The sequence below is a fragment of the Hibiscus syriacus genome, unplaced genomic scaffold (assembly GCF_006381635.1).
Source record: "Hibiscus syriacus cultivar Baekdansim isolate YM2019G1 unplaced genomic scaffold, ASM638163v2 tig00110637_pilon, whole genome shotgun sequence".
In the NCBI taxonomy this organism is placed as follows: Eukaryota; Viridiplantae; Streptophyta; class Magnoliopsida; order Malvales; family Malvaceae; genus Hibiscus; species Hibiscus syriacus.
The window spans coordinates 2,207,348-2,279,436 of NW_024062808.1; the positions used below are offsets into that span (position 1 = coordinate 2,207,348).

The 72,089-nt window shown below is 34.0% G+C and overlaps 2 protein-coding genes and 1 non-coding gene across 3 annotated transcripts; 2 read left to right on the forward strand and 1 right to left on the reverse strand.

Moving 5' to 3' along the window:
• The first annotated feature begins 16,530 nt into the window (after positions 1–16,530).
• On the forward strand, positions 16,531–29,229 carry LOC120136863. Its single transcript, XM_039152803.1, has 12 exons — positions 16,531–16,555; positions 16,830–16,957; positions 20,053–20,106; positions 20,335–20,493; positions 26,167–26,320; positions 26,400–26,623; positions 26,702–26,763; positions 26,944–27,165; positions 27,370–27,496; positions 27,602–27,924; positions 28,020–28,164; positions 28,898–29,229. Exons 1-12 carry the CDS (start codon positions 16,531–16,533, stop codon positions 29,138–29,140), a joined length of 1,866 nt encoding a protein of 621 aa, XP_039008734.1. The 3' UTR covers positions 29,141–29,229.
• A 1,218-nt stretch (positions 29,230–30,447) lies between these two features.
• On the reverse strand, positions 30,448–31,505 carry LOC120136677 (histone H1-like). The gene is made up of 2 exons (XM_039152634.1): positions 31,264–31,505; positions 30,448–31,189 (listed from the first exon to the last, which is right to left on the reverse strand). Exons 1-2 carry the CDS (start codon positions 31,444–31,446, stop codon positions 30,536–30,538), a joined length of 837 nt encoding a protein of 278 aa, XP_039008565.1. The 5' UTR covers positions 31,447–31,505; the 3' UTR covers positions 30,448–30,535.
• A 26,873-nt stretch (positions 31,506–58,378) lies between these two features.
• On the forward strand, positions 58,379–58,452 carry TRNAK-CUU. Its single transcript has one exon. It is a non-coding gene; the product is annotated as a tRNA-Lys (tRNA).
• Positions 58,453–72,089: the final 13,637 nt, after the last annotated feature.

Sequence of the window (72,089 nt, forward strand, 5' to 3'; positions counted from 1 at the left end):
ACTCTTAATCCGTATACATGTCAGAATATGAGTCAAAGATGTCACATTAATTATTCAAAACATTTCTTAACCCAAAATAGGTAAAATCTTGTTTCTTTCACAAATTCCATATTTGTACATTTATTATAAAATAAATAATCAGAGGAATTCAAAATATAATATTTCAACTTCTAATTCAAATCCAATCTCAAGGTAGTAACAAGCAGTTCTGCTTTGTTCATATAATAAATAAAATTGCCCGCTTCTAATTTAATTAATAATTAATGTATAATTTAATATAGTAATATTTATTTATACTATAAATTTATTTATTACTAACTATAATAAATATTTGCAGACATTTCATTCCCGTATACATGCCAGTTAGAAACTTTAGAATAACATAGGATGTCATTACTATTACCTGAAAATATTCCTTGATGATTGATGTCAAGCTCAGCTCCTTACACATTTTTCTTTTTTTTACCTACGCGTGAAAATCATCACACGCTAAATATACACTTTCTAAGGCAATTAATAGAAATATATTTAAGGCAATGCAACATATAAATGTAAACAATAATAATATTCAATGCATTATGATCACTTTACCAGCATATCAACCATGTTATCATATATTAACAAGTTATAACATGAGTATAAAATTTCTTACCAATATACTTGACATTTATTCAATAAGCTCATAAGCTTTTTCACATGTTTATCATTTATTAACCAATAAACCATAGCCTAAACGTAAACCTATGAAGACCCTGGGTACACGAGTTAAATGTATGCACCGCAGTGCTAACCCAAATATGAAACATGAGGTCGTGCCCACCATTAGCACTAGTTATACTTTAGTGCTAGCCCAAATATGACACATAAAGTCGTGCCCACCATTTTCACTAGTTATACTTAAGTGCAACCCCAAATATATAGCATATTGCTAAACTCTATGACATGCCAACTATACTATGTCCTTCAATGACTTACTTGGGCATATAGTCTATTTTTATTCCATCCATGGCAATGTATATCAATTTTATTTAGCATTGGGCAGTTCATACCCGAAATAACATTCGTAATAAACATCATATATATTCATGATAAACATCATATATAATAACCATTGATCAATGCTTTTTATATTCAACCTTTGACACATTTATAATATGTCAAATATATGATAAATGACATAAATATCATGCCAATATAAACAAGATAGATGTATAAACATCCATGTATAATGTTATGCATGCATTTCAATCAATTTCAAATTATATACAAGTAAAAATATAAGCCTCACTAGGCTTTAACTTGATCCTTTGCTTTCAATTCACTTCTATTACAAAGTTTATTCCAATTTCTTATTCTGGCAGTTTGCACTACCTTCGAAGAAATATTATTATGTATAAATATACACACTTAAAAATTATTCCATTTATACCACTAGAAACTATACTCGAATAATAATCCAACCATATAAATCAATCATTCTAGTTCAATTTGTACAACTTAAAATGAATTTTCAAAGTTGACTTACAAAAGTTGTTTTAAGCAAAATTTGTTGTCATGTTTTCTGACCTATCATTGATTAAAAAATCCTATCTTTTTGTCTACACCTCGAAATCAGTATCCGTTTGTTTTAAACAAAACTAAAATGATATAAGAATCTAATGGTATAAAAATCATTCTCTAATATTTTTTTAGAATTTATGGTACTTTTATAAACTTAATGTTCTGATCACAAATCCAAGCATATTACACCAATTTACATTTTCAGCTTATTCACTAATTCTATTAGCTAACCAAATGCGCATACATGCATAAATCACAAAGTCACGCAACATTAGGAGTCACTTCTTACCATATTAACTCTGTCACTGGCTCATTGAAATTTAATGTTTTCTCGGTAACATAAATAAAAATTAAATATGCACTCACTTGGATTCTTTCGAACACAATATAAATGAGAATCATTACAAACATATTCAAATTCAAACCACATGTTAGAATCTTACTAACATAGGCACACAATAGAAAATAATTTTATAAAAATTCTTTCGATTCTCATTCGATACTAATTCCATGTCACAACATAATTGTTAACCATAACACTTTAAGATTGAACATTCCCTTTTTATCCAAATTTCACATAACATTTTCACTTAAGTTCCCAACTTTTCCATATTTGTGACTTAAGCCTCAACTTTTACCAACCTCCCAAAATAATCCAATTTCACATTCAAACATCAATATCAACTCTCAAACATTAATTTTCAGCATAGTACCTCAACTATTGAACCATGACACAACAAACCATAACTTTTCTATAATTATCGATTAGGTTCCCAACTTTCATAAAATTATAGAATGATCCCTAAATTTTTCTAAGGCTTGTAGAATACTTTCTACAAAATTTCCCGTCCCTACATAATTTTTCTCATCCTCTATAGTCAAGGTCGAACGCTTTTTATGTTTAAGATTGTGATTTTCATGATTTTACTCGATTTTGATCCGATTCGAGTATGAAATAAACCTCTATTCAACCTTATAAAATATCTAAAATCAAAGCCCTAACTTAATTTCAACAAATCTCTATCTTTCCCCAAATCTAGGGTTAGGCTAAAATCAACATAAGCATGTAAAGACATGTATAGGTGATTTTAATCGACAATCAAGCCTATAAACGATTCTACAACCTCAATAACATCAAAATCCATCATCAATTCAACAAAACCTAATATGAATATAAACCCTAGAATTTGGAATCTTTGAACTCAAGCAAGATTAGCATGCAATACTGGTACCAAATGATAGCTTTTTTCGAATAGAACACTTTTCTATTTCACAGCTTAATCCAAAAATCAAAGGAAATTGCTCAAAAATGAAAAATGAAATTTCTCTTAACTAGGTCACAGGGAGCACGAAATAGAGTTGAAAAATGGCTTGGTCTCATGAAATTTTAGTTAATTTCATGTTAGTTTGTCCTTTATTTAAGCTTAAATGAATTTAAAATTCATTTAATTTATAAATGACTAATTTACCATTAATGAATCCTTATAATTACGTTCATACCAAGCCACATAACCCTTATCATCTTTATAAAGTCAAATATGAACAAAATAATTCAACCTTTATAATTTTGCCCATGCAATCTTTCCAAAATTTCAATCTTATCTTTTTCATCCGATGATCCAAATTGAACATGAAAATAAATTCTTAAATATAATGGTCCATATTATTTCCCATCATTTTAACAAGTGGAAATAATATTTCTAAGCTTAATTTATCATCCTTCAAATTTTTCTAAAATTTCTATTCGATCTGATTTATCGAATTTAATCGAACATCAAAAATTTTAGCTTTTAATCATAAATTCAAGATCAAAATCTAGTTCTCACCAAGACCTCACTCTTGAGGTTGAACTATTCATTTATGGGGCCAAAATACATAACTTTTGAAAATTATACTTTTGGTCCCTAAACTTTTAAAAAATAACCTTTCTGGTCTGAGAACTTTTACAAACTTTATACTTTATCCACTAAACTTTCAAAATTTACATTTTAGTCATAACCAAAATTTTCGGGCATTACAAAGATAGCGACATGGATAATGATCGTCCAATAAAATAAACACCAAGATTTTACGTTGAAAACCCTTTCGAAAAAACCCGAGACAGAAGAGGCGAAAATTCACTAATGTGAAGAAAAGAAGAATATAAAAGGAGTCCATATGGACAACCTAATCTCTTTCCCTAATTTTTAACATCTATATATAGGAATAGATACTTTATTACAAAGGAAACTTATACAGTAGAAATCCAGTAAAAATAGGCTATCTACATAATGGAAAAATAAAGTTTCTACTTCTAATCAAATTAGTTTTCATACTTTTCCAAATTTATATATTAATTAATTTGTGTCATTTTAAATTGGAGTCAAACTCTAACTCCTATAATTAATAAAAAACTTTTGACCGATTAACCTATGCATAGTCATATACAAAGCGATGTCAAAAGTTATTGTTAATCATTTTAAGTTGATTATGCCTCTGTGTATTTCAGAAAATCAGTGTGCTTTTGTGACTAGACATCATATTGTCGAAACAATTTTTAACCGGTGGGGGAGAGAGATTTTGGAAAACCGCGTCATTTTTAATTATTCTCTTTTCAATTGAATTTTTAATTAAAAACAATGCAATTTTAGAAAAAATCTCGTTTCGAAAAAATTGGAAATTCCTTTATGATAAAAATATAAGGTTCGAGGAGTCGCCACCAATCTTTGATTAGGGTGTGATTGGGCACCCAAAAAACGTTGTCATTTTAAATAAAAATTAATTTTTAATTAAAACAACAAATTAAGGTCTGCGTTATCAAAATCTGAGTTCGGGAGTCGGTTACGCGTGGGGAAGGATTAGCACCCCCACAACGCCCTAAATCGGTACCTAGTCAATTAATTAATGTCTTTGCAACGAATTTCACAAGTTCGAGTTTAATTTGATTAATGATCCCTTTAAACAATAAAAGTGTAAATTGGTAACATTGAAAAGCAACAAAATATGTTAATTTAAAATTACCGAGTCATTAGAAAGATAAAGGATATTCGATTATGTAAAAATATCGAGACCAGATCTTTAGGTGAGTTCTAACGATCTTTTCTCAAATAATTTAAATAGCCGAATATTTCTTTTTCTTTCATTCCCAAATTTTAAAATGATTAATCAATTCTTTTGGTGACACTGTTGGGATAAACTTTTAATTTAAAATCGTCAAAACGACCCTCTAGTAAGTTAAGAGAATCCATTTCAATAGTTTTAAATTAAAAGGGTATTACCCTTAATCAGATTATGTAACGACGTAGGGTCACGCACATGAGGGTAACATACAATATTAAAAATTATCTAACTAATAAATAATACATGAAAAACAACATGTGATTAAAGTAAATGAGGTCAACATGCTTTAAAAAGAAATACGCCTAAGTACGTTCGTACGAAGTACATGCTCAAAATAATACCCACTTGCATACACTTTAAAATAATTCTAAATTAACCTAACAAACATACATGAAATATTAAAGGGGCTAAAATATAAAAAACAATAAACAACAGGCTATTTTCATAAACATTTCATTTCTTGGTACTCGAAACACAATACAACCAAAGTGCTACATAGGACCACATTGAAAGTTTTCAAAATTACACATCCAATGCATAAACAACATCAAAATGGCCCTAACATGGTTCTGGACTAAGATGAAACACACCAAAAGTTAGGAGGTAAAATTGAAACCCCAAGAAAGCTCGATTTAGGGACCAAAATGAGACAGATCAAACCTAATAGACCTTACGCGCGGTTTCCCCCAAACATCCCAAAACACGGATTCCCCTCAGCTATCAAGACTCTGCCGTTTTAGAACCGTTCAAAACTACGTCGTTTGAACGTATGAATATATGGGATTTTAGGGTAAACTTTGGAACCCTAACTCATTATTTCACTCAGCCTAAACCAGAAAACCCTCGCCCCAGCCGTTTTCTCTCCAAACTCTCTCCCTTCCTCAATGTTTCACTCTCAAACCCAAACAGGGCAACCACCGTGGTTGCCCTTCCCCAAACGGCCCCGATAAAACGTTCAGGAGAGGAAACCCAAAGCCTAGGATCTAAAAGATTTTCGACCCCCCCACTAAAACCAAACTCACGGCCACCGCGGGTTCTCCCCCGGGCTCCGACGAGGAACCAACTCCTCCAATACCCCTCACTGCTTCCCTTCCTAGGACCCTAGCCTCACGGTTCAACCAAAACCTAAGGAAACCCCCACTTTTAAGACGAACCGAGCCTCATAAACCCCAACTCATGCAACAACAGTAGTCTAGAGGTGAAATCTTACCCTCGACGACCCAACGGTGTTCGGGATTCGGGCAAGGGTGATGGTTCTCCTCTTCAACTCAGGAAGGTAAGGATTGTATTGTTATGCTCTCTGAAATTTTGATTGGCGTTGATTGCTCTAATATGTGTTTCTGGGTTCCACCGATGGTTGTTGGTGATCAGTTCTTTGGTTTTCCTTTTTTTTGGTTCTGCTCATGAATTTCTTTTGGTTGCGTTTTTTGCTAAAAAAAGGTCCACAGTTGCTCTCGGGTTCCCTCGTTATCGTTTTTTCCTCCTTTTCTCTTCCTTTTGATGGCTCCTCGTTCTCTGGTTTTTGTGTGTTGCTTTCTGTACTCCTCCCCGTTGCCCGTGACCCCCTATTTTGTATCTTTTATGACTGATAACTTTATTGATTCCTCCCACTGCCCCAAACCTTGGATTTTGCTAAAAAAATGTTTGTTTACAGGGCCGGTGACTGTTATGGAGTTTCACGTTAAGTGCTTGGTTGTGGGTGACAGGCAGTATGGGCACGGGTTGCTCGACTATGGTGCTAGTGGCATTGGGGAACCGAGCTGCTCAGTTCTGGTGAATGGAGTAAGGCGTGGTGTTCCATATCGAGGTTGGATGATGCCGTAGCGGAGCATGGGCAGCAGTTCGGGAGTCAAACCTTGTCTCCACGCGTGAGCAGCATGGGCTTCTGGGGGTTGTTGTTGGAATGATCCACGTGGGAGCCATGGATGCTGATCAATTGCGGTGCATCACGTGGGAGAGATTTGCACAGCTAGTGACCGGGTGTTATGGAGCAGAACAAGGCCTTCACGTGGGGTGCTCGGGTTTGTCTTGAGCTTGTAATTAATTTGGGTTGTAATTGGTCCATAAATATTTGTAATCTATTTTGGACTTATAAGTGGACTTTAAACACTTAATTTGGGGTTGAATTTCAATTTGTATCTCGATCTCCAAAATGAAACATATACGATATCAATCCAATTAAGCACAAAAGTTTCTTGATTTTCATGTTGTCCCCAAAATGCAAGCTTTCATTCATCATTTGAATTAAATTCTCATTTGAGCACGATTACCTCCAAATTAATTCTCAAGCATCTTTAAATGAATTAAATTGCCCGGACAAAATTAGGGTATTACAGCTGCCCCTCTTTGCTCGTTGTTGTGACCAGAAGAACGTAGCAAAGACAAATAATGACCTAATTTTGTCCAATTGCAACATCATTTTTCCTTTCTTCAGTCTTCTTTTTTACATTTGCTTCCATCTCACTTGCACAAACCCTTTTAATGGATTGTTCTGCTTCTTCGTATCCGAGAATCTTCGATTTCTTCCTACATCTGATGGTCTGATGGTTCGCTCCAACACTATTCTGAAAAAGATCGAAGGTCGTATGGATGGTTTGCTTCACTGCTATTTCAGGGTGAGTCTTGAAAAGAATCTTCTAAAAACAGGTTCGCTCCCTATTGATTCCAAGGAGTATGGAACTCGAATAATCTTTAACAATCGTGTCTGCCCCCTATTTCTTCAGAGAGTATAAGACCCACAATCTTCATCAATCGCGTCTGCCCTCTATTTCTTCAGAGAGTATAAGACTCGAACAATCTTCAACGATCGTGTCTGCCCCCTATATTTTCAGAGAGTATAAGACTCGAACAATCTTTAATGATCGTGTCTGCCCCCTATATATTTAGGGAGTATAAGACCCACAATCTTCATCAATCGCGTCTGCCCCCTATTTCTTCAGAGAGTATAAGACTCACAATCTTCATCAATCGTGTTTGCCCCCTATTTTTTCAGAGAGTATAAGACTCGAACAATCTTCAATGATCGTGTTTGCCCCCTATATCTTTAGAGAGTATAAGACCCACAATCTTCATCAATCGCGTCTGCCTCCTATTTCTTCAGAGAGTATAAGACTCGAACGATCTTCAACGATCGTGTCTGCCCCCTATATCTTCAGAGAGTATAAGACCCACAATCTTCATCAATCGCGTCTGCCCCCTATTTCTTCAGAGAGTATAAGACTCGAACAATCTTCAACGATCGTGTATGCCCCCTATATCTTCAGAGAGTATAATACCCACAATCTTCAACGATTACGTCTGCCCCCTATTTCTTCAGAGAGTATAAGACCCGAACAATCTTCAACGATTGCGTCTGCCCCCTATTTCTTCAGAGAATATAAGACCCGAACAATCTTCAACTATTGCGTCTGCCCCCTATTTCTTCAGAGAGTATAAGACCCACAATCTTCATCAATCGCGTCTGCCGCCTATTTCTTCAGAGAGTATAAGACTCGAACAATCTTCAACGATTGCGTCTGCCCCCTATTTCTTCAAAGAGTATAAGACCCACAATCTTCATCAATCGCGTCTGCCCCCTATTTCTTCAGAGAGTATAAGACCCGAACAATCTTCAACGATTGCGTCTGCCCCCTATTTCTTCAGAGAGTATAAGACCCACAATCTTCATCAATCGCGTTTGCTCCCTATTTCTTCAGAGAGTATAAGACCCGAACAATCTTCTTTTACTTCACTACTTTTTGTGAAGGTTTTAGTTTGATTTGCTTCAAAGGTCGAACCTGAAAATCAAACATTAGCAATCATTAATGTATGTTTGAAAGTATTATACTCGAACATTCTAAGTTCGAGAAAATTTCTAAAAATTCATCTTCATCGTGAAAACTCGTCAGAAAGCCCTTAGATACATGGATCTATTCTGGCCCAATCATCGAGATTTTAACATCACGCATCTTCTCTCTTCTCTGGAAGATCTGTCAAAATCATGTGTTTATGCTTGAAACACTAATGTAATTAAATGTATCAGTGTAATGCATTTTCTTTTATGCAAATGATGCTTTCATGAATGCATAAATGTCGATTTAATCTTCATTTGCCTTCAAAGTGGCGAACTCAGTCTTCTTCTTCTGGATCATTCTTTCTAGGGTCTGCTTTATATACTCGTGGAGCAACTCATAGTTTTCAACTTGCATCTTTGAAGAGCCATCTGATCTTCTTTTATCTTCTTTTCGCCTTTGTCTTCTGTCTTCATTTTGGAGAAAGCGCTTACTCTCTCGAGTTCTTGCTATGGTCAGAAATACGAATGTGTTGCCTCATTTCCATCCTTGGCTCAATTATGCTTTTAGAGTTGTTCTTCCAGGACTCTGCCATTGGTCGATGCTCAATTGACTTGCTTTACAAGGTAAGCTCAGCTCAAATTCACGGTCTGCCCCTGACACTTCGAGTTGCGTGACTCATTCTCAATAACTTCTTGGTCTGAATCTTATTTTCTCATCATGATGTGGGTTCAGTCGTGCCCCAACATTATCTTATACTGGTACAGGCCTTTCAAAATGCCCCTATTACCTCAAATTGTAAGGCTCATTCTTCATGCCTCCTTGGTCTGAATCTTTTCATCTCAACATGATGTGGGTTCAGTCGTGCCCCAACATTATCTTATACTGGTACGGGCCTTCAAAATGCCCCATCACCTTAGTTTGTAAGGCTCATTCTTCATGCCTTCTTCTTCTTCTGAATTTTATCATCTCAACCTAATGTGGGTTCAGTCATGCCCCAACATTATCTTGTACTGGTACGAGCCTTCAAAATGTCCCATCACCTCAGATTGTAAGGCTTATTCTTCATGCCTTCTTCTTCTTCTGAATCTTGTCATCTCAACCTAATGTGGGTTCAGCCGTGCCACAACATATCGCAACTTAAATGTTCTCATTCTGGTGTCACTACACAGTAGAGTTGTCAAATAATTTGAGGGTTTTTCTTCACGCTACTTAAGAAGTGATCAACCCTTCTAACACAATGTCTTCAATTTTCATTCGGGCTGAGATATGTGCCCCTTTCAAATATGGAGAGCATCTACTTCTTGATGGGTTATTGACAACGTCATCTGGAAATGCTAAAAGCTCTTATTCTTCATCCATTCTGATCTCTTTAGACCATATGCTTCAAGATTGCGAAATGCTTCATATTATGGCACCACTTATTCTCTTTCTTCCAATGGAGGCATAATGAGCCTCCAGCTGCAAGGACTTTTCACATTTGAAACTTGTCTTGTTTGAAAATGTTTTTATCCCTTCTCTTATTTTTAGGGAATGTGAAAACTTTATGAATAAATTTCAAAAATGATGTCATTTTCTTCAGACTCACAATCAAAATAAGAGTTAAATGAACGTCAAATAAGTCAAATTCTCTTTTAATCCTTCAAAAATTATATGCATTTGAAAAAAGTAAAGATTAATGCCGACACAAGGCTTAGGCTGACTTGGGAAGGTAATGTGTTTCAGGTTAGCTTCCTGCATCCTTGATTCTGGTGTTTTGATAAGGCAAACATTTTGCTTCTCCTTTGGGAATGTTCACTGGTTTTCAATCTTCTTGAGCGCCTTTGGACTGTGGGGTACTTTATCAAGAGATGTATATGATCACCCTTCTGTATAGTGGTTGACGATCTTTGAGTTCGAGCAGCCTTTTCAGGTTTTCAACTCGAACTCTCATTTGGTTTCAAGACGTCATCTAAAATTTTACGTCTTGAACCCTCCTTTTATTATTTTTTTATCATGCATTAAAGATTTTATTTTTAAAAAAAAACCATTTACAAAATAAAATTAACCCTAAGGGGCGGAATGAAATCTGAAGATAGCCTCTCCACTTAGAAATCCATGTATGATTAGAAGGAACTTTTCAGGCACGTAACATAGGCCAGGGCTCATGGTTATGAAAGAAAAGGATAAATAGGTCCAAACAAGTGTTTAAGGGTCATCGAACCAAGGATCAATTTGTTCTGCTGTCTTCAACCTTGCTCTGCCTGATTTGAATATGCCCGTGCATATTCTCTTCTTCTTCTTTTTTCTCAATGTTTCACGATCTTCGGGTGAATAAAATTGAAATGTTTGAACCACTCTTCTTGAGATGTTTAATCGATTTTCTTTCATTCTTTTTTTCATTTTTCTCATTTTCAATTTTTCTCTTTCTTTTCCTTTTTTATTTTCTTTTTCATTTCATTTTTTTTTCTTTTCTTTTTCTCTTTCTATATTTCTCTTCTTTCTCTTTATGATGTCAACTCAATTTGATCTTAGAGCGCTTTTTATTTGGTTTGCCTCCTGGTGTCATGACTTGCTTCTGTAGCAAAATCCGGACTGATAATCTTCACCCGTGCGAGCAGATGTTATTCACTTTTGCCCTCCAGTGTGGAGGGTGATCCTTGGTTTGGGTTGAATCTGAAGAAAATTACTATAGGCTCAAAAAGGGGACAATAAGGGGTATATATACATATATTTGAAGGGATAAATGAAACAAAGCCGTTCATCATCTCATACATGAAAGTCTTCGTAAAAGAAGTATCCTCAGAGGGACGTATATTCAGGGTTAATCTTATTTACGTGAAAACAATATAGTTAATGCATGATAGAATTATTTCAATGATTTTCTTTATTTCTTCCTCTTCTTTGTGGTCCTAGCATGCCTTTGATATGTTGCGCTCCACCTTGTCTTTCTTGCAGTAAAGGTCCTCGTCATGCCCCTGGGATTTATTGAGGTTGGGGAATTGATGTCAATGATTAGTCTCTGTGTTATTTCGGGTAAGGAGTCCACCAATGGTTCTTTCGGCTTTGGATAGGACATGAAAGGTCTAATCTTACCTCTTTTCAAAAGCATATAACTAATGAAGCAGTAAAACAACCTTTAACTCAAAAAAAATTACAAGATCAAAACTTGATTCATTGCTCATGACCTTTGGAAAATAACGTAAGTTCATTTAAAAATCCTTTTCAAAAAGTTGAGAAAAATGATAAAAACATGTTCAAACAAGATGTTGCAAATGACAAAATGTTTCATGATGAACAAAAGGATTTATGCGCTGTCAGGATGCTCCCATTATTCTTCTGATGCAGTGATGTTTGATTCGATCGGGTGCTACGCATTGTGCTCTGGTGCCCCACTCGAGCTCGTCATCCATTGTTCCACCAATTCTTGTGTCAACTTCCCATTTTCCACGAGCCTCTCTATCTCCTTGAAGAACATCCTACAATTCTCCGTAGCATGCCCCAATGCCTCTAAGTGGAAATTACAGACACTATCTGGATCGTAATTGTGGCCATAAGGGTTTGGTTGTAATTTCATTGGTTTCGGTTTGAGATGTTGAAATTTAATCAAATGTGGGTACAACTCTGAGATAGGAATTGGAAACACCTTCAAAGTACTTTTCGATCGTGGGACCTTCTTTGGACGACTCGAGTAACCAGCTGCCCCTTTTCTCTTACGATTGTGGGAGCTATGGACGTGACATTCATTCACCTCATCAGCTCTTCGCTCTTCATTTCTTGAGCTTTTGGAAGTGACTTTCAAGTTTCCTTTACTGATTGAATCTTCAATTGCTTCTCCAGCCACCATAAGATCCTTGAAGCCATTCATCGAATTTCCCAACATTAACTCAAAGTAGGGAGCTGGGAGAGAATCATGAAATATATATGATATTTCTTCTTCTAGCAAAGGAGGTTGAACTTGTGCCGCCACTCTTCTCCTTCTCAGGGCATATTCTTTAAAGCTCTCAGTAGCTTTCATTCTTATCTTTTGAAGGTGATGACGCTTTGGGGCTAAGCTTTTAACATATAGATATTGCCCCAGAAAAGCATCAGCTAGATTGACCCACGTCTTGATCTGCTCTTTGTTCAACCGGTTATACCACACCACAGCTGGCCCAGCAAGACTATCATGAAAGTAATAGATCAACAGATTATCATCATCTAAGTACCCTTCTATTTTTCTGCAAAACATTTTCAGATAAAGTAGGGGGCAACTGGTGCCATCATATTTCTCAAAATTAGGTACTCTAAATTCATGGGGATGACCAAATCAGGGACCAAACTGAGTTCCCGGGCTTCTAACTCCTTGTGAGTGGCATTAGCAACCCTCATACTGTTAACGGCTTCATTCAACCACTTGAATTCGTTCTCATACTGCCCATAATTGACGAGGCTCTTCCCTTGGTTTAAGTTAGATGCTCCGGGGCAAATTATCACTCTTGATGCATTAGTATGATGCCATTGATTTCCTTTATCATCCATCGTTTCTTTGCCAACGGTTCGTGGTGCCAACACCTGGACCATTTGATTCGATGCGCCTTGCAGAGAAACCGATGCTTGATTCCTAGTACATTGTTGTAACTCGAACGACTGTTCTTGCAACTGATCTTGCGATTCCCGATTAGATTGCTCCATTGCTTCCATGATGATGTTGAATTAGTATGAATGAATGATCTTGTTATTACTGTCACATAACCTCCCACAAGTTATTTCCAGGTTTTCATAATTAATGCATGTAAAATACTTAAACAAATACATGCAATGCAAAATGCAAATGCAAATGCAAATGCACGAGGTGTTAATTCCAAAATTGACCACTTAAGAACAACCGTTCACTTAGACAACAAGAATTCAGTAAGTACACCATATAGTCAAAATTCAACTGCGGTTCTTCATCTCTTCATTTCCTTGAGTCGTACTCTTCATTGGATCTCCAATGTGAAGTGGTCTTCATGTTGTTATGAAGGGTCTTCTCGTCATTGGTATGATTGTATCTATCCCTTGAGTCAACATCTTGGCCTTTGCAGCTTTAAAGGAATTCTTCAATCAGCTTCAGATCTCTTCGTTCATCGGATGTCCTCCTTCATGGATCGTTTGAACGTCTCTGGATCTCCCGGTTTTGACTACATAGTGGAGAATTTCTTGCCACAATATGTTCAGCCTTCTTCTTTGTCAATCACTTGCGAATTAATACCCCTTGATGACATGAGGATGCAAATGCAATAAAATCAAAATAAAATAGACATAGAACAAACACAGGTTAGTACACATAAGATAAACAACAAAATAGTAGGTAAAGTAAACATCAAATAAAACCTACCCTCAAATGCTGGCTACCCAATCATGCTTTAACAGATCCTACCCAACATGATATCTACCCACATGTTTTGTTATTCACAGAAAATCCTAATCGCATGATATCTAGTTCGCAGGCTTCATATAAAACCTAACCGCATGTTTTTCTAGTTCTCATACTTCTTGCAAAAATAAATAAATTTGAGGAAAAAGGATAGAATGAGTTTCCCCTCTGTGACTTTTGAAGAACCACGGAAGAGATTCAGTATAAAACGGGCAGAGTTTCGGTATCACTAAAAAGGGTCCTCGAATTGTCCTTTGCTGGTGCCCCCTTGGGCTTACCAGACCCTCGATCCTCACCCATTATAGGCTTAAAACGGATCAAGTTCAATTCAAGAGGATACATTTCCCTATGTCCATGCGAGGAAACTCAATGTTTCACTCGTAAACATAAGGAATGTACCCCAGAGGTTACTTGCTAAAGCCCATGCGGAGAAAAGTAATTTTTCTCACGTAAGCGTAGCGTTCACCCCTACCTAACGGGACAGAGCACAGTTAGAAGGCTCTAAATATCAAAATGGTTGTTGCGACAGTAAAGGAGAAACCTATAATCCTTTCCCTCGATCCAAGAAACACAACAAACTAAAGTGAAGGTCAAAAAACTGAAACATGTAAATCACACGTTAGTACAACTATTTATTTGTTAATTAAAACGCAAATTAAAATGCAAACAACAATTTAAAACAAATCAGGGATCAAAAATCAAATTAAAGTGAACTTACAACTTTCGTTTGCAAAGATAATTAATTAATCGACTATAGGCCTGACTCTCTAAAAAGTCCCCAGCAGAGTCGCCAAGCTGTCGAAACGATTTTTAACCGGTGGGGGAGAGAGATTTTGGAAAACCGCGTCATTTTTAATTATTCTCTTTTCAATTGAATTTTTAATTAAAAACAATGCAATTTTAGAAAATCTCTCGTTTCGAAAAAATTGGAAATTCCTTTATGATAAAAATATAAGGTTCAAGGAGTCGCCACCAATCTTTGATTAGGGTGTGATTAGGCACCCAAAAACGTTGTCATTTTAAATAAAAATTAATTTTAATTAAAACAACAAATTAAGGTCTGCGTTATCAAAATCTGAGTTCGGGAGTCGGTTACGCGTGGGGAAGGATTAGCACCCCCACAATGCCCTAAATCGGTACCTAGTCAATTAATTAATGTCTTTGCAACGAATTTCACAAGTTCGAGTTTAATTTGATTAATGATCCCTTTAAACAATAAAAGTGCAAATTGGTAACATTGAAAAGCAACAAAATATGTTAATTTAAAATTACCGAGTCATTAGAAAGATAAAGGATATTCGATTATGTAAAAATATCGAGACCAGATCTTTAGGTGAGTTCTAACGATCTTTTCTCAAATAATTTAAATAGCCGAATATTTCTTTTTCTTTCATTCCCAAATTTTAAAATGATTAATCAATTCTTTTGGTGACACTGTTGGGATAAACTTTTAATTTAAAATCGTCAAAACGACCCTCTAGTAAGTTAAGAGAATCTATTTCAATAGTTTTAAATTAAAAGGGTATTACCCTTAATCAGATTATGTAACGACGTAGGGTCACGCACATGAGGGTAACATACAATATTAAAAATTATCTAACTAATAAATAATACATGAAAAACAACATGCGATTAAAGTAAATGAGGTCAACATGCTTTAAAAAGAAATACGCCTAAGTACGTTCGTACGAAGTACATGCTCAAAATAATACCCACTTGCATACACTTAAAAATAATTCTAAATTAACCTAACAAACATACATGAAATATTAAAGGGACTAAAATATAAAAAACAATAAACAACAGGCTGTTTTAATAAACATTTCATTTCTTGGTACTCGAAACACAATACAACCAAAGTGCTACATAGGACCACATTAAAAGTTTTCAAAATTACACATCCAATGCATAAACAACATCAAAATGGCCCTAACATGGTTCTGGACTAAGATGAAACACGCCAAAAGTTAGGAGGTAAAATTGAAACCCCAAGAAAGCTCGATTTAGGGACCAAAATGAGACAGATCAAACCTAATAGACCTTACGCGCAGTTTCCCCCAAACATCCCAAAACACGGATTCCCCTCAGCTATCAAGACGCTGCCGTTTTAGAACCGTTCAAAACTGCGTCGTTTGGACGTATGAATATATGGGATTTTAGGGTAAACTTTGGAACCCTAACTCATTATTTCACTCAGCCTAAACCAGAAAACCCTCGCCCCAGCCGTTTTCTCTCCAAACTCTCTCCCTTCCTCAATGTTTCACTCTCAAACCCAAACAGGGCAACCACCATGGTTGCCCTTCCCCAAACGGCCCCGATAAAACGTTCAGGCGAGGAAACCCAAAGCCTAGGATCTAAAAGATTTTCGACCCCCCACTAAAACCAAACTCACGGCCACCGCGGGTTCTCCCCCTGGGCTCCGACGAGGAACCAACTCCTCCAATACCCCTCACTGCTTCCCTTCCTAGGACCCTAGCCTCACGGTTCAACCAAAACCTAAGGAAACCCTCACTTTTAAGACGAACTGAGCCTCATAAACCCCAACTCATGCAACAACAGTAGTCTAGAGGTGAAATCTTACCCTCGACGACCCAACGGTGTTCGGGATTCGGGCAAGGGTGATGGTTCTCCTCTTCAACTCAGGAAGGTAAGGACTGTATTGTTATGCTCTCTGAAATTTTGATTGGCGTTGATTGCTCTAATCTGTGTTTCTGGGTTCCACCGATGGTTGTTGGTGATCAGTTCTTTGGTTTTCCTTTTTGTTGGTTCTGCTCATGGATTTCTTTGGTTGCGTTTTTTGCTAAAAAAAAGGTCCACAGTTGCTCTCGGGTTCCCTCGTTATCTTTTTTTTTCCTCCTTTTCTCTTTTGATGGCTCCTCGTTCTCTGGTTTTTGTGTGTTGCTTTCTGTACTCCTCCCCGTTGCCCGTGACCCCCTGTTTTGTATCTTTTATGACTGATAACTTTATTGATTCCTCCCACTGCCCCAAACCTTGGATTTTGCTAAAATAATGTTTGTTTGCAGGGCCGGTGACTGTTATGGAGTTTCACGTTAAGTGCTTGGTTGTGGGTGACAGGCAGTATGGGCACAGGTTGCTCGACTATGGTGCTAGTGGCATTGGGGAACCGGGCTGCTCAGTTCTGGTGAATGGAGTAAGGCGTGGTGTTCCATATCGAGGTTGGATGATGTCGTAGCGGAGCATGGGCAGCAGTTCGGGAGTCGAACCTTGTCTCCACGCGTGAGCAGCATGGGCTTCTGGGGGTTGTTGTTGGAATGATCCACGTGGGAGCCATGGATGCTGATCAATTGTGGTGCATCACGTGGGAGAGATTTGCACAACTAGTGACCGGGTGTTATGGAGCAGAACAAGGCCTTCACGTGGGGTGCTCGGGTTTGTCTTGAGCTTGTAATTAATTTGGGTTGTAATTGGTCCATAAATATTTGTAATCTATTTTGGACTTATAAGTGGACTTTAAACACTTAATTTGGGGTTGAATTTCAATTTGTATCTCGATCTCCAAAATGAAACATATACGATATCAATCCAATTAAGCACAAAAGTTTCTTGATTTTCATGTTGTCCCCAAAATACAAGCTTCCATTCATCATTTGAATTAAATTCTCATTTGAGCACGATTACCTCCAAATTAATTCTCAAGCATCTTTAAATGAATTAAATTGCCCAGACAAAATTAGGGTATTACACATATTTCTAACAATTTCCTTGTTACTCACGAATTAATCAATTATCTCAAAGGTTTTAAAAACAACCTTTGTTCAAATTGGATATAAAAAAAACTTATGATAGAAATGAGTAGAATTTTATCAAGGGTGTTACGAGGGAAATGGGTTTTGAAGAAAATTTTCAAGTTTCTTCAGAATGAAACATAAATTAAGGCATGGAGACCATCTGTCTCCTTATATTTTTCTCTTTTATGTGCAAGGATTATCAGCTACCCTTCTTATTGAACAAAGGATCAACAACATCAAGGGGGTTTGAGCAAGCTTACATGGACTAAGAGTCAATCACCTACTCTATGTGGAAGACAACATGCTCTTCATCAAGAATCTGAATCATGAGACGATAAGGTTAAAAGATATGCTTAACATTTCTTAAGCTACCTCCGGTTAAAAAAATTTAACTAAGACAAGTCAATAATTTGTTTTGGCTCGCATACACAATAAGAAAATCGAAGAAAGATTATGACAACCTTGGGAGTGTGTGAAAAGGTCAATCCACAGACATTAACTAGGTCTAACCCCCATTGTGGGTAAGTACAAGATGGGCATGTTTAGCTTTCTAAGGGATGGGGTCCTTGAAAAATAGCAAAAACAACAGAGTCTAATGGTGATCACAAACGGTTCAATTCGTAAGCCTCCACGAAACCACGTCTCGACCTCTACTCAATTCACCCGATTGAGAGCAAAATTTATTTTTCCCAAAAATAGTTTTGAGAAAAATGGTTGAAGAAGTAAGTCGATTGCTAGACCTTTCATCACTTTAAATATATCAGTTACCCTAACATATTAGGGATTTTAAGTTATTTCGAATTAATTAAAAATCTTATTTAATTAATTCAAATTATATATCCATTAAAGACTTATAATGTGAATTACAATCTTTAACATTTATTTAAACTCTTATTTAATTATCTGAATTAAATATCGATTAAAATAGTTATAATCGGAATTACCTTCTTTTAATGTTTACTTACTATATTCGGGATAATTAAAATCATATATATATCAAATATACATATATTAACCCTAGATATATGTTAGTAACATACAATAAATTGTACATCTTTACTCGTTTCAATCCTAGGGTATGACCTTGTAGGTTATTGTAACGTTAGTAGTAATTATTAGAATAATTCTAATATTACATACAATGAGTGACATCTAGCAATATATCATTGTCACCTAAGTTACAAGAAATTATGATTCAAAATATCATCTTCATGATTAACTCTTTTATGTATTACATCCTTTTGTCCTTTATATTTAGAATAGGCACAAGTCTTGAAATATTCACACTTGTATAGCCCATCTATTGTTTCTTGATATTTAGAGTAGACTATAATTGATGAATAATTTGTGATATCTCATATCAACTTATTCAAGAATGGCTATGCATTTCTAGTTTCACTCAATCAAGTGGCCTATGATATATTTCCTATTATGTAGGAAGGACAAATCTTATCTTAATCATACACACCCCACTACATATATCGAGATATATTCAATAACGGTCTTTATAGTGCAACCAGTTGCGGAGCATGTTTAACTGTATCAAAACATACAACAATATATGTTGGGATAACATTGATCTCAAGTCTGAGGATCATACATATAGTCATCACCATGAGCAATGTTAGTCTTAAGCGTATTATTATTGTCCATGCCCATAATAATACTTAACTACGGATCTTTTAATAATAATAATAATAATAATGTTATTATATGAACTTTATTATCTTTCACTTTATTTTAAACACATACATATAACTGAAAATAATAGTGTAATGCCTTTATTCAATAAAATTGGTAAATAAATGTATTATTACAATCATCATATGATTTGTCTTTGGGCATACTCTAACAATTGGTGGCAGGGGAAACACAATGCTTGAGGATGGCCACATATTGCATGGAACAAAGTATATATGTAGAGAAAAACGATAGAGATTTAAATTTTTTCAACTTGGCCTTGTTAGGAAAATAAGTTTAGATATTTATTCACTATCGAGACTCACTTCTTTTCAAGGTTTTCTCTACTAAGTATTTTGCTAACTTTGATTTCTTAAATACCCAACACGATACAAGAGGCTCTTTTGCTTGGAATTTCATCTTTAAAGCTAAAAAAGCCCTAAAAATTCTGATAATCTCTACATTCACCCTTTTAATTCAGTCTGGTTGTATAATCAGCGTATTCACATGTTGATCATAACAAAATTGCTTTTGTTTTGGCCAACATATATGGCCCTTTTCATTACTTTTTGCTTTTGCATATTCCATAACATCCTGCTTTATAGTTTCAGTGTGCTGGATTTCATGGAACATGCAGTAACCAAATTTATGAGATGGGGCTAAATCTAGACGGGTGTCTCAACAGTCTATTATTCCTGCAGTGGATGACCCTGCTCCTGGATGTTCATACAATCCCTAATTTGAAAGTCATCAGGTGAATTTCAAACCCCTTTATTTTGTATATTGTCTGCTTTACTCTTTGCCCTACTCTTTATAGGTTGAGATATTGTATATTTCTCTCATGTCAATCCAGGATTTGTTGGCTCAAACTGTTGTCGAAGAAATGCAAAAGCCTACGAGATTGAGTTGGGACCCTAGCCAGTTCCATTAACTGTTATGGGAGGTGGTTATTGAAGATGATGTGAGTGTCTATTGTTCTATTCATATATTAATTATTCTTTATACTTGCAATGCATTTCTATACGCTAATATATTGTTTTCATGGAATCCGTTTTTACCATTGTTTTAAACTCATTGCTACTGTCATTGATTTTTTTAGAAATACTTTATCGAGGCGATAGAAGAATTTGGTGATGGTTCTAGTGTTCTTCCAAATACAGAAAGAAAGCTCATTAATGCTGTTAGGCGGATGAAGGGATTGCCTGTTGAAGAAAAAGTTTTTCAGCATGCAACAAAGAAGAGGACGCTAGCTCCTAAAGTTTAAAAGTTTAACGAGAGCTATGTTCTATCTTAGAATATGGTATGGGGATAATATGTTCTTATATACAGGTTGTTTTTCCTTATCAATTTTTCCTTTTCCTCCCACTGGGATTAATGTGGAACACTCCTTTTGAAATGGAAGTTTGAACATTGATCAATAAAAAAGTTGTTACAAATCGGGCAATGATCCAGTCCAGGCATAAAAGAATAGTCTGTACATTTTCAATTTGATTTTTTTGGCATATTGTTGTTGTTAGATCGAGTAGTCACACATGCTAAAACTGAGAAAAAGTCTAACATATAATGATTGGTAGGTTCGTGGAGGCAGCTTCCCTAGAGCCTGGTGGCAAATAATAATTTTGTTACATTTTTATGAAGTGGTATAGATCTGACCTTTTGCGGCGTTTGTATCCAAAAACGCCGCTATAGGTCTGATCTTTTGCGGCGTTTGTTCCAAAAACGATGCTATAGGTCTGACATTTTGCGGCGTTTGTTCCAAAAACGGTGCTATAGGTATGACCTTTTGCGGCGTTTGTTTCATAAACGCCGCTATATATCATGACTTTTTGCGGCGTTTGTTCCAGAAACGCCGCTATAGATATTGACCTTTTGCGGCGTTTATTCTAAAAACGTCGCGATAGATCTTGGCCTATTGCTGCGTTTTTTGTTCTCAAACGCCGTTAACTTTAGCGGCACTGGTATGGCCGGCGCTTCTTGCGGCGTTTTTCCTATCGCCGCAAGTGCTTCTAGCGACGCTTAAAAAGGTCGTTATAGGACAAAAAAACGCCGCTAAAATTATGTTTGCGGTCTACAATGAGGTGTTGCTAGCTAGAAACAAAATAGCTGCAGCGAGTTTAGGATTGAGGATATGCTTTCGTTGTTCGCAGGATGCTGAGACTATCATTCATGCCATTAAAGAGTGTCCTAAGGCGCGAAAAATTCTATTGTTGTCAGGGTTGGACCAAAGATGTGTTGATCAATCAATAAACTACAAATTGTGGCTCGGAGCTGCTCCTGGGAAATTGGATCGGGAAGGTTTCTCAAAGCTTGTCAAGCTCATCTGGAACATTTAGAATCAACGTAACAAATGAGTGTACAACGGGGAACAATAAAGTTTGAGAGATGTCAGTAATGCGATATGACTCTTCGGAACAGATTTAAAGAAGCAAATGAGGTCTTGACAACCACCTTAACACAACTCGCGGAAGGCAAAGGAAACAATGGAAACCTCCACCAACTTAGAGCTTTAAAATTAATGTTGATGGGACTTTCCAACCCAACTCGGGTGTAACCGTTAATGGCATTATTGCTCGAGACTAGCGCTGAATGGTTGTGGCATGAATGGCAAGGCGACTTGATGGCCTGCACTCGGCTAAATTGGTTGAGGTGTTATCATCCACCGACTTTCATTGTTATTTTCATTGTTAAACGTTTCAACTTGAGAGATGACATTTTGGTGATTTAATTGATGATCGACGAAATGCGAATAATTATGACCGGTAATTCAAATTTCAAGGTGAACTACGTTATTTGAGAGGTTAACTAAGTTGCCTACATTTTGACTCAATGAGCTTTGTCGAGGATTAATCTTTCTTTAGTTTATTTTTGATGTACTGGAATGTGTTATGAACGATCTTAATTCTTGACGCCATAAGTATACGAATATACATCTTCCATTTCAAAAAAGTGAAAACTGGTCATATACGTGGCCCAAGTATATAAAATATAATCTGTTGAAAAGATTAAACAATATAAGGACCCCCCACTATTATGAAAAACGCGCCGACCACTGAACATAAACCTAGCGTTTAAGCCTATGCCTTAACTTCAGATGGTACAGGCAACGAACTTTTGACAGCAGTCATGGCCATGGGTTGTCCTCTCCAGTAGTGGGTCCTTACCGGTATGGCATCTGAAGACTGATAAAATTTCCATTACTTGCAGGACAGAATTGGTGAACGATACAAAAAGAAAAGGTTTTGGATCCAAACTTCAATGGATTTTTAGGGTGTTAGGTGATTAGGGTAGGTGTTAGACTTGTCTTCTTTTGAATATTGTTGTCGTCTCTGCCTATTGTTGTATAATTATGATGCCATCCAAATCTGAGAGAATAGTTCTCCCCACTTTCCATATTCAACAAGATTTGTACCAACGACGATGACATTTTTTTGGGCATGGAATTTGTTTCATGACAAGCCTAGCTCTAATCTGCACCATTTACTATGCAGGTTATAGTATAAGTGTTGAATAAGAAACGAATGAGCTGGAAAATAATGAATTTTTTAGCACTTTGAGACATTATTTATTTGTCAAGTTGGAAGTTTGAGTAATAAAATTACTGTTTTATGTTAGATTTAAACTTAATATAAAAATAAGTGTCTAAACTATATTCAAAATTAATTTTTTGGTGTCTAAAGAATTTTTCTTAAAAATATGTGTCTAATGTTTTCTCCATTACACTTTTAAGTGACTACGGTTAAAAACCCGTTAGACAACACGTGTCACGTTTAGATTTTTTTAAATTATATATTTTTAAATAATATTTTATTTTTAAAAAATATAACTATAAATGTGACACGTGTCATTTAACGGTTTTTTAATGGTATGCACTTAAAAATGTAAGGAGAAAGTATTAAGCACCTATTTTTAACAAAAAAAAAAATCTTTAGACACCAAAAGTCAATTTTGAGTATAGTTTAAACGCTTATTTTTGTATTAAGCATTCTATTTAATGAGAACATTAAAACAATGCATATACTCAAAATGATTAAGTGATGAATGAAAAGAGTACAGGATTTTGAAAGTGTTTATAAGGTATAACCGATATATTGATTAATGAATGGGCAAGTCAAAATGAGGTGCAAATCAATCATATTCGATATTGGGGCACACTCGCACGATATGGGTGACATGTAATGTTTGTACCGTAGAGCTTACTAAAAATTTAGGCCATTTTATATATTTTTCTCAACAAAATTTTGTTTGCTGATGTTCTAAAGACAGATTAAACGGATTAAATGTTTGCTTGTAGCTTTATTTTTTCAAGTAATTCTTATGACCATCCACTTAGCTTGCATGTTCGTTAATTTTATTTAATCTCTTCAATTATTGTCTTTCATTTAATCTCATATCTTTGAAAATAAGTTGACAAAAAAGTATTTTTAAGTGAGCTTGAAATTCTTTCCTTCCAAAAGAAATGATTTTTTTTTCTAGTTATATAAATTTTAGAAAGAATTTCATGCTTTGAGGAGAAAGATATGGTAAGACCTAATGGGTTTGGTTATGGGAGATAAAACAAAGGATGAGAGTTAAAGATTAAACTATATGTTGTTAGGGTCAACTTTTATGAATCCTTTTTGATTTAATCTTTTCATGAGATGAAGAAATTTGGGGAATAAATGAAAAACGGAAGGATAAAACTTGAAGAAAATGGAGTTGTACAATCAACTATTTTGCTAAGTTCAAACATTTATTCTTTGTGATTGCATATAGTGGTGATTGGGTCATGGTAAGCTAGAATCGGTGCTTTCTAGAAGGTTAAAATCGTTGGATTTATTTTTGAGTATTGGTATAAAAAATATGAATCATAGTAGTACCGATATTGTTAGAAGAGTATTGGTACCATAATGGTTTCTTGAGAATCCGTGTAAAAATTTCAAAACAGCATCGATACTATTTTTCCCAGTATCGATACCAATGAGTGGGTATCGATACCAAAAGGGATGATATCGATACTCAACATTAACTAAAGTAGTTTTGAAATTTCAAAATGCTATTTTGATATCGGTGCCCAACTCAGTACCAGTACATGGGTAAGTGTGGTACCGATACTCCTATCTCAGCATCAATACTAAGGAGCAAGAATGTTGTGAAAATTTTGAGGTCAATAATTGGAAATTAAGAAGGGGGCTCGTACGAATGAACTAATGGGATGGACAATGAACCAATGGGAAACGAAAGTTAATTTATTTAATGACCTAATTATGTTATTTCAGGTACTTGCACGGGAGTCTCAAAGAATTAGAGTGACTCGCGCGGGAGTAACTAATCATGTTATTTCAGGTGACTCGTATGAGAGTCTCAAAAGATTAGAGTAACTCGCACGAGAACACCTAATCATGTTTTTTGGGTGGCTCGCACTGAAACATCTAATCATATTATTTCGAATGGCTCGCATAGAAACCCCGATTGAGATTTAGAAAATCTTGGGTGGATTAAGTGATATGAATAGTTCTGTCATATGGATGAGTATAAATTTATATTGTAAATGCCATAGAGAAATTCCAATGCATGCAAATGTTAATTATGCTCAGCTTATACTATGTGAATTCCCTCGGAATATTTGTTCATTACAGGGCTTTAGTAGCTCATTCTTTAAATATTTTTTTCACGGGTAAATAGCATTAGATAATCAGCCAAAGAGCGCCATCGCAGTGGAATCCCAACACCTGCTCTACAGAATACAGTTCTAGGTTCCTTTACCGGGCTTAACGTATCCAGGAATTCTTTATAGTGTGGGATTAAGTAATCTGTTTTGTCGAACAATGTGTATCGAGTGTGTTGCCCTTAATATGCGCATGCTAATTATTTACGGTCTATTTACTATAAAATTGTTCAATTTTTGTACAAGCATGTGAAAATAGGTACACGGGTTATTAAGGGTCCTTTGCATAAGTTCTCTCAAAGTCTCTGGAAGATCCTCCGTTCAATTTCTTTTAAAGCCTTTGAAAGCTCGACAACATCTGGACTACTTTGTTGTTTCAGACTTTATGTACAATAATACTGTTTACTCTTAATAATTATTGGATTATTAGTGCATTATTTCTAGCATGAATCACAAATTTTGCAACGACTATGTACTATGACCTGACTTAACTAGTCGGACAGTATCACATAATATGGAAATACATTTGTTGAGTTTCTCTATAATGGATAAATGTTAATCTAGTAGATTAATTGACATTAATTTTATAAAGACTAAAGCGTACTTGTTGGTGGGAAAATAATGATTGTAGTGATCTTTGGTGATTCACCCCTCCAGTCATGGATGTGAATTTATACACAGACTCGTAGTGTCGGAGACCTAAGGTTATGATGGTTATTCATAGATTGGTGGGACGACAAATACTAATTCTAATCTATTGACCTTTACATGAAGGTGGCAATCAAAGATCAAGGGCCGTTAGGGATCCTGGGTCGGGTCATCACAAGTACTAATTTTAGTCCTATTAATTACCATAAATATAAATTACAAAAAGTAAAAACTAAATATTTTTTTTTAATAATTTTTACTGAGCTTTTCCCAAAAAAGGCAATATGAAAAATTGATGCACGTACTATGTTTAGGCTTGGCAAGAAATAAGGTTATTACATGTGTCAGTGCTGGGTCTTGGTTTCAACGAAGATCCATGAAACCATCTATCCTCCAAACAGATTTACAGATTTAACGATGAACGTGCTTCAAGGCCAAGAGTTATGGAAATTTTGTTTCTCGTTTTAGAAAAATCATCAGATTCAGACTTCGAACACAGTTCTTGTTTCTTGAATTCCAAGGCATGCAGAGGGATAAAGTAATAAACGAACAATTATTTCATTCAGAAACACATTTCATATACGTGTATGTATGTATGCATGTAAACCATTCATTCGATGGCTTTTTCAATGTTTACAGATCCTGGTTGCTTCATCGGTCAGCATCATCGTTGCAGCAGCGGTGCGGTATCATGTAAAGAAACGAAAGGATCAAAAGCTCATTCCGCACCTGAGATCGAGAAAGACGAGCTGGGGTCGCCTCGAAATGATCGAAAGCTTCCCTCACTACGTAGGTAATATATTTGATCCCATGCCTTGTCCTGGTCTCATTTACCTGCTGCACCTTTGACATTCTTTTCATCTCTGTTTCAGCAAGACAGATGGGATTGAAAGATAAAAGAAGTTGTCCATTGCTCTGCAAGTTAGCAGTCGAATACATCAGGAAATGCGAAAGCTGCGAAGACGATATATATTCGTATTTTGCTAATGAGCCTGATGTGGATTCGCAGTATGTTAAGCTTGTGGAAGAATTTGAGAGATTCATACTAAGTTATTTTGCATTTCATTGGAGCCATGCAGATATCATGATCACTCAGGTAATCAGTATATATGTATGTATGTTATGTATGTATTATGCCACATAGAGCGACTTGTTTTATGCCACATTGTTTCAGGTATTAAGTGCTGATGCTGCACCCAAGAAAAAGCTCAAGCAGATTTTCATGGCAGCAACTAGGTTGGGCAAATTCTGTTTATTAATCAATTTTATTGTCACTTTAGCTATATCCTTCCACAGAAAGAAACTTGGGGTTCTAAAAACTTGAAAAAGTAGCCTACATATAGTCTCTAACCATTGTTGTTGTCGCTGACTAGTAATACTAATTTCGACAAAAGAGACTTTGGTTTTCTAATATAGGGAACAGAGATTCGAGAGGGTGACGAAAAACCTGAAGGTGGCTAGAGTTTTCAATACATTGGTTGAAGAAATGAAAGCAATGGGGCATACCTCATCCGATGATTCTCAATGTACGGAGGTGATGGCTCCGGTGGCTCACAGTGATAGAAGTCCAGTGCTGCTATTCATGGGAGGCGGGATGGGAGCCGGAAAGAGTACGGTCCTTAAGGACATTCTCAAAGAGTAAGCCTGCGTCCCACACCTGTATTTAAGATCAAAGGATATTTTAAGTACTGAAAAAGATGTATAACACATAGGGTAACATGGAAGACAATTAGTCTCCTTTTGTTCCTGCACAAGTAAAGTTGGTCTAGAAAGTTTAATTATTACTAGCTATGAGCAATTACAAGGAACTTACATCAAGTGCTGTGCATGAAATATTGGCAGACCATTCTGGGCAGGCGCAGCAGCAAATGCAGTTGTGATCGAGGCAGATGCATTCAAAGAATCAGATGTCATATACAGAGCCCTCAGCTCCAAAGGCCATGCAGACATGGTTCGTACAGCCGAACTGGTAAGAATCACTTTCTCAGCCTTATCAACTTCAGTAGCAGCCCTTCCCGAAATATGTATCTGTTTTGGTAACATCAACCTGGAACTTGGTTTCCATTCCAAACAGGTGCACCAATCATCCACAGATGCAGCATCATCCCTACTCGTGACAGCACTCAACGAAGGGCGGGATGTGATCATGGATGGAACACTCTCCTGGATACCATTTGTACTGCAAACAATAACTATGGCCAGATGTGTCCACCGCCGGCGATATCGTATGGGGGTTGGTTACAGGCAAGGATCTGATGGGACTGTAATTGAAAATTACTGGGAACAAATTGAAGGAGGAGATCAATCTCCAAAAGGTGGTAAAAAGAGGAAGCCATACAGAATAGAGCTGGTCGGGGTTGTTTGCGATGCCTATTTAGCGGTTGTTAGAGGCATAAGGTACGGCGACGCCTATTTCCTCTTCAACCAACTAGAATATGTCCTTTACCCTTTACCTGAGATACTGATTTTATCAAAGGATTCAATATCTACAGGAGAGCTATAATGTGTAGACGAGCTGTAAGGGTGAAATCACAGTTGAAATCCCACAAGAGATTTGCAAATGCATTTCCAACATACTGCCAACTGGTTGACAATGCTAGGCTATATTCCACCAATGTTCTTGAAGGTCCACCTAAGGTGAATAAACTAACCAACATTTTCAATCTTCATTTCTCTAGTGGCATAAAACTAGAAGTTCACTACAGAATTTTAGCTCTGGGAACCTAAGGTCAGAACAGCTAGAACAGAGCCCCATTATATCAGGATGGCCCATCTTGAATCACTAAGATGGAAGAAGTTTGTTGTACCTTCTCTGGAGAAAGGATCTCAAACACCTGATATACTTTGGGAATTCACGACCTTTCGACATTACCTCTTACAGGCTCACGTGACCCACCAGAACTAAATCTACCGACAACTAACCATATCCACTTAGACTGCCAACCTATGGATAGCTATAATTACCCTACGACTGACACCAACACTAAGAGTTAATATAAAGCCTCTCGATCAAGATCGAGAGAAGGGATGGAACTCAATATCCTCCATCATTCAATCCTTCTCTACGGACTTAGATACCAACAAATGGCCTCTCCTCCACTGACACCGGTTTTTCACCTAAACTAAAAGAGGTGAACCACTTATAACTTTCGTATCCCATTTATTCCATCATCAAATTTCATGGAGGAAAACTCAGAAACCTACATTTACTACGTTATAGCCCTAGAACTAAAATCTAGGAGGAAGAGAAAATAGTCCATAGCTACAGCATGCATGAATAAACAAATAAAATTGAGCAGGAACTTTCATTGCTAGCAAAATTACTCCATGCAACCAAACATGTAACATTAACATAACAATTTTCGTGAAGTTGATAGGATGGAAAGACAGAGAAAGAACCTTGCTAGTTGATCCAGATGAGATCGACTGTTTGAAGCAGGTGGCGAGGCTGAACGAAGACGCCGAGTCCATATACGAACTCTACAAGCATCCTAACCCGTCTTGTGAAGCTGGTTCAATTTGGAAAGACATTGTACTATCACCTTCTAGATTAGACATTCAGAAGGAGCTGAAGTTTACCATCCAGAAAGTGGAAACAATGGCACAGCTCTAATATGAGTTTCAAGCTTACGAATATTCACCAACAAAAATTGTAAGCTGAAGAAGGTGTCTCAAACATTTTTATTTAGTTATGACCAAGAATGTCTATCGAGGTTGTATCGAAATCATGAAGCATGTGTATGATTTTTTGCCACTTGCAAAGCTCAGTTCAGACACTGGAACTGAAAAACAATATTCCTATTCATAGTTGCAAATAATCTGGTGCTAGTATCAGTAGGTGTGGAGCTGAATATTGGAACTCCAAAAGGGTAATTTAAAGAAAAGAAAAAAAGAGCAACCACAGCAGCAACTTAAGCAAAATAAATTCCTAATCCACAATTCAATTAATGCAAACTGAGCATGATTTCTATGGAAACAAAAGATCTGAACACCGGCCAACCATCGTCAAAATACTGGTCGTAATCGGAAAATCAAAAGGGATAAATAACCTAAAACTACCCAACCCAAATATTATCAACAACCATCAAATCTAAAGACATGCATCAACACAAACATGCACAACTACAACTAAAGAAAGAGCATGGATGCTAGCTTTCAACCCTTGTTAATGGTAATCAAGACTGAATGCAATATCTAGTTAAGATCTCTCCCTAAATCAAGCCTGATAATTTTACTCACTTCGAAGTTTACAAGTACAAGCATATCAAACCTTCAAGAATCCCCATTTTTGGCGAAGTGATTATGCAAATACCATATCTACTCCCCACCTCTCTTCAATCATTTTGCCCCATCTCTTCTCAACCAATTGAAACCTAAAGGTACCCAAAGTTTTTCATGGAAGAACTCTCGAAATGGAAATCAATTCAAATCTAGAACCAACCAATGTTTAAATCGTCCACCGAATTAGGTGAACTCGTCCCAAATAAATGAAGAGCATTTAAATTTGCTTGGAAAGTAAGTAAACTCGATGCCCCGTCAAATTTAAACCAGGCATGATTAATTCGATCAACAATGGCCAGCTCATATCATTATCATTTTCGACATAATTATACGAATTTCAATATTTGAAAAGAACCTCAAACCTTAGTTTCCATGTCTCGAATCAGTGCAGTTGCAAATAAGAGCTTACATCCCGTGTTCCACGCAACTTGTTCCACAAGGTATCGGTTTTTTTAATCTATTCCAAGCAACCTAAATGATAAAACCCTAATAACGAGCAAAGATGAAAGAAAGAAGACGAGACAAAGATTAGGGTTCTAATTTCATCTATTCAACGGGAAATTTCAAAGGTAAATTGGAAATTTAACATATAAAAAGGTGTAAAAGAACAGATTTAAGATCCGATGTCATATTTCTCTCTCGGTAATACATTGACCCAAATACATTCACTAAGCTGCAACACTCGAATTTACAAAACCACCCCCATAATGACTAGCCTCTCTTTCTTTCATTTCCTTCCTCTTCTCGTCGTGGTTCTCTTTGCCGGTGAGTTGACACTCTTCGTTTTAACGCCCTTCGCCGGAGCTTTCTTTGCAGCTGGCTTAGGAGGAGGAGGAGGAGGAGGAGCCGCCTTCTTCCCAGAAGTACTCCTTGTCGAAGTCCTCGCAGCTTTGACCGGCTTATCCTTAGGCTTGGCTGCAGCCTTCGACCTGGCTGCCGGAGTAATATTCGGCTTCACAGAAGCCACCGCCTTAGTCTTCGTCTGAGCAGGCTTAGCCTTAGGAGCAGCCTTTGGTTTGGCCGCCGGCTTGCTCTTGGGCTTAGGAGTGTTCTTCTTAGCCGGAGCTTTAGAGCCAGATTTTACACTCTTCCCTTCCTTAGCCTTCGAAGCAGGCTTAGACTTCGCCTTAGTAGCAACTGGTTTCTTTTTGGCCGGAGCAGAAACAGTAGTCGCCGGCTTCGAAGAGCTCTCCGGAGGTAGTTTATACGAATTTTTAACCTTAGTCAACTTCCCAGCGGCGGCAAGCTTCTTTAAATGGAAGAGCAAAAGCTTCTTGAAATTCCAAGGAAGCTGCTTCTGTTTCCCTTCTATGAATTTAGAAATGGCGTACTGACTTGAACCCGTCCTCTCTTTCAAGCTAACAATCGCATCCTTTATCATCTGCAACACGGCCAACCATGTATCAAAAACATAATAAAAAGTCGGAAACAAAAATAACATGAATTATTAAATACCTCTTCATAAGTAGGATGAGTAGAAGATGCTCGTGGCTTCTTCGGAGCTGCAGCTTTCTTTGGCTTAGATTCTTTAGCTTTCCGTGCTCTGCCGGATTTCGTAGCGGCTTTGGTCTCTCCGGGATTTCCTTCCGCCGTCTCCGACGCTGCGCCTACCTCGACTGTCGGTTCCTCGGCGGCCATTTGGGAGAAATCAAGAAATCGCCGATTTTTGTATCTAATCTTACGCTGTAGATTTACTGGTAATCTCTTCATGTGAGAAGGTTGATTGAAATGGATCGATTTAAATACACAAATGTGAGAGAGACGGTACCCATTAGATAAACTTTGATTGGTGAAGATTACCATCACGCGGATCTCCGTCTGTCTTTAAGTTTAAATATGGGTCGTTGGATAAGACGTCATCTACGGTTCACCATTTCTGGGGTGGAAACAATGGAGTAGGGAGGAATGAGCTAGAATTTGATGTTTTAAACATTTGAGGTGTGCTTTTGGTCTCGGTTGATTTGAGCATAACATGAGTTATATTTAATGAAAAATTCTGAAATTTTTTCCATTGAGTAGTTTATTTTATAGGCTTTATAACGAATATTTTTACATATTTTTTGGTTGTTTCAATTGTGATAAATTCAATTTTGAAGCAACATTGGTCAAAACCATGGTTCACCATGATGTTATTGTGGTTTGAGTGGAATTTAGGAGAATGCTTAGTTTTAATCTCAGTTTTTTTCATCTCATTCGATAATACATTAACAAAGGAAAGCAATGCCTCAAGAATCATGAAAATTGGTTAAGAATTGAATGAGAAAATTCAATTGCAATGATGTTGAAGTTGAACATGTCCTATTGATGTTTGATATGTCTCATAACACATTATATCATTCAATTCATGAAAAATTAAAGATGAAACCAAAATTAACTCAAAATAAAACTTGATTTGTTATGTTGTTTATGATTATTAGTCATTGTATATGTTAATCATGGAAATCAAATGTTCATCAAATAACAATTGTGCATTCATAAATTTAAAATACATGTTCTAGTGATTTATTGTTGACTTGTTATATTATTTACTATTAGATTTTTTTCTCTACATGTGATTAAAAAATTATTGTCATGTCATGTGTTCTATTTACTTTGTTTAATTATTAGTTAAGATAATATGATAATAACTAAAATAACTTGTGAAAAAAATACTTTCATTGCTAGTATATCAAATAATACACTTTTGCAATTCAGACACCTTTTGGATAATAATAGTCCTTAAATAATTGTTTTTAATGGATATATTGTTGTACTTTTTTCTTGATAGTTAATATTTTGAGTTTAAATTTATTAAATATTTTTTATTTTATATTAAGTTAATAATTAAATGTTTTTACAAATATTTAAATAGTGCTTTATTATTTAATGTGTTTTTTATTAATATTATTTATGATGAGGTTACATATTATTTGAGAGTTAATGAGTGCATAGTTAATGCTATTAATTTTATTCTTTTAAGTTCTTTGTAAAAAATATATATATATTTCTCATGAATTAACTATGCTCAGTGGTTAAAGGAATCGTTATTGTTCATAGAGGTCACGAGTCCAAACACCAACAATTACATCAGGGTGATTGAACGTTCATTGTCAAATGGTTGAGAGTATTTAGAATATTTACTACTTTGTAATCACCTTAGCTTAATAAAAAAAATTATATCTCAACATATTAAATTTACAATCTACAATTTTTTTATCTCTATCTTATTATTTTTATATTTTTTTATTAAGCTAAGATGATTACAAAGTAGTATCTATTCTAAATACTCTCAACCATTTGACAATGAGTGCTCAATCACCCTACTATAGTCGTTGGTGCTCGAACCCGTAACCTCTAGGAACAACAACGATTCCTTTAACCACCAAGGTAAGTTGGTTCGTACATAATTATTGTCCAATCAAATAAACACCAAGATTTTATGTCAAAAATCCTTTTTCGCAAAAAACCACGGGCGTAATAATAGAAATTCACTATTGTCAAGATTAGAAGAATACAAGAGGAGCCCTCATGGATAACATAATCTCTAACCCTAACCCTTAGTATCTAATTTATAAGGATAAATACTTTATTACAAAGGAAACTAAATAAAGTAACAAATCTACTTTAATAAAATTCTGTACTTTTCTATTTAAATTGTGTCACTTTGAATTTGAGCCAAACTTTAACAAATATCCACCTTGACACGAATTCTATAAGTGCGAAAGATTCGAGACAAAACACTCAAATTCGATGAGGCAATCAAACTCAACAAAAGCAATTCTTCCTTCAACGAACAAGTTCTCCACTTTGAGAACATATTCTTTACTTCTTCAACAAAACCCTATAGAGGGATATTCTTCGACAATGATTGCTAATTGAATCCAAAGCTTGCCGAAACTTGGATTTAGTCTTCACATCGGTAAGGATATCATAAATGCTAACTTCGCTCACAACTTGTTCACTACAAGAAATATCATGCACAACACTATCTCAATTAGCAATAGTAATTCTATCTTTTTCGTTATACTCACAGAACTAAATTTTCTTCTTCTCGAATCTGCTATACCCATAGAATTGAACTCTTTTTTTCTTCTCAAATTCGTTATGCCCATGGAATAGAACATTTTTCTACTCCCAAAATCTTTATGTCCATAATTGTTTTGTTTAACACAAAATCCTCCTTTACCACGAAGGGGAACATAGTATTTCATCTTTTATAATTGTTGAACCCTGTAGAATATAAAACATGGCAGTCTTCCTCTGCCATTTCAACAGAATAAGAGAGCTCTTGCAAATTTACATACCTCTACCTTTCATAATTATAATATGGTGTTGCGATCCAACGACTTCTCATACTTTGAAGATGTCATCATTGTGATCGAGTCAAACAACCCAAACACTCTGATACCAATTTGTTATAATATAACGACCCAATTAAATGAACACCAAGATTTTATGTTGAAAACCCTTTTGGGAAAAAAAACTACAAACAAAAGAGGAGAAATTCACTAATTTCAAAAGAAGAAGAATACAAGAGGTGTCCTCATGGACAATCTAACCTCTAACCCTAACTCATAGTATCTATTTATAGGGATATATAATTGATTACAAAGAAAACTAAATAAAGTAAACATCTACTTTAGATAAAGTAACTTTCATAAAGTTCTCTATTTTTAATCAAATCAGATTTATTACTTTCTCAATTAAATTATGTCACTTTGAATTCAAGCTAAATTTTAATAGTCTTTATAAGTTAATTATTCTAAGGATGGTGTTAGGGGTTTTATTATGGCTTGAGGAGGCTAAAATACATGTTCTAACAATTTATTGTTGACTTGTTATATTATTTACTATTAAATTGTTTCTCTACATGTGATTAAAATTTATTGTCATGTCATGTGTTCTATTTACTTGTTTAATTATTAACTAAGACAAATATGATAATAACTAAAACAACTTGTGAAGAAAAAAATTTCATTGCTAGTGTATCAAATATACACTTATATATATATATATATTGGATAAAAAAAATATAAAACAGGAGCATCAAATTAAATAGCAACTACTTTTTTTATAATAATTAGCATCTTCAATATAACCTTTAACTTTTGAGAGTTGAAAAAACTTTATTTAAGAACAAAAGCATTAAAAATAACCATATTTAATGCTTTATTTGATGTTTTATATAAAAATTTTAATATATTTAAGGTTTATTTAATTTAAGGAAAAATATTATTATGTTATGATGGAATGGAGATTAAGGTTTGATCAGAAGGAATTGGGGATTACTCGAGGAAGGAAATTTGGGAAAAATGGCTGAAATTGGGAAATGAAAAGGAATTAGGGATTGAGGTATTACTTGAGAGATTTAGGGTTGAGGCAAAGAAAGGAATTGGGTTGGGTGGACTGCAGGAGCAGACTGATATCATTAAACCCTTAGCCAAATGGGCCCACTCAAGTAATGACCCATAACAGAATGAAGTTGATGAGAAACGGGCCAACACGTGTAGCCCACCTGGAGGTAACCTATGAATAAGCAAATAAGTAGTTAGTTTGTTAGATTTGCTGGCAGAATTACAGCTGTAGGTACTTGTGAATATATAAGTTGTACCTGAAATCTAAGGAAATCATCATGAATGAGATTACACGTTTTATGTATTCCCATTACTTTCTTTTTGAAATCTTTCATTTTCTCTACAATCAACCCTAAGTCATAACAATTGGTATCAGAGCTAAGTTTAGTGATCTAAAACCAAATTTTTCACGCAAGCAGTGGAGGTTAAGGAGTAGACCTTACCATCTTGGTGGGCTGGGGAGAAAGCAGAGCTGGAAGAAATGATACAAACCTTGGAAGAAGGAATAACTGAAAATAGAGGTTATTTGCAGAGAATCTTACAGCTGATCAATCAGGCAGCTGAGGAAAAAGATTCACCTCAGTCAGTAAAGAGTCAACCAGCAGATTCAAAACAAAACAAAAATGAAAGTAAGCAACCATGTTTAATTACAGTTCTTAGTGAGTATGAGAAGTATACCTTTCAACCTAATGAACCGGGGATATTAGCTTCTAAACTTGTGGGGTTTACTAGTCATCAAACTTTTAATCAGAAGTTGCAAGAAGAAAATCCTATGGGTAGTTCTAGTGAGATTAAGGTGGGAGGAGAAGAACATGTTGACACTATAAACTATTCCAGAAACCCTTTTGGGAATACATGTTCTATGTTACCTAGAACAAAATTGGAGTTACCAATGTTTGATGGTAACAATTCCAAGGGTTGGATTAGGAAATGTCAGAAGTTTTTAAATTTGTTTGGAATACCATATGAGCAGAAACTGGAAATAGTTACTATGTATTTAACTGGGAAAGCTGAGACTTGGTTTGATGGTTACATGATGCAGAAGCATAGGGTTACTTGGCATGAATTTAAGGCTGATTTGTGTCAGATTTTATGACAGAAACTATTACGATATTATTGAAGAATTCAATAAGTTGATATAGAAGAGGAGTATGGAGGAGTGTCAAGAAAAGTTTGAGGAATTAAGACCTTACTTGTTGCAATAGAACATGCATTTGGGGGAGAATTATTTTGTTTCCAGTTTTGTTAGTGGCCTCAAGGAGGAATTAAAACATAAAGTGAAAGTGCTAGAGCCTAAGAACTTATCTGAAGCTTACAGGCAAGCTAAATTGTATGAGTTGGCTAATGAGATTGAAGGGAAGAAGTACAAATCTCCTAATAAAATTTTTTCTTACACTTCTTCAAATAGTCAACAGAGCAGTGAAAATAAGAATTTCTTGCCTAAGTCAGTTCCTCCTAATACAAACACAAAACAAAGTCTGCTGGAATATAGAATAGCCCACAATTTGTGTTTTAAATGTGGGGAAAAATTTGCTCCTGGACATCAATGCAAAATTAGACAACTGAATTGCATGGAGGAAGAAGAGGAATCTGCTGAAAAAGAAGTAACAGAAGAGGAATATGGTGAACTGGAAGATCCAGAAAAGGAAGCTTTGGAGATTTCTATTAATGCTATTATTGGTAATGTGGGGCATACAACCTTAAGAATACAAGGTTATATCAGAGGCAAACCCATTAATGTTTTGATTGACAGTGACAACACTAATAGTTTTGTGACTCCTAAGTAGGCTAAGGAAGGGGTGGAATTGGTACACACTTAACCATTAGTCATCACAGTAGCTAATGGTGAGAAACTGTTCAGTACTGCTAGGAGTAATAAGGTGAGTTGGAAGATGCAAGGATATGAATTCCAACATGATTTCAGAGTATTTTCTTTGGGAGGTAGTGATATGGTTTTGGGAGTAGATTGGATGAAAGAGTTTATCCCCATAATAATGGACTTTAAAGCCAAGACTATTAGTTTTAAGAAGGATGGGAAAACTGTTGTTATTAGAGGCACTCAAAAATTACCTCTAATCAGACCAATTACAGGAGAAAAGCTTCAGAAGTTATCTGCAAAAGATGCTGAGTTGAGTGGGGAAGTTTATTTGTTAAATGCAGAAGTGGTAGAAAGCACAACTCCTCCAATACTTCAGGATCTTTTGCAAGAATTCCAAGAAGTATTTGAGGAACCAAAAGGAATGCCTCCTAGAAGGAAACATGATCATGCCATTGTTCTTAAACAAGGGACACAACCAGTCAACCTTAGACCCTACAGATTTGCTCATCATCACAAGGCTGAAGTAGAGAAACAGATTGCTGAAATGTTGTCCTCTTCTATTATTCAAGTAAGTAAAATTCCATTTTCTTCCCCATGTTTGCTTACTAAAAATAATGATGGAACATGGAGATTTTGTGTGGACTATAGGCAACTTAATTCTACTACAATTAAGAATAAATTTCCTATTCCTATAGTGGAGGATTTATTAGATGAACTGAATGGGGCTGCTTTCTTTTCAAAAATTAGTTTGAGGTCTGGTTACTGGCAAATTAGAATTAAAGATGAGGATGTTCACAAAACTACCTTTAGGACTCACCAAGGGCATTATGAGTTTAAAGTAATGCCATTTGGCCTTACTAATGCTCCAGCTACTTCTCAAGCTTTGATGAATGATTTGTTTGGAGTATATTTAAGAAAATTTGTTCTGGTGTTTTTTGATGATATTCTGGTTTATAGTATTAGCTTGGCAGATCATAAACAACATCTTAGGATAATTTTAGAAATTTTGTTGAAGAACAAGTTATATGCCAAAATGAGTAAATGATATTTTGGACAGCAACAAGTAGAATACTTGGGGCACTTAATTTCAGCTCATGGGGTAGCAATTGATCCTGCTAAAATTAAGGCTATGCAACAGTGGCCTTTAACTAGGAATTTGAAGGCTTTGAGAGGATTCTTAGGTTTAACAGGATATTATAGGAAGTTTATCAAAGGGTATGGAGAGTTGAATAAGCCCTTAACAAACATGTTGAAAAATGAAGGATTTCATTGGTCTCCAGAAGCCAGAACAACTTTTGAAGAATTAAAAAGGGTAATGTGTTCAACTCTAGTTTTGGCTTTACCTAATTTTGAGCAAAAATTTTTTTTTGGAAATGATGCTAGTTCCAGAGGAATTGGGGATGTTTTATCTCAAACAGGAAGGCCTATAGCTTATTTAAGTAAGGCTTTGGGGCCAAAGCATGCAGACCTTTCTATATATGAAAAGGAATACTTGTCCATCCTAATGGCAAAATCACATTGGAGGCATTATTTGGAGAGTGGCTCATTTGTGATTAAAACATATCATGAGCCTCTAAAATACCTATTATAGCAAAAGCTAACTACCATTATCCAAAAGAAAGGTCTTACTAAGTTACTTGGGTTGGATTATACAATTCAGTAAAGGAAAGGCAAAACAAATAAGGTGGGAGATGCACTTTCTAGACAGCAAATGGATTCTGGTGAGTTCTGCAAATGGGGGTTACTGTTATAATTCCTACTTGGATGCATGATATTGAGAAGAGTTATGAAGGAGATCTACTAGTTTAAGAGAAAATTCATATTTTAATTATTCAACCAGACAAGATTGAGGATTAGAAGAGAATTAAAGGAGTTTTATACTTTAAAGACGAAATTTATGTGGGCAGCAAGGGAGATCTCAGACAGAAAATTATTGTGGCTTCACATGATTCACCACAAGGGGGCCATTCAAGTATTCAAGCTACTTATCAGAGGATTAAAGCTTATTTTTTTGCCAAAGATGAAGCTTATGATTCAAGAACATATACAGCAGTGTGAGGTCTGCCAGAGAACTAAAATTGAGCACAAGACAAGGTTACTACAATCTATTCCAGTTCCAAACAATGCTTGGGAAGTTATAATAATGGACTTTATTGAAGGGTTGCCACCTTCAGCAAAGTACAACTGTATTTTGGTAGTGATTGACAAATTTACTAAGTATGCTCATTTTATGCCACTGTCACATCCCTACACAGTGGTGCAAGTTGCTAAGGTATATTTGGATCAGGTTTATAAGCTTCATTGTCCTCTTAAGGTAGCTATTTTTGATCGAGACAAGTTTTTTACTAGTCTATTCTGGTAAGAGCTACTTAAGCAATTGGGGACAACTACACTTTTCAGTACTGTCTATCATCCAGAGACAGATGGGCAAACTAAGAGACTCAACCAATGTTTAGAACAATATCTCATATGTATGTGTTTTTTAAAACCAACATCTTGGTCAAAGTGGTTAGTCCAAGCAGAGTGGTGGTATAACACTAATTACCACTCTGTTATAAATATGACCCCATTCGAAGCCTAATATGGTTATAAGGCTCCTATTCTGAGTTGGTCAGGGGACTCTAGAGTGGATGCAGTACAAAATATGATGCAAGACAGAGAGCAATTCAATGCTTTAGTACGTGAACAACTTATTAAAGCCACTAATAGAATGAAGCAGATTGTGGATAAGCATCGTACAGAAAGGGATTTTCAGGTAGGAGATGAAGTTTACCTGAAACTTCAGCCTTACAAACATACATCTCTCGCTTTAAGCTGGTTGCTCGATATTTTGAGCCTTACAAAATTCAACAAAAAATAGGTCAGGTTGCATATAAACTGGAATTACCACCAGAATCTAGGTTACATCCAATGTTTCACATAAGCCTACTTTAAAAAAAAGTTGGGAAACATGGGCTAACCTCGATTGATCCTCCAGAGGTTGCATCTAATGGGTAACTGAAGATTTACCCAGCCGTCGTCTTGAATTCACGTGAGATTCACAGACAAAATCAACGGGTCATACAGTTCCTTATATAGTGGACTAATATAGGGCCAAGCAACGCCACTTTTGAAGACTACACGGTGCTGAAGAATCAGTTTCCTGATTTCGATCCTTCGGGACAAGGATCATCTAGTGGAGGGAATATTGTTATGATGAAAGGGAGATTAGGGTTTGATTAGAAGGAATTGGGATTTACTCGAGAAAGGCAATTTGGGAAAAATGGCTGAAATTGGGAAATAAAAGGGAATTAGGGATTGAGGTGTTACCTGAGGGATTTAGGGTCGATGCAAAGAAAGGAATTGGGTTGGGTGGACTGCAGGAGTAGGCTGATATCATTAAACCCTTAGCCAAATGGGCCCAGTTAAGTAATGACCCAGAACAGAATGAAGTTGAGGAGAAACAAGCCAACACATGTAACCCACCTGGAGGTAACCTGTGAATCATCAAATGAGTTGTTAGTTTGTTAGATTTGCTGGCAGAATTACAGCTGTAGGTACTTGTGAATATATAAGTTGTACCTAAAATCTAAGGAAATCATCATGAATGAGATTACACGTTTTTTGTATTCCCATTTCTTTCTTTCTGAAATCTTTTATTTTCTCTACAATCAACCCTAAGTCATAACATATTAAGTCATATTTTTTTCAGAATTATATTTTCATGTTTGGTTTAACATTATTCTCTCTAGATAATAACCTCTTATTAGTAAAAATGTTTTTCTTCAAATATTAAGAGTATTATCTTCATCAATTTCTTAGTTATTATACAATTCAAACACCTTTTGGATCATAATCCTTGAATAATAGTTTTTTAGGCTTAATATAGAAAAAGTTCCCAAACTATACTTAGAATTAGCTTTTGGTGCCTAAACTATTTTTCTGTTAAAAATAGGTGTCTAATGTTTTCTCCATTACACTTGTAGATGTCTACCTTTAAAAAAAAATAGTTAAGTGACACATGTAACATTTAGATCTTTTAAAAAAATATTTTTTAAAAAAAATTATTCAAAAAATATAAACGTGACACGTATCATTTAACTGTTTTTTAACGGTATGCACATAAAAGTGTAAAGGAGAAAACGTTAGACACATATTTTTAACGAAAAATATTTTAGACACCAAAAGTCAATTTCTGAGTATAGTTTGGGAACTTCTTCTTGCATTAAGCATTTTTCAATGGATGTGTTGTATTTTTTTTACTTATAGCTAACTTTTTGAATTTAAATTTATTAAAATATTTTTATATTATATTAATTTAATATTTAATTGATTTTACACATATTTAAATAGTGTTTTATTATTTAATATGTTTTTATTGATATTGATATTATTTTTATTTTGAGGTTACATGTTATTTGAGAGTAAACGAGTACATAGTTAATATTATTAATTTTATTCTTTTAATTTATTAGTAGAAAGTATGTTTTAACATATTATATTTATGATCTATAATTTTTATCTCTATTTTACTATTTGTATATATTGTTATGAATGTATAAGTCTTGTGATGAGCTGTTATGAATGGTTAGGCTAATAGTCATCATCTATCCTAGCTGTCATAAGTTGTTAAAGCTGTTAGAGTTTTCTGTTAGACAGCTCTGACCTCATGACTAACCTCTATACTTTGTATAAAATCCCCCATGTCTCTCTTGAGATATTACTGGGTTATTCAATAATATATAGTGAGAGTGCTGCCTCTCTTTCCCTAATATGGATTCATAACATTATATCATTCGCTTTGATCCAAATGGGTTTTATTTTTATCATTTCCGTTGTGGTGCTCGTTGCCATGGCTGGTGATCCTTCCACCGGTTCTACTGGTCACTCTTCTCCGGCAGTTTCTGGTGCAAATGGTGTCCTTTGTGTTTTGGAGTCATGCTTTTATTACATCTGTCTATCTCATTAATAGGTTTCCAACTGCTGGTTTGAGGAATAAATCGCCTCATGAAATGTTGTTGGTGTAAAGCCAGATTACGCATTGCTTCGGTTTTTGGGTGTGCCTGCTATCCATTGTTGCGTCCTTTGAATCAGCATAAGCTCGCTACAATGCGAGGACGACGAAGAGATGGCATATTCACGATCCCGTCCTATGCTACATTCACCGATTTTTTGCATACAACTATTATGGATGTAATGATACTACGTAGTGTTTGAATAAAGTTGAATTATTCTTTTTATGGTGTATGCAAACCGGAATAAAGATAAGCTTAGGCTTTTAGTTTGCACCTGCTTTCGAGTGAGTTGTGCGATCTGATCGCCCATTGATTCTCAGCCCTTATATTACCAATCTTACATCTATATTATTTCCATTGACTTTTGATTCTTCTCACTTCACTTATGTTTTTGCAAGGGATTCATTAGATGCTCGATGCTTGGACTCGATGGGAATTCTAGCCAGTACTCCTGATGCTCCACATATCGTTCCTCCCAGCACTATTATCCTATGCAATGCGTGCATATTCCTTCGGAGGGACACGCCTAATGATGCACCGGAGGAGCATTCACAATCGGATGTGCGTAATGAAACTAATGAAGTACATGGCCGATTAGATTCCATTGAGACCAGCCTTGCTGAGATCCTCTCATACCTTCGCTCGAGCACATCTCGACACGGCCGAGGCCACGATCGACATTGATTAGGGTGTATTTTCGTTCCCTCTCTTGTGCTTTAATTTACATTTTGAGACAAAATGATTTAAGTGAGGGGTGGAAAATTGCATCAAATTTTACCTTGCTTATTCAATTGGTTAAACTTGAATTTTTTTGAATTGATGTGTTGGAAATCTTTGGTTGCCTTTCTTATTTTTGCATGATTTCTTTGATTTATCTTGTGGATTTTGATCTTGTTTTTGATGGAATTTAAGAAGCATGATATAAATCGACATGATTAATTGGTTTTTTCTTGAAAATTTTGACGTTCCATGCATTTTTTTGGTTGAATTGATAGCATGACTTAGTGCAATTAAACCTTTAATGTAAGTTTTGAGCCTAATGAGCATACATTTTCTTTCTTTCTTTTTATTTGATTTGAGTGTGCCGACTAATTATTTGCATTCTAGAACTTCTAGCATAATGCTTGTCGGGACTATACGATTGAATGTGATGGATTAGCATGATAGAGGCATTAGGATTCAACCCTTTTGACTTCCCAAAAAATAGCCTACCCTTTGTTTAATTACCCATTAGATATGATTAATTGGGTTTTCTTGAAAATTTTGACATTCCATGCATTTTTTTGGTTGAATTGATAACATGACTTAGTGCAATTAAACTTTTAATGTGAGTTTTAGGCCTAATGAGCATATATTTACTTTCTTTCTATTTGTTTGATTTGAGTGTGCCGACTAATTATTTGCATTCTAGAACTTGTAGCATAATGCTTGTCGGGGCTACACGATTGAATGTGATGCATTAGCATGATAGAGGCATTAGGATTTAACCCTTTTGACTTCCCAAAAAATAGCCTACCCTTTGTTTAGTTACCCCTTAGATAGCCAATTTTGAGCCTTATCCTTTTCTTTGTTCACCATATTTTAAAACCCGAACCTATTTTATTTTGTTTTCCCCTTTTTGTTACCTTTTTTCAGGAAAAAGTCAAGAATGTTTTGAAAGAAAAAACTATTTGAAACAGTGTAGAATCGAACAAAATAGTCCCAAAATTTTGACTATTCAAACGACAAAAAAAGTTCAATTTGGTTCGAATAGTGCAAAAATTCAGTGTAGAATAAATTGAGCCGTACAATTTTGATTCGAATGAGCAGAAAAATACAGTGCAAAAAAAGATTCGAACAAAATAACCAGATAGTTTCGAAAAAAGAAAAAAAAGGAGAAAAAAGAGTGAATAAAGCTTGATTGTTCGATTTCTTATTTCCCCATCTTTGATTCTTACCTTCTTTTGTATAAGTCTTTGGAATGATCTTCTCTTTTTCTTGAACTTTTCACCCAATATTTGGCCTTTATCCTACCCGAACCTTAGCCCAATTACAACCCTTTTTAAAGACCTCTTGATTATTGCATCACATTCATACTTAGTTGTGGAGATTGGATTTAGTTACAAGCATATGGTAATGCTTTGATTAGTTTGGCTTGAGCAATTCTTTTACCCGAAACACTTGAGCAGAATGAGTGAACCACGGTGAGGTACTAAGTCTTGTTTCTTTAAGACTAATGAATAATTGGAATGTCATGCTTTGCTATTACTTGCTTTTAATTGTGCCTTTGCTCGATTGCTTTTGGATTTTACCATTTACTTTGTTTTGCTTTGCTTGGAAGTCTTGGGAATTTTGTGAAATTGAGATGGCAACTTGAGATTTTGATTCATTGATTGATAAATGTTTGAGGACAAGCATTTGAATAAGTGAGGGAGAATTTGATGAGTGCTTAATTTAGTTATCGTTTCATTGTTAATTACTCATTTATTTGTTAGTTTATGTGGGTAAGTTGGGTGTTTTCTGTTATTTTCTGTGTAGGACATTAAATTCCATAAATTATGCTAAAAAGGAAGATTTTTGCAAGTTTTTATTTTTTTAGGATCATGGCTGGACTAGTGGACATGACTTGGCATGACTTCGCTGACGTGATGACGAGTCAACATCTTCTAGAAGGTTCAGTAATCATTTTTGTGAAAAGAGAATACTCATTCGCAAATCCATACGTGAATTTAGAAAGTATCTTTATTTTTGGGATTTATTTCAAGCAATTAGGGGAATTGTCTTTTTCAATTTATTAGGGATTATCTTTTGTAATTTTTAGGAATTATCTTTGCATTAATTATAATTTATCTCTTAGGATTTTTAGGGTTTTTGAGGACTATAAATACCCCATTGGGGTAAGCCTCAAATCATTATTCACATCTTGAATTCTCTTGTTTTACTTTGCTCTTGTTTTATAAAGTTTTTACTTTTCTTTTCAAGTTTTTATTTTACTTTTCTTTTAATGGTAAGTATTATTTTTATCATAATTAACTAAGTTTTTCAAATCCAAAGGCTGAAGCAATTCAATTCCAGTCATGAGAATTGAAAAACACGTGATACCTTTCAAGTTACATTATCAGTTTTCTGGAATCAAGGATTGGTAATCCACCATCCTTTTAAAATCAAAAACATTTTCTTTTCAAAAAAGTACATGTTTGATTGATAGTGTTTTCGATTGACAGTTGGGAGGAAGGATCGTCTTGTAGAACATTTGACTTCCTGTGAATATACTTAGTGGCAGTTCGCTATTGGGAACTGAGATCGGATTCGATTCTCAGTGAGATACTATACGAGTCAAGGTTTTCCAAAGCTTTTATTGAGTTGGCCCTAATAATGATTGTCGCGATTAGTCCATATAAGGACTTGCAGTCAAAGATTATCTTGGATTGTCAGTTCAATTGAGAGAAAAGCAAGTTATAGGGGTTGGGTCCTATAGACTGTAACCGACATGAATCCGAAGTTAAGATCTATTTCAATGATCGATGAAATTTGAGGCAAAGTGAAAGTCGAAGGCTGATTTTTACAATTAGAATTTTTACTTTTACTTCCTTTTAATTTAGCTTCTTTATTTTTAATCGAACAAAACCCCCTATTTTTATTTTTCTTTCGCATATCACGCCTAGCATTGAAGCAAAAATCAACTTATCAGCAATACCATATTCCCTGCAGATCGACCCTTACTCTCTCAATTCTACTTATTTCTATTTATTTTTATTTTGAAATTAAGGCATATTTTATTTGGCAATTGAAACGACACGTTGCCAATGTCTAAGAGTTCAATGGCTTTTGACATCAGTATGCTAGTGCTTGAATTTGGAACTTCTATGGACAATATTCATCTATTTAATCACAAAGATCACTTGATTTGTGCTAGTTTTTTTTAATTGATTTTAAACCTTTTTTATGATTGTAAACACTTTATAAACCTTACATTTGATATGTTTGATATGTTAGTGACTAAAGTAATTTCTAATGACTATTTGTTAGTTTTATTGCATGATGTAGTTTTTGTTTCGACTATGTCTAAGATCAAATTAACCAAAATGACATTTTTAGCTTGGTATACGACTAGACCAGGTGGAAATGTTACATTTATTGGTATCATAGTTTTGGTTTAGTCGATTCTTAAGACTAAACGAAAGTTCTTAATGTGTTATAAGTCAATATATGCCACCTAAGATTTTAAATTTCTTATTTGTGGCTAATGCGATCAAATTCTTTTTCGCTTTAAGATGTATGAAAATTCAATCAATTTCAGTAACCTTTGAACCCTCTGAATGTTCCAAATGCTTTGAATCAAATGTATCTCCCACCTCTGTCCATGCTGTTAATCTACATCCAACACAACCTTTTGAGAGGTTTATGAAATCAATGGCTCAACCCCAGTGTTTGACTCCTCATGCTCTAATTGATAAGCTATCATAATAAATTCTTATACCTTTATTGACTTAGATGATGGTAATACTGAATCAATTAAAGAAGTATTTGAATCCAAGGTTTTTATGACATCTCTGTCTCGAAATGGTCGAGTCTCTTGTCAAACTTAATCTAGAAATGTTTGTTTAATAAGCAAAACTCGACTCCACTTAAAAATTGATTTTTTTTTCAATTTAGAATTATTTGAGTTATTTGAGTCAACTGAAATAATCATTTTAGTTCGAGTTCGAGTCGAGTTGAAATTTGGAAATTTCGAGTTACTCAAAAAACCAAAAATTTAACTAAGTATTTTGACAATTTTACGATTTAGTCCCTAATTTTTCTAATTATTATTTCAATTCCTTCTTCATTTTAAGTATGAATTTTGGCCACATCCTTCTAAACCATTGTAGAATATGTATGTACTTTCAATTACTCTTTTTGACAATAGTTAATCATTTTTCAATGTAGTCCCTTAGTTTTTCACAATTTCCTTATTTCTTCAACTCATCCTTTATTTTTAGTCTGTTTTTACCAATGCTCATATACCACTATAAAATACCTATGTAATTCCAATTCATATGTTTTTTTACTTAAAAAGTACTCTATCTTTTTTAGTCCCTTAACTTTACATTTTACTCAATTTGGTCTTTTCACATTATAATGTTATTTAACATATCAAATACAATATATATATATATATATATATAATATATATATATATATATATATATATATATATATATTATGGCTAGAGAAAGCCGAAATTTTGGAACCAATACTATAAATAATTATAATCAAATTAGTATAGAAACTCGAATAACTCGACTCGAAATAATTTCAAGTTAAGTTCAAGTTGTAAAATACGTCTCATCAACTCGAATAACTCAAAAAAAATTTAATCGACTTGACTCGATCAAATGCTCACCCCTACCTAATCTATAGGTCAATTAACAAACAATAATTCATCAAAAGTTCAATATTCCTACTCATATGTAGCGTGTTCATACGCAAGTGTAATTACGTAATTTTTTCTGGTCAGTTTATTTTGAATGGAAAGAAAATCATAGGTTAAACGCTAATCAGAGTATTTTATTTTGATTTCTTTCCATATCTCATGTAATCTCTTATTTAGGGAATGTATTGATAGGATTGATTTAATTTGTTTAATTAGGGGATTGTGTAAATATGCTTTAACCTTAGTTATAATGTAAATGATCTAGACTATTGGATGTGCGGAGGCTCACCTATAAATATAGGCCATGAAAACTCACCTTAGAGGAAAAAAGAGAGGAAAAAGAGGGAGAGTCACTCTAAGAATTGTAATTTGGAAAATACAAGCAACAAAAGAAGATTTTTGCTTTAAAGTAATTCTTTTTTTTATCTTTTTTTTTTGTTTTGGTCTATTTCACATTTTAAAAAAACATTGTTGGAAGAGCGAACCAATGAGTTAGGAAAATGTATTCGAATAGATTTCTTAAATCTAGCGTCTAAAATTCCTTGAGGTTTCTCAATGAAAACCGATGATCTTCTTTTTATTTTTATTTTATTTTATTTTCTATTCTTATTCTTATTTAATTATTTTCTTGCTGTTTCATTAGCCATTGATCTTGCTTTTATTCGAAAATCTCATCGGAAGAGAGAGAGAGAGAGAGAGATGATGAATGAGGATAAAGTTTCCAAATAGATCTTTTTAGATCTAATCTTTCTCGAAATTTCTCCATGAAAATCAATGATGAATCTTTAAATTTATATTATCATTTTTAGTTTAATGCATTTTAAATTGTTTTTGGTGAACATTTTAAAATTTTCCTCCCTCTACCGACCCATTTATTTTTTTATTTTTTTTAAATTATTGTAGATTATTTTTTCCTTAATTTAATTTTTTTTCTTAGTTTGGTTTCTTTTAAAGTGGCTTAATTTATATCAATCTCCTTATTTTATTTCTTTTAGTAAAACTTTATTCCAATTTGATTTTGTCTCCCATTTTAATTTCATTTCTTCATTCATAATCTACGTATTTATTTATTTTACTTGACCTTTAATTTTTTTTAATTCTTATTTATCTAATTTCTAATACTCGGATGAGAACCCTTTAATTATTACAATTTATTTCATTTGACATTTGTAACCTCTTCCATTGTAGTCACCATGATTAAGGTTGGCATATTCTGATTTTAATTTAGTCGTTGTTAGTATACGTGTATTGCTTATGTTGTGTATTTTATAATATATAGTATTTAATTACTATTTTGTTTATGTTAGGTATATAAATTTTTAATTAATATTTATTGAATCATATTGATGGTCTTTCATGACATTTTACTTAATTATGCATGATAACTTCATTCGCATCACTCAACCTTTTCATAATAAATATTAAAAGATAATGCTTGTTTATTTTAAATTATCGAAGAGAGTTATCCTAACCCACTTGAGTAGTTTAATTTGGTAATTTAAAATAAACAAGTACCCTACAGTAGAACAATTTAAAAATAATGACATCTTAAAATTAATCAGGAGGGTAGAAAGGGAAATGGTATTGTATTTAAATCTAACGATGATGAGCCACTCAGCCCTATTCGATGGTTTAGACTTGATATTTATAAATATTTGAACATTCCCTATTTATCTTAAAGGCCAGTTAATTTTTAAAAGTGAAATATTTGTTTGTTACATAACCTTAGGTAAATAAATACAACGGATGATTATAATATTTCTTATTTCTTTCCAAAGAAGGGAAAATTTGTCATTCTACCTTATATTAGGTGGTATTTCGTTTTGGTTTGAAATACTGAAGTGTTATAAATTTAACCTTAAATTATCTAGTAGAAATATGGATCATTCATTGCTTTAGTTGGAAATGATAGGGATGCAACTCTCTACATTATATTAGGTGGTTAACTTTCTCCAGTTAAATATAACAAACGGATAATTTTTCTCTCTAAAATTTTGACCAGTTAAATAACATTGTATTATTTAACTAAAAATGATCATTAATTAAATTAAAATTTGAATTCATAAATTCAATTGCAAAAATAATAATCAATTGACTTGGTATCAATTTTCGGGTGTTGTGGGGGTGTTATCCCTTCCCCACACGTAATTGACTCCTGCACTTGTTTTTTGGAAAGCATACCTAAAAGTTGTTTTAATATTTTTTAAAATTTAATGAAAAAAAATTGGTGATCCAATCACATCCGAAACAAAGATTGGGGGAGAATCCCTCGAACATATTTTTTTTATTTTAAAAGGAAAATCCAATTTTTGTTAAAATGAACCCTAAAATTAATTTTTTTCCCGATTTTTTGAGATGTTATGACAAGCTTGGTGATTGCACTGGACTTTTAGAGAGTCTAACCATTAGTGGATTAAATATTATCTTTGCAATAGAAATTATGAATTTGACTTAATTTAATTCGTGATCCCTTGGTTGTTTGCATTCATTTTAAACTCTTATTTGCACTCGCATGTGCATACTTGTGATTGTTCATAATGATGTGTGTATTCATGAATTTTCAGATCTTTAGATCTTGTGGAATAGTTTTAAGTATTAAGATTTAGTTCATGTATGTAAAAGTTTGATAGATTTCTCATCACCCACTACACTGCATTTGCATGACATGGGTGAAAGGCCTTTGTGAGAAGTGTTCTTCCGTGTTAGGCTTAGCAAGTAACCTCCGTGGTCCACACCTTATATCTTTATGAGATATATATTTTTCTCTATGTCAGGCATAGGGAGGTGCATCCCCTCGAATTTAACTTGGTTTATATTACACGTGATAGGTAAGTACCGAGGGTCTGGCAAGCCCAAGGGGCACCAGTGAGGATAATTCGAGTACCTTTATCCTTAGAGCCAAAACTATGCATGTAATAAACCATAAGAAATCCACCCTAGGTAGAGCCATGGCAAAACCCTATATGATACCCAAATAGATGTACACAAAGAAGAAATCGACTTTAACCCTTATTCACTTTACTTTTACAAGCAAAAGTATGTGAACTAAAAATCATGTGTAGGGTTTATTTCTGACAACAAAGCATTGGGTAGAAATTATATAGGCGTAGGATTCATCTTAATCATGTTTGGGTAGAAACCATGTTCATGGTAGGAACTTTTAAATTATCAACTTTGATTTTATACTAACAATTTTCTTTTGTTGTTGTTTTTGTTTTCTATCCCTGCATTCCATCATCGTAACATAGAGGTGTAGATCTATGAGTGGGTTTTCAAATTGGAAGGTTTTCATTAATGGAAAAGAGGTTTCTCAATCATGAAATTAAAATATTGAGATATGAAAACGGTCGAAAAAGACCCGAGCTTATCTATAAAATATTTTAGTTTCTTTATAATGAAACTTTTGTTCTATAAAGTTATTCTATGACAATCACCTTTTGGGATCAATACCCATATTTTTTCATTCATTTTACATTTATTTTTGCACTTACATTATTATTTTTAACATGCATTCATTTTTAAAATCAATATTAACTAATAAAGAATGCTTTGGTATTAAAGAGAAAGCACTGGAAACATGACATCCATATAACACTCGCAAAAAGACCATGAATGAGAAATTAGCTAGGTTTGAGAAAGACATGTTTAAGAAGAGAGAGCACTGCAAAAACTCAATAAGATTTGCAAGAGAAAATGTTGAAGTTCAAGAGTACATGTTCAACAAGTTTGCTGACTTACTGGGATGAAGGAAAAATGAACATAGAAATGGGTCTATCATAAGTATGGAAGATCACCTATATCGATCGGGCTTTACCCTGACTCACACTAAGGTCCATGACGAAACATCTCTCAGAAAAAAAAAGTTGTAGATTAATTTTCCTGGCATTAGTGTGAATGTGCATGTTGCTACGAGCTCAAACTGTAAGGGACATCGATCTAAATATGTCCCAGATTTTGACGAAGAAGTTAAGTTTAAGCAGTTGGAGGACAAAATGAAACAACTAAAGGATTAAATTAAGGACGTCAAAGGTGAATACAATATCTATGGAGTTGATCTAATACCCCAAATTTAGATAGTGACTAAAATGTAAGTTTTAAAAGTTTGATGGCTAAAGTATAATTTTGTAAAAGTTTAGGGATTAAAATTGTAATTTTAAAAAAGATATTAATTTTACCCTGTAAGTGAATAGTTTTGCCTAAAACAAGTATTTTTGTGGGAATAATAATTTCGGTATGAGATTAGTGTTAAAAGCTATAAAGCGATGAAGTTCGGTATAAAAATCAGATAATCGGATCGAACCGGAATTCCACGAAAAAATTGAAGAATGTTAGATAAGATTTGGAAATATTATTTTCATGTTTTATATCAATGCAATTTAGCATGAATTAGTGGAATTGAAGTCAATTTTGTCAGATTTGGTCCAATAGTGGAAATTTAGTGACTAAAATGTGTTTTTTGAAAATTTCATGGTCAAATTAGAAAGTTAAAGCCAAATTGATTCATCTTTGACTAAAGAATATTTTAATGGAAGATATTGCAATGGCATATTGTAATTATCAAGGTTCAGTAATGGTATAAATGGAATTTCTTATTAATTAAATTTAATATTCAATTATATTAATTTTTAAGCAAGTGTAAGATTAAATCATACTAGATTATTCAAGAAAAATAAATTTTCAGCTTCAAACTCTCTATTGGATGAACCCACCATAGCTTCCTAATACCACGATAAATCTAACGATCCAAATGACCCGGAAGGAAAGGATAAAGCACGTGATTAGAAGTATCGCATAAAAGGTTCTGTAGTGAGGCAAAGGTGAGTGCAATTTACTTATTTAATTATTCTAATCGAGGAAGAATTGTGATAAGTCAATCTCATATTATTTTAAAAGTATGATTTATAATTTTCATTATGGATTATTTCCATAATATTTTCATCAAGTATATGAATGATTTAGGGTATGAACTGCCCAAGTACGATTTTCATGATGATGAATTTTAAAGCTTTATGATTTTTAAGACGTTGATTAATAAATGATTATATTATGATTTAAAAACCCATTGTATGTTTCATTGAAGGTCATAGGTACATTTTGCATGCCATTAAGTTGAGTATATTCAAGTTAAGTTATGGTACATTCATTTACATTATGATTAGCACCGTTGGTGCATATGTGATGATTTGCACTTGGAGTGCATCTTATGATGATTTATTATTGGCACCATGTAATGCCTACTGTGCACCTTATGTTCTATTTACGTACCTTGTATTCTCTTAAATATGCATTGGGCTGAGAAAATGAAATATGAAAGTTATGAAATATATCGAATTGGTTGGAATTATGATATGAATATTTTATTTGATAATGTTTATCATGATTCAAATAAAATCATGAGATGATATAAATTTCCAGGTTTAAGATGAAGAAATTGTCTTGAATAAATCAGTTTGAAAGTTTAATGTTTCATTTAAATTATTTTTAATGGTTTATCGTATTTATGATATTTTTATGTTTTATCTCACCTTAACCTATTACTGCCTCACTAAGTTATACTTAGCGCATGATGATTTCATTCGTAGGTTCATATAAAGAATATGTAGTGCATTAAGGAGCCTTTCAAGCAACTTTTGGACAATCATACCTATCATCAGTATCAATAAGACATATATGATGTTACTTTTGCTTTTAGTGGCATGAATTATTATGTCATTAGTTTTATTTAACATATTTCTTTTTAAGTGGTCTGTAATAGTAAACTAGGACCATTTTATTTTTCTAGTCTATTTCTATCAGTATTTATGAATAAATAGAATATATCTATATTATTATGTCTTAAATGGTTTGAAAATTTATCAAAGTTTAGGCAGTTCTAAATAGTTTGTGAAACAACACTAAACTGTCTAGTTGTTGTCTTAAAAACATATTTGTTTTCAATGTATAAATATTAATTTATGATTTTATGCTATTAATAAATAGTTTTAAAGTTGACCTAGAAATGTTTTAAAATGAAATAAAATTTTAAGCATTTATGTTCAACAAATATCTGTCAGGTTGATGTAACATCTTTAACTCGTATTTCGAGACGTATACGGGTTATGAGTTTTACAGTTGACGCTAAAGAGCTAAGCTTGGTCCTATATATGATGTTGCCCTCAAAATTTTAAGTCTTGAACTTTGAAAAGTTTGATGGGAGTAGTTGTCCTTTGGCACATATCACTATGATTTTTCTGAAAATGACATGGTATATAGGGAATGATCATTTATTGATCCATTGCTTTCAAGAAAGCTTTGAATGGTTTGACCATTCGTTGGTAAAATCAATTGAGCATGGTCCATGTCAGGTCATGGAAGGATTTGGCTAAGTCTTTGCTTGAACAGTATAAATATGTGAAAAACATAAGACCTAATCAGATCATGCTCCATAGCATGGAGAAAAAGTCAAATGAAAGCTTTAGACAATATGCCTAGAGGTGGAGAGACATAGCTCTGCAGGTTCATCATTCCATGGATGAAGAAGAGGAAACAATGCTATTTGTGAGCATCCTTAAGGCCCCATTTATAGGGCATATGGTCAAAAATCATGTCAGGAACTTTTGTCGACATAATCATGTTTGGAGAGATGATAGAGATGGCTATCAAGTATGGCAAAATAGAAGGAAATTAATCCTCTAGACAACCTACTCCAAAGAAGAAAGATGGTGATGTCAACAATGTAAGCACCTATAGTTTTGGACAAGGTGTTTCTATCTTTCAGCCAAAGGTAATAACATCATCAAACCCATTAAGAGAAGATTCAAAAGGGCTAGAGGTAGAAAGAGAGAGGGATCTAATTGATATAATCCCTATGACATTTAAAGTATAGTTTCAGGAGCTCTATAACATACATGTTGTATTTGCATTTCATGTAGATGCTCCACAACCACCTTACCTTAAATGATACGACGAAAATGCTCAATGTGATTACCATGTCGGTATTAATAGACACACTATTTAAAATTGCCTTGGATTCATGAGGGTAGTTCAAAGGCTTCAAGACAAAAACATCATCAACTTTAATAACCCAAAGCCAACTAATGTTACCCAGAACTCCTTACCTGATCATGGATCAGTGCCAAAATGGGGAAAGGTGCTAAAATGAATAATAGAACTAGAAATCGTCCACTTCTTCCTAATTTCGAGTTTGACAATTGGATTGTTGAAAAGTTACTTGTTATTTTCAATACCTTTTTAGAAGAATACTCAATTTCCCTATTTTATCATACCCGGGCCAATAACTTATCTCTTATAAGGGTGACTAAACAATTTGTATTTGGTTTCAATAAAAGATGCATCCTATGTTTTCATTTGGCAAACATCTCTCTCATTCACACTTTTTAATTCTTTGTGTATATATATTATTGATCATTTCTATTTTTATGTGGGATAGTCTCTCTCTTCCCTACACCCACACCCATCCCCACCCACCCACCGATCCACCCACACACATCTTCTTGTCCGCTTCCCTTTCATGTTCATAGATATCAATGGTATTAATAATGATGATTCTGATTTGTAGATTGATTTTGAGCTGTCCATATGCCTCATGAAGAGAAGATTGAGATTTTGAATTTAAGGTTTGATGAAGAGAAGAAAGAGGTTAAGATCAATGATACATTTTCTATTGAAAAATAACATGGTTTGGTTGTGTTGTTCCAAGAATATGAGGATATATTTAGTCATACTAAGATAACAAGATTAGGCACAAACATGGTAGCCATAAGTTATCTTTAAAGTTATAATATGAGCGATAAGATTCGAACTGCTTTTCTAGAAGTTAAGAAGTAGTTTAATGGATGGCTAAGATAATGTAATTCCAGTATCCAAGGAAGACGAAAAAATGACTTCTCCGGAAATGATTAAAAAACACACCCGAAGACATTGAAAGAACCATGTTCCTAATGATGTAGGGCATATTTTGTTACAATGTGGTGCTATTGGGATTGAAGAATGTCAGGTAAAAATAACAAGGAGCCATTGTGACTTTATTCTAAAGAGATTGAGGAGCATGATTGTAACACCCATAATGTAACATCCTAAACTATGGGTTTGTGACTAAATCATAAAGTTTCAGAATTTGGTGACGAAAGTAGAAGAATGGAATAGTTCAATGATTATTTGGAAATATTACTTGAAAGATGTTAGTAATTATTAGATGAATTGAAGGGAAAATGGGTCATTTACAGGGAAAATAATTAAAGATGGATATATATATTAAACACGTGGAAGAGAAGAGGAAACAAAGTGGTTTCTAGAGTTCTCTTCATATTTCTTCTTCCTTCACGCGTGAAAACCAAGAGCTAAAGGTGAGTTTTCTGATTTTTGAGTTTCTGGTTAAATTTAAGGTTGAGTTTTGATTATTAGGTGATAATTAAGCTTAAGGAGAGCTTAAATTGTTTTGAAACAATAAGATAAAGAGAATAGAGGGAATTAAAGAAAAGAGAGGAATAAGTGAAATCTTGAAAAAGGGTTCTTTAATGAGGTTTAAGAGTGAATTTGACTTGTCATCAATCTAATTAACATGTATGAAGTGTTAGAATTGGATTTGTAACATGTTAAAATTTGGGTTTGATTCTTGAAATTCATAAGGATGAGAGGATATGGAGGTTAAATAAGCGATTATTGAGTAGAAATGAGTGCAAGTAAAAATTAGGAATATTAAAGGAGGTGAAAGATGAAGATTTGAGCTGAAAAGATAGTGAATTTCGTGCTTAAGATGTAATTTCTGGGTAGTGTGCATCGATGCATCTTCAATGTGTATTGATGCACTCTCAAATGAATGAACATCGAATGCAATTAGTGCATTTATGCATAAGGAGTGCATCGATACACCCCATTAAAATACAAACATCGAATGTAAATTGTGTACCGATGCAAGGGTAGTGCATCGATGCACATGTAAAGGGTGCATCAATACACTTCAATGGAAATGGAATAAATCTTTATTTAAGTCTAAGAAATGATAGATTATAGTATATCAATTGGATACTGATAGTATCAATACATGATTGTGTAGACATCGATCGAAAGCAAAGTTCAGATAGGTCGGCAGAGTAAGATACGCAAGGAAGAACAAGAGCTCATGAGTGTTCATTGAGACCGGGTGAGTACATGATATTAAGTGTACGTTATGTATAGGGAATTAAGACTTGCGATGAGTCTAATTCCAATATTATTTGATCAAAGGTACTGAAGCGTAAACATATAGTGATACCTGAAGCATAAACATGTAGTGATATGGTGCTAAATGTATTGTATATGAGTAAATGCATATGTTTAATTGATTGAATTTATCTTTATATGTGACCTATGTAAATGATCATGAGAAATATATATGTGAAGTGATATGACTTATATGTTTTCTACTAGAATGCTACATGATGCTATGTATGCTAATGAGTGATGTGAATACATGATAGTTTAATAAGCTAGGTTAAATATTATAACTGAATGAAGGGATTGTATGAGAGCATGTATATGTAACATGTTATGTATAAGAATCATGACTATGAAATATGAAAAAGAATACAAGTAAAAGTGAGAAGCTATGATAAGTGAATGTGAATTACATGGAACTATGCTACGTGAAAGTAAACTATGTATCTACGTGAATATGTGAAAGATATAAAGGTAACGCCCAGTAATGTGTTATGAGAGCTATAGGTATAGTTGGCATGCCAAGAGTCGAGGGTTCTATGTGGTCTTAGGAGACATAGTGGTCCTACAGGACATATGTGTTCTACGTGGTCCTACGGGACATAGTGGTCCTACGGGACATATGTGTTCTATGTGGTCCTATGGGATATAGTGGTCCTATGGGAAAAATTCTACGCACCCCTAGTGGGAATTATACGAGCTGTGGTGATAGCATAGTACACAACCTCTATGTACTCACATACCTTAAGTTCTCAGTAATGTGCATGGGCTAACCAAAATACTAAAATGTGAGTTGTAATGAGAATTACATTTTTATATGATGATATGTGAATGTGTGTATATGTTACAGGAAAGAATGTGTTATGGGTTATGGCATTTGTTATGGATGTACATGAATATATGTTAATATATATGAATGAATATAATGACTCTATGATGATGTAAGAACATGTTATAAATATAGAATATGAAATAAGAGATCATATGAACAAGAGATAGAAGATAGAAAGGATAATCATATAAGAGTATGAGAAAATATAAATGGTGACATGCATGTGTGAATGTAATTGTTACATGAAAAAGTATGTATACCAGTATGACGTTGTATTACATGATATGCACATGCATTTGATAATTTACATATGTATTTATATGTCTCACTAAGTCTATGACTTAGCGTGTGAGTGTTTCACACGTAGGTTCAGGAAAGCAAGAAGAGAAGCTAAGAGGAGTAAGTCAGGTTAATTTCTCCTTACCGAAGGTCAGATCAGAACCTAAATGAATAACATGTATTTTGTTATATATAGAATCTAGTTAGCATGTAGTTAAAAGATTTGTATTAGATACGCTTTGATCAGTTTTGTAAAAGCATATGTTTTATATCATAGAAAATAAATGATTTTATTAGAAATATCAAACTGAATCATGGGTATTTTGTAAAAGTAAATGTTTTGAGAAGTCAATGTGACACCTCATACTCGTATCCGGGTCGGGTACGGGTTGGGGGTGTTACATATAACCCGTATATGTCTTGAAATACGAGTTATAGATGTCACATTAACACTTCAAACATTCTTTGTACATAAACCTTTAAAATTTTGTTCCATTTAAAAACCTTCATTTTATAATTTAAAATCATTTAATTAATCATGTATAATTATAAAATAATAATTTACCTTAAAAATCGATTTTTAGGCAACAAATAGGAGTTCAATGTTGTTTCCTAATATATGTAAATCCGCATAAACAATGCTTAACTTAAAAACTATTTAAAACTTAATATCATATATATATTATTCATTCATATGTTCAAATATAATTAAAGCTAAGAATTGTCCGTCCAGCTCAGTTGGTAAGAGCGCAAGGCTCTTAACCTTGTGGTCGTGGGATCAAGTCCCACGGTGGGCAATTCATAATTTTAATTGTCGGAGGTCTCCCACGGAAGCTGCTCTCAACCTGGCGTTGGAGGCAGCCTACTATCCTACCTCCCCCTTACCCCATTACATATGAGAATAGGGCCAGCTAAATATAATTAAAGCTTTTTCTTCATTAAAAAACTGAAAATCAGTATCTCATGATTTTATCAAAATCGTGATAAACATTATCAAATATAATAAACATTAAATATTCCTTTCCATTTAGACATATTTCAGAACTTTCATATTTCATATTTCATTTTCATAGCCTAAAGTATATTTAAGAGAAATACAAGGTACGTGAGTTGGACATAATGTGTGCACTAATCACCAACGGTGCCATCATCATCATCATATTATGCACTGCAAGTGCAATCATAACATTTGTATCAACGATGCAATTCATAATGTACATGAATGTATCATATCGGAATCAGAATCGGAATACTCAACTTAATGGCATGAGAAATGTACCTACGACTCTCATTGCAATATACAATGGGCTTTCAGATTATATCATATTCATTCAATAATGAACATTTCCAAATCAGGATCATTTCAACTCATCATCATAAAAATCATAACTTGGGCAATACATGCCTTAGAAGCATTCATAAACTTTTATATAAGTATTATGGAATTATTCCATAATTAAAATAAAAGCATTCTTTTAAAAATAATATCATATGAGATTGACTTATCGCAAGTATTCCTCATTCAAAATAATTAAATAAATAAATTGAACTCACCTTTGCCTCACCACCGAACCTTTTCTATGATATCCTTTTACTCGCGTGCTTCTTCCTTCCCTTTCATATCACTCGAATCACTAGGTTTATCATGGTATGGGCAACATCATATAATAACATAATATTTAACACACGTGTTAGTATTATAGCAACATAATCTATTTTCAATAAAATAAATTCTATAAAATATAATCAATACAAAACTAAATCACAATTCTATCATAACTTCAAACTTTCCAAATAGCTATTCAATTCCATAAGTATTCATTTTCATCATCGATCCTTTAACTTTAATAAACTTTATATATAAATCACCATTTGTGAATTTTCTTTAGAATTCATATAAACATTTCCATTTAATTCACAATGGCCCTTCACCATTATGCTTACTTCAAATCAAGTACTAAAATTTTCCAGTACAAAAAATAATATACTCAATTCAATACTTTAACAATTAAAAACTTATAATATTATCCTTAATTTCTCTAACCTTTTTAAGTTCAACCATTAGCTTTACGAACTTGCAAATTGATCCCAAACATATACTTAAACTTGAAAATCAACTTTCAAGTAGTAATTTCCAGCATTGTTATTTCATACTCAAATAGTACCATCAAATTTATAAACTTGAAATCAAGTCCCTAAGTCCTATGACTATTCAAATTCCACTATGGAATTTTATCAAAATTGCACTTTAGTCCCAAATCAACATTCTAACTTAAAATTAAGCATTCCACAATTAATTTCCAACATTGAATAGCCATAATTACTCAATTCTACAACAACGTCTCATAATTCTCAAAACTAGCAAAATGGTATTTTTACTATATCAAGGTTCCAAAGTGATCCAATTTAATCTCAAAAGCGCATAGAATTCATCTAATATCCATTCTAGACCATGGGAATTTTTTCAACATTTTCCCCTTATTTTTATCCCTACGATTGAATATCCCAAAGTAACAAGGGTGAATTTTTCGCTCAATTTCATGCATGAGTTCAACCTCATAACATCAAATTCATGCTATTCTAATCTTCATAACATCAAATTCAATCTAAATTCAATACATCATCATAAACCTAGCATGGACGAAATTTATATATGCTCTTACACTTGATTTTAATCATCTCACATGCTTTAGAAGTACTCTACAACATTACTAACATAAAAATCTTCCATAATATTTTCAAAATCAAACTTGTTCTTCAACCACTCAATTCATGAAACCCAACATCCAAGCATGATTTCCATGAAATTTTTATACCAAATGATAGAGAATTTCAAGAGGATTAATTCTCAATTTAATAGCTTAATCCAAAAAACAACCATGGAAGCTTAAAAATCAAATTGAAATCTTTACCTTTGTTGCTATAGAGGTTTCGACCAACTTGGGAGAAATAGCTGATTTTTTTTTCGTGATTATTCTAGTATTATTCCATCACACACTTGGCTCAAACCAATTTAATAGAATTTAAAATTCAATTAATGAGAAATTCCACTTTTACCATTAATGAACTTTGATAATTACAACTTGCCATTGGAATATCTTCCATTATAATATTCCATAGTCAAAGATGAAACAAATCTAAGTTGACTTTCTACTTTGGCCATGCAGTTTTTGAAAATTGCAAACTAGTTACCAAATTTTCCAAATTTTGGCTAAATAGGGAAAATTAACTTCAATTCCACTAATTCATCCTAAATTTCAATGTTGTAAAATATGAAAATCATATTTCCAACCTTTATATAGCATCCTTCAAATTTTCATAAAATTTTGGTCCGATCCAATTATATGATTTCTTTCCGAACTTTACTGCTTTATAGCTTTTAATACGAATCCCGAATCAAAATTTTGATTCCCATGAAAACATTTATTTCAGGACAAACTATTCATTTACATGCCAAAATATATAACTTTCAAAAATTATATTTTTGGTCTTTAAAATATTACAAAGTTTATACTCTTGCCACTAAACTTTCAAAACTTATATTTTAGTCACATACTAAAATTTAGGGTATTACAATTCTTCCCCCTTAAAAAAACTTTCCTCAAAATTTCCATACGTATTTATATACCTGAAGAAAAAGATGAGGAAACTACTTTTCATATCTTCCTCTAGTTCCCAATTCGCTTCCTCAACTTTATGGTTTTGACAAAGAACTTTTACAAGTGGAATCATTTTATTTCTCAGTTCTTTGACTCCAAAAGATAAATTCTTTACTGGTTCTTCTTCATATAAAAAGCCCAGTTGTATCTCAATTTCCTCTGGTGTAATCATATGTGAATGTTCTGATCGATACTTCCGAAGCATCGATACATGGAGCACATTATGTATCTTATCCATTTACGGAGGTAATGCTAGCTGATAAGCTACTGGACCAACACTCTTAATAATATCGTACAGGCCAATTAATCTTAGACTCAACTTTCCTTTACGCCCGAACCTCAATACTTTTTTCTACGGTAATACTTTGAGAAATACTTTATCAAATACTTGATATTCAATTTATTTTCTCTTCATATCTGAATAAGAGTTCTATCGGTTACCATCTATCTTGAGATTTTCCTATATAATCTTTACTTTGTCCTCTACTTTCTTGATCAAATATGGACCAATGGCATTCGACATCTTCTTCCATATAATGCTTCAAAAGAAGCCATATTGATACTCGACTAATATTTTTTGTTATAAGCGAACTCTGTTAAAGGCAAATACTTTTTGCATGATCCTTTGAAATCAATAACACATGCCCTTAGCATTTTTTCAAGTATCTAGATAGTTCGCTCAGACTGTTCATCAGTTTGTGGATGAATGGTCGTACTAAAATTCAGTCAAGTTCCCAAATTTGTATGAAGAGACTTCCAAAATCTCGAAGTAAATCTCTGGTTTCTGTTATAAACTATCGAGACATGCATTTCATGTAGTCACACAATCTCCCTGATATATAACTCAACAAACTTATCCATCGAGTAATCCGCTCAAACTGGAATAAAGTGTGAATCTATCCACAATCACCCAGATCAAGTCTTTCTTACTAGGTGTCAGAGATAAATGTAACACCCCTAACCCGTACCCGACCCAGATACGAGTCTGAGGTATCACATTGACTTTTCAAAACATTTACTTTTACAAAAGAATGGAAATTATATCTTTTATCAAAGTAATGTGCATAATTTATACAATTTCAATCAAAAAGTTTACAAAACTTATCAGAGCATATACAATTCAAATCTTTAATTACATGCCAACTACATTCTATATAGGAAAATACATATAATTCAAATACTTTTCTCATCTGATCTTTAGAAAGGAGAAACTGACCTGACTTTCCTATCTATGCTCTTATTCTTGCTCACGAAACCTACGTGTGAAACACTCACACGCTAAGTCTATGACTTAGTGAGGCATTTAACACGTAAAATAGAAACTCTAGGTACTTAACAATGAATGAACATATCATATTTCATATAATAACATCATACAAACATCATATAACAGTTCATTTAACAAACTATATACATGTATATATATCATCATATCCTAATCACATTATTTTCATTATCATTATCATTAATCCATTTATAACATATAATCTTGTAGTTAACCTTTGTACACTTCATACCATACCTTTCACAAGCAAAGCACATAATATCATACAAGGTTTCCTTATATTATCTCTTGTATTAGCCCATGTACATTTTTTTAGAACTAAATATGTGTGAGTACATTGAGGTTGTGCACATATGTTGTCACCATAGCTCGTATAAATTCCCACTATGGGCACATAGAATTTGTTCCGAAGGACCACATATATGTCCTGAATGACCACATAGATGTCCCGAATGACCACTCCTTAAGGATCACATATATATTCCAAAGGACCAAATATGTGTCTCGGAGAACCGTATATATGTTCCAAATGATTACATATATATCCCGAAGGACCACATAAAACCCTCGACTCTTGGCATGCCAACTATACCCCTAGCTCTCGTATCACATAACATGGGCATTATCATTTATGTTTGTCACATATTGACATATTCATATCACATAGGCATATATCTTGTGATCATGTAATCACATAACTTCTTATCACATAGCTCATAGTCATATGGCTTATCTCATAGACATGTATTCACATGTTCACATAGTCACATAGCTCATTCACATATACATGTTCTCATATAGTTCATATTCTCTCTCATGCAATCACATAGGTCATATCATATGGCTTATTTTTCATGTTTATATAATCATTTATATATATACCCCATAGCTTATATTCCAGGTTCACGTCATCATATAATTCAATTATATCATTTAACATAGTTTATCACACCAACATGCATTCACATAAATAACATACATAAATCATTTAACATACATATTATAACATGTAACTAATGCAATAACATATGTCACATACACTCCTATTCATATGCTCTAATATGGAAAATAAACTTATCACAAGTCTTATTTCCATCAAATATCATATATCTAATATTATGCACTCGTCTGGCCTTACTAATCCAATTAAACATGTACAACTCTTTATTGGTCGATCTTATCTCGTTGACTCATCCGATACTTGCTTCCGATCAATATTTACATAATAATACGACTTATATGAATATCAAAGTTCGAATTACTTATAACCAATTAATATAACATAAGCTAAAATAACCACTTAATTAAACACTTCAAGCTTAATAGTATCGGTACTCTTACTATAGTACCGATACTACCCTTTTATGGTATTGATACACCCTAGGTACCGATACCATTTTGACATTATGCTTTTATAACTCGATAATAGTATCAATACTATACACTTGGTATCGATACCCCTTTAACCAGTACCAATACCACCCTTTAGGTATTGATACTTCTTAAAGATTTTATCCAATTGTTCCTTATGGTATCGATATTGTTCCTTCAGTATCGTTACACCAAGCTCATATTCTACTCATTTGCTTTGGAAGTATCGGTATTGGATGAACAATACAAATACCCTATGCCAGAACTTATTCATTTTACCCCCGAAAATCGACCATACTTAGCTAAATTCCTTATTTTACTCTTCTTTCATGCCTTTAAACTTAACCACACCTATTCAAATCAATTTATCTCACTTTAACTCATCTTAATTTCCCATATCTAACTATTACACTTAAATTCAATAATCATGCCAATTAATCAACATTTTCCAAATTCAGTTCTAACACTTTGAATTTCTTATTTCATCACCCGACAAATCAAATTTCAGTTCAAAACGTATTTACTAACTCTTTCTTAATAATTCTCTTAAAAACTCTTTACCTTCAATCCTTCATAACTTATTTATCTTTTAGTTTTAAGCTTCCCATAAGCTTTCTTATCACCCCAAGAATCAAAACCAATCTTAAAATGAAAGAATTAATCTATAGAAAGCATACTCACCTTTAAAACTAAAGCTCTCAGCCATGAGGAAGAAGATAACAATGTTCCAAACTTTTCTTTTCTTTTCTTCCATTTTCCACACGTGTTATATATCACTTAATAAGGGAAGATAAAAATATTTCCTTTGGAAAGACCATAATACCCTTCCAATAATCCAACTTTGATATCAAGTCCTAAACAAAAATTTTAAAATAGATCCTTGAAATTTTTAATTTTCCTAAATTGATCACCAAATTTTAAAAACTTTCGTTTTAGTCACTGACCCAATTTTTGGGATGTTACAGTAAACCTGTCACAAAATGCATAATAACTCTTTCCCATTTCCACTGAGGAATGAAAATAGGTTGCAACAACCCAGATGGCACCTGATGCTTTGCTTTTACCTGCTAACATGTCAAACATTTGGACACAAACTCAGTTATAGCTATTTTCATACTTCCCCACCAATATCGACTCTTCATATCTTGATACATTTTATTTCCTCCTGGATACATTGTCAAAGGACTGTAATGAGCTTCAGAAAGAAGATCTTTCTTTAATTCATCAATATATAAGATATATAATATAGGAAAAATCAAAATATGAATATCATAAAAAAAGGAAAACATAAAAGGCATTTAGATACAAGTATATATGTAATATAGAAAGATACATTACCCGTACCCAATATAAATGCACATACTAAAATAATCAAAATATTATAAGTAAACAAATTAATGCAAAATATATATAAAGATGGCAAATCCAAAAATAAATGATACAAGTAAATAATGAGTCTTATTATGTGCAAGTAGATAAGAAAAAATGATGGCTGAAAAATAAAATAAAAAACAAAACATAATATCCCCATCAGGTATGCAAGCTCGTACCAGATAATACAAACATCCATCATATTTAACTTCAAAGTCTATAGCTTCACTTTTCTTCACTTGTTCAATCTTTATTAAATATTTTTCATCATTTTCTTTGAAGACATTTTATTCGATCTAACAATGTAGGCCTCAGCCTTAACTCTGCAACAAGCGCACCATTATTTTGCATAAATAATCGAGCATCTAAAGCTCTCAAAGAAGAGAATGTCTTTTGGCTAAGTGCATCAGCCACAACATTAGCCTTTCCAGGGTGATAGTCAATGATCACATCATAGCCTTTTACGAGCTTGATCCATCTCCTTTGTCCCAGATTCAATTCTTTATGAGTTATTAGATACTTCAGACTTTTATGATCTGTGTAAATATAACACCATTCACAATACAGATAATGGCACCAAATTTTTGAAGCAAATGACATAGTTGCTAACTCAAAATCATGAGTTGGATAATTTCTCTTATGCATCTTTAACTCTCTCGAAGCATAGGCGACAACCTTGCCTTCTTGCATAAGTACACACCCCAAATAATTATGAGATGTATCACTGTAAATCACATAATCTTTATATGATTCTGGTTGCACTAGAAATTGTATTTTGGTGAAAAGCTTTTTAAGCATATCAAAGCTTTCTTGGCACTTTTCAGTCCATACAAATGAGACATCATTTCTAAGTAATTTTGTGAGTGGAGAAGCAATCATTGATAAATTATTCATAAATATCTGATAATAGCCAGCTAATCCAAAGAAACTTCGAACATCAGAGTCATTTTTCAGAGTTTTCCACTCCACTATTGCTTGTACTTTCTTGGGATCAACTCTTATTCCCTCTGCTGAAATCACATGACCAAGAAAAATAACTTCCGAAAACCAGAATTCACACTTTGACAACTTGGCATACAACTTCTTATCCCACAGTGTTTGAAGTACAATGTAAAGATATGCATCGTGTTCTTCTTCAGTCTTAGAATAGACTAAAATATCAACAATAAACATGACAAAACATTGGTCCAAGTATGACTGAAACACCTAATTCATCAAATCTATAAATGTTGCAGGAGCATTAATCAATCCAAATGGCATCACTATGAACTCATAGTGACTATATTAGGTTTTGAAAGCCATCTTTAGAGCTTTTTCCTCTTTAATTTTTAACTGATGCTATCCGGATCGAAGATCAATCTTCAAAAATACTGAAGCATATTAAAGCTGATCAAAAAAATCGTTGATCATTGGAAGAGGATATTTATTCTTCACTATCACTTTATTCAACTAATGGTAATCTATGCATAATCGTAAAGATCCATCTTTCTTTTTAACAAAGAGTACCAGTGCAACCCAAAGAGCCATACTCGATTTGATAAAACCCCAATCAAGTAGCTCCTATAACTATACTTTTAGCTCTCTGTGTTCAGCTGAAGCCATTCGGTATGGGGCCATTGAATTAGGTGCAATACTTGAAAAAATAACAATCTTGAATTCAGCCTCACGGTCATGAAATAATCTGGGTAATTCATCAGGGAACACATCTAAAAATCTCAAACTATCAGAATATCCTCTAACTTAACCTCAAATGCTCGAGTATCAATCACATTAGCAAGATAAGTTGAACAACCTTTTGACATCAATTTCTTTTCAATCACAATTGGGCAATGATTCAGCTTTTTCGTTGGTTACTATTATTTCAGAACCCTTTGCATCTTTCAAAAACCCAAGATAATGTAAAGATAACCAATCCATGCCCAAAATGATATCGAACTCATCAAATGACAGTTCCATAAGATTCACCAGGAACACAACCCTTGAATCTTTATCAGACAATTTCTACTTATCCGTTTTACTCTGGAACTATGACCTAACGGATTTGTTGCTATCATATCACTATCAATGGATTTTAAAGGAAACCCTTTTTTCTCTGACTAATTTCGAACTAACATAAGAATGATGTAACACCCTAGACTCGATTGGGCCTAAAGTGCCATATTGGGCTATCGAGGTAACCCCTGATTTTCAAAACATGATTATTTTTTGTTTAAACACACCGAATGGTATCATAAATAAAACATATATATTGTTATATAAATCAATTTAGAAAACCAGAGCTCAATGACACATAATTAAAAATCAAAATAATACAACTCTGAGTTTAATAAACTAATTACATAAGTAAGGTACTATGAATACATATGCCCACAAAGCTACGATACAATACTCTAAAAAAGATGCTGGAAGTCTTGTTGCGACAGTGCTCTACGAACTACTTATATTACTAACCTACCAACGGAAAACATCCGAAGGCTAAGCTTACAAAGCCCAACATTATAATCGCAAATCTAGAGTAGCATAAGAATTTCATAAACAAAAGCATGCTGAAGACGTGGTACTAAACAGTAGGTATGTGCATGATCTAGATCAAATGCTACCTACTTAAGGCTTAGCTATCCTACATCTGAAATAGGGGTCTCTAACCCCTAATGTATGAATCTACTACGCATTATCAGAATGTGATATTGGCTCTATTGTGTATAACCTAAATGCAGCACTAATTCTAATATGCATTATCTGAATGCAACACCGACTCTGTTTTGACTCATACACTAGCTAATATAGGCATTATGTTGCGACTAAGGGGCTATATCTCAAAGTTCATGAACCTCTCTATTCTATAAGATACTAATATATGACACACAACAATAATATAAATCTATGGCATGCATTATGGTACGGCTGAGAGGCTGCATCTTAAAGCTCAAGCATCCCTCTAGCCTGTCAATATACCCTCGGGTACACTAAGGTGAGATATTGAAATACATTGCAAATGTACACTCGCCAACTTCCTCCGTCAAGTCTTGGGAAATATACGCCCAGTTGGCTAGAGAATTGCCTTGGCACTGACTGGTATATATCTGGACATACTGACATCCAAGATAGTCGGCCCACTGCTAAAGTAACTTGGGTGTCATGGCTATTTCCTGACTGTCACACAAAGGCTAGTTTTATGACATCCTAGTTGTTACTTATTCTAATTGTTATCGATTCTAGTTGTTAATGATTCTAGCTATTACTGATATTGTTTCTAAATATTACTGTTTCTGATTCTAGCTGATATCTCGCTCGTTCTTTCATCTAGAATGTTAGATGAGGGTTAATTAATATATTGTTTCTAATTTTTTGCACTGATATGGTTATATGCCATTGAAGGGTATTTTAGTTATTCAATGACTCTAGGGAAATCTCTACTATTCTTTAACTTTGGGGAAATCTCTACGCGATTTTGAGACTTTATGGAGATTACTGTGGTTACTTGTTTATTAGCTATGATTCTGATTGGCCCAATATCTGAGTCGGTTTCACTTTTAAGTAATGATTATCTACTTGATAATCCTACGGTTTCATTTAATTTACCCTCAAATTAAAGGAATAAATGTGATTCTAACACTCTCGATCGTTCCTGCGGTATACGACACTACTGTTTCATAATCTAATTTCTTGGTCATATCTCTCGATGGTACACCTTGATCATTGATCTCCCATCCATAATTATCTGTTATGTTCTCACTGAAGATACTTGGACATGTTACACCTGTTATGTTTATTCTGGTTGTAACCCACTCCTACGAGTGTCTTTGGGAGCCTTTAGCCATTTTCATTCCTCACGGACTAAGATTTGTCCTTACGGACTATCCCAAGATCTTACGGACCTTAATAGGGTCAAATATAATCATATTAGGTAAGTAGTATCAGAACTCTAGTTATAGTATCTATACTCTAGGGTCAAGTATTGATACCCCTATGGGTATCAATACTAAAAATGTATTTCGCTACGAAATTGGGGTATGAGTATCGATATTTCTACCCTGAATATCGATACTACAGGGACATTATCGATACTCCTATATGAAATCCCTAACCAATTTAACCAATATCGATATTTTTCATCCCATTATTAATAGTAAAACACTGAAGCTGATATTTTAAGCTTTGGAAAAACACCCAAAATCATCCTAAATGACTTGGTTTGGTTATTAAATTGATTATGAAGTTATAGTAAGTTATTTAGGGACGTTAGCTATCATAAAAACACTTTCTTAACACCTAAAACGTGATTTAATCTTGAAATAAAGTTCAAACACTAATATGCTCAATCATACAAATCTTAGCAAATTTTTGAAATTTATGGAAACGTAATACTTCAAAAGATTAGAAATACATTGCCTTGATGATCGAATCCTGAAATGAGGCTCCCTGCTTAGCCACACATCTTCCCTTTATGATTTAGATGGAAACCCATAACTCTTTCTTGCAACCAAAGAACCCAAGCTTTGATTAATTAAAAAGATACAGCTAGGGGAAATAAGAACCAACTTGAAGCTTGAAATTAGGCTCAAGTTCTTACCTTGCTAAGAAATTTGGAGAGGAAAGTGGAAGGAGGAAAAATGGTGATTAAAAAAGTGAAGAGAAGAAAATGGGAGAAGATATAAAAGTCTACATCTTTTAAAAATGGGCTAATTACAGTATCGGTCTCTCTTTATCTTCCTACTATGCAAAAATCCCCTTTTTTATGGCTAATTGGGCCAAAGACCGATACAATTAAGCCCAACTATTTGAATTATAAAATCTACGGAATCTACTTGCCTCTCAAGAAAACCCAAAACTGCTAGCCCATAATTGAGGTGTTACAAATGTGTAGAACCCAGATCAATCATTACAAATACAGGCACATCATAAAGATGGAAAGTACCTGTTATAATCTCTAGGTCATCACAATCCTCCCTAGTTTTGATGTTATAAACTCTGGTCGGAGCATGCGTATCAGACTGGGACATTGTCTCTAAATATCCCCTCTCTCTACGTCTGCCTCGGTCTTGTTGAGACACTACTACAGACCTCCTGTCTGAATAAATCTATCTCCGATCATCATTTAGTCTTTAATAAAATGATCAATGTCTCCACAGTCGAAACAAGCTCTTGAACCTGCTCTACATGCTCCAGGGTGAGTTTTATCATACTACTGAGATGGTAAAAACTGACCTTATGTTTGAGTTGATCTACCAACTCCTGTAGCTGTTGTCTGAGTCTATCGACCTTTTTCTCTCACCTCAATCCCTTTTCGACCAGAAGCACCACCTTCAGACTTATTCTAGTATTGATAATCCGAACCTGAACCTCTTTTAAATTGAGATGAGAATGATGCTCCTGATCTTTTTTTTAACTACTGCCTCTGATCAATTATGGCTCTTTCACTTTTAGCCATTTCCAAGTCTTTGGCTTTGATTACCACTTCTTAAAAGGTGGATAGATTTGCAGTCAACAAAATCTCCTTTAACCTAGGTCGTAGTCCCCGAATAATTCTATGGCAGTAATCTCTCTCAGTAGAAATCAACTATAAAGCGTATCGACTAAGATTATTAAACACACATTCATACTCATATATTGATTTATTGACCTGAATCAGATTAAAGAAGTCATGCTTCATTTTCATAATAAACTACTCTCCAATATATTTCCTCTAAAATGCCTTCAGGAAAAACGACCAGGTAATCTGGTCTAGAAGAACACGCATAGTCACATTAGTCCACCAAATACGAGTTTGAACTCGCATCAATGTAACTATGACCTCTAGTTTCTCCTCATCAATATAGTAGAGTCTTACTAGCATAATCTTTACATCATTAAACCACATAGCAGCTACTATCGGGCCTTCATTAGCTTATCCTTTAAATTCTGGGGCTCTTCAACATTTTAATTCTTTCAGAATTGGTACCCTTGGAGCTAGAGGAGCTGGAGGAGGATGTGGTGCTAGAGGAGGGAGATGTGATGCTACTGGCTGATAACGAGCTAGAGTAGCCTTGAGAGCATGAATATAAATGTCCCCTGATTTGTAACTGACACTCCCTGACGTGCCTGTGCTCCCTGCTGATTAGATTGAACATGAGGCATATGCTCAACTTCATTATTATCACCACCATATCCCTAGGGAACCTCTTATTCGATAGCTCATCTCGAGCCCTCCGAATCTGACATCTAAACAATCGCATTTAACATTATGTTAGTAAGGAGCAACATCATTAAAAAATCACCTAACCACACCAAATCAGTAATTTCGACATCCTGATGGCATGTACACATTTCTGACATAAAATAAACCTAGTTTAAGCTGAGAATCGGCTAAACCTACAACTCTGATACTAATAAATGTAACACCCATAACATGTATACGTCTTGAAATATGAGTTAAAGATGTCACATTAACATTTCAAACATTCTTTGTACATAAACCTTTAAAATTTTGATCCATTTAAGAACTTCCGTTTAATATTTTAAAACCATTTAATTAATCACATATAATTATAAAATAATAATTTATCTTTCAAAGCAAAATCAATTTTTAGGCAACAAATAAGCAGTTCAATGTTGTTTCCTAATCTATGTAAAATTGCGTAAACACTACTTAATTTAAAACCCATTTAAAATGTAATATCATATATATAATATTCAATCATATGTTCAAATATAACTAAAGTTAGCCAAAATTATAAAAGTCCTAGTTTACTATTACAGACCATTCTAA

Excerpts from the sequence above, each read along its gene's own strand:
- LOC120136863 (XM_039152803.1), top strand. The coding sequence starts at position 16,531 with ATGGTTGTTGGTGATCAGTTCTTTG. Across the intron at positions 20,494-26,166 it reads AGAGGACGCTAGCTCCTAAA|ATCCTGGTTGCTTCATCGGT; the intron begins GTTTAAAAGTTT and ends CAATGTTTACAG. Across the intron at positions 27,497-27,601 it reads TGGTTCGTACAGCCGAACTG|GTGCACCAATCATCCACAGA; the intron begins GTAAGAATCACT and ends CATTCCAAACAG.
- LOC120136677 (XM_039152634.1), bottom strand. The coding sequence starts at position 31,446 with ATGGCCGCCGAGGAACCGACAGTCGAGGTAGGCGCAGCGTCGGAGACG. Across the intron at positions 31,190-31,263 it reads CTCATCCTACTTATGAAGAG|ATGATAAAGGATGCGATTGT; the intron begins GTATTTAATAAT and ends GCCGTGTTGCAG.